Source organism: Coccinella septempunctata, chromosome 7 (genome assembly GCF_907165205.1).
Source record: "Coccinella septempunctata chromosome 7, icCocSept1.1, whole genome shotgun sequence".
Lineage (NCBI taxonomy): Eukaryota > Metazoa > Arthropoda > Insecta > Coleoptera > Coccinellidae > Coccinella > Coccinella septempunctata.
The window spans coordinates 31,351,169-31,410,961 of record NC_058195.1 but is presented as its reverse complement, the minus strand read 5'-3'; the positions used below and the strand labels follow the sequence as shown (position 1 = coordinate 31,410,961).

The 59,793-nt window shown below is 33.7% G+C and overlaps 7 protein-coding genes across 7 annotated transcripts in view; 1 reads left to right on the top strand and 6 right to left on the bottom strand.

Annotated features, from left to right (window-relative positions):
* The first annotated feature begins 6,142 nt into the window (after positions 1-6,142).
* On the top strand, positions 6,143-7,372 carry LOC123317795. Its single transcript, XM_044904405.1, has one exon. The coding sequence runs from the start codon at positions 6,143-6,145 to the stop codon at positions 7,370-7,372; it is 1,230 nt and encodes a 409-aa protein (XP_044760340.1).
* Positions 7,373-9,403: 2,031 nt separating this feature from the next.
* On the bottom strand, positions 9,404-14,781 carry LOC123317794. The gene is made up of 3 exons (XM_044904404.1): positions 14,679-14,781; positions 9,802-9,925; positions 9,404-9,702 (listed from the first exon to the last, which is right to left on the bottom strand). The coding sequence occupies exons 1-3, from the start codon at positions 14,697-14,699 to the stop codon at positions 9,404-9,406; spliced, it is 444 nt and encodes a 147-aa protein (XP_044760339.1). The 5' UTR covers positions 14,700-14,781.
* A 5,570-nt stretch (positions 14,782-20,351) lies between these two features.
* On the bottom strand, positions 20,352-24,634 carry LOC123317793 (ubiquitin carboxyl-terminal hydrolase 10-like). Its single transcript, XM_044904403.1, has 6 exons — positions 24,606-24,634; positions 24,418-24,458; positions 23,779-24,318; positions 23,425-23,623; positions 23,125-23,365; positions 20,352-21,098 (listed from the first exon to the last, which is right to left on the bottom strand). Exons 1-6 carry the CDS (start codon positions 24,632-24,634, stop codon positions 20,397-20,399), a joined length of 1,752 nt encoding a protein of 583 aa, XP_044760338.1. The 3' UTR covers positions 20,352-20,396.
* A 5,647-nt stretch (positions 24,635-30,281) lies between these two features.
* Positions 30,282-35,160, bottom strand: LOC123317792 (ubiquitin carboxyl-terminal hydrolase 10-like). The gene is made up of 6 exons (XM_044904402.1): positions 34,656-35,160; positions 34,304-34,427; positions 33,665-34,204; positions 33,310-33,508; positions 33,010-33,250; positions 30,282-30,983 (listed from the first exon to the last, which is right to left on the bottom strand). Exons 1-6 carry the CDS (start codon positions 34,674-34,676, stop codon positions 30,282-30,284), a joined length of 1,827 nt encoding a protein of 608 aa, XP_044760337.1. The 5' UTR covers positions 34,677-35,160.
* Positions 35,161-38,126: 2,966 nt separating this feature from the next.
* On the bottom strand, positions 38,127-42,875 carry LOC123317791 (ubiquitin carboxyl-terminal hydrolase 10-like). Its single transcript, XM_044904401.1, has 6 exons — positions 42,499-42,875; positions 42,147-42,270; positions 41,508-42,047; positions 41,153-41,351; positions 40,853-41,093; positions 38,127-38,828 (listed from the first exon to the last, which is right to left on the bottom strand). The coding sequence occupies exons 1-6, from the start codon at positions 42,517-42,519 to the stop codon at positions 38,127-38,129; spliced, it is 1,827 nt and encodes a 608-aa protein (XP_044760336.1). The 5' UTR covers positions 42,520-42,875.
* A 5,742-nt stretch (positions 42,876-48,617) lies between these two features.
* LOC123317790 (ubiquitin carboxyl-terminal hydrolase 10-like) lies at positions 48,618-52,706 on the bottom strand. The gene is made up of 5 exons (XM_044904400.1): positions 52,703-52,706; positions 51,986-52,525; positions 51,758-51,863; positions 51,366-51,606; positions 48,618-49,319 (listed from the first exon to the last, which is right to left on the bottom strand). The coding sequence occupies exons 1-5, from the start codon at positions 52,704-52,706 to the stop codon at positions 48,618-48,620; spliced, it is 1,593 nt and encodes a 530-aa protein (XP_044760335.1).
* Positions 52,707-59,487: 6,781 nt separating this feature from the next.
* Positions 59,488-59,793, bottom strand: part of LOC123317789 (ubiquitin carboxyl-terminal hydrolase 10-like) — a 3,264-nt gene continuing 2,958 nt past the window's right edge. Inside the window, exon 6 of the mRNA XM_044904399.1 lies at positions 59,488-59,547. Within this exon, the coding sequence (XP_044760334.1) occupies positions 59,488-59,547 (60 nt within the window). The remainder of the gene's footprint in view (positions 59,548-59,793) is intronic.

Sequence of the window (59,793 nt, the reverse complement as noted above, 5' to 3'; positions counted from 1 at the left end):
ATATATATGTATATGAAATAAATACTAAGAAATGTATAAAAAGTATTTTTATTATCCTTCACAAATATTTCTCTATGTCACAAAGAATGTTGTTTTCATTTGAAATCATACATTCACATAATATCAAATTTTCAATAGAAGGATTGATCTGCCAAAAAATTCCTATTAGTTCTTCTATGGATTTCGAACTATCTTTTTTAATATTGGTTATAGTTATCAGAAAATTCTTATAATAAGATTTGAAATCAAGTTTCATAAGCATTTCCAATCTATTTCTGAGAAAACTTTTATTGAATTCTAGAATCTTAGCAACATCGTCGCTAATAAGATATAAATGATTTTCCTTCCTTGATATCATGATCATTTTGAATCCATTCACAGTTGTGGTTGTAACAGAAATATCATCAATAAATCGAATATCATTTGCTTCATTCAAGTTGAGGATTTCAGTAAGCATCATCCATTGCATGTAATCAAACGAAATGAACATTTTTCCACCAAACATCAAAGAGTCTTCATTCGTTGACAGCTTCACTGAGGGTTCATAGTTTCTCGCACTACTTAAGCCACAATCGATGTTATATTCTCCTGTTTTGAAATTTGTATTCAAAACAAATTTTTTTTCGATATCAATCATTTCAGAATCGTAATATGGAGATGGATTAAAATCACTCTCTTGACAGTACATGTTGCTGAACTGAAGATCAAAGCGATACTAAATTAAAAAATCTCTATAAACGGTTGGATTTATCTATCCATGAATCATGTGACTGATCGAATCCAAGCCATCTCACAAGTACTTTGTTTCCCCGCTCACATAGAATTTTTTCAACTAAATATATATCTGAGTTTGAAGCGCTTTGCAGTTCAGGCTCATAAAAAGCTCCTCGGATTGGATTACCTTGTAAGTCATCAAGAAGGTAAGTTACTGGATTAGTAATTTGTATCTTACTGATTTTGAATATTTCTGTTGTCCAATTTGGTAAATAACCCTTAGAGAAAACATGTTTGAATTTACTTATACGCACAGTATCACCAACTTTAAATTTTCCTCTACCAGCTATTTTGATGTGATTGTACCGACTTCTAAGTAGGAGTTTCTCATTTGACTTATTTACTTCAATAGGACTCATTCCAATTGTTCTATGTTTAATTGTATTGTAATCAGCGACAATTTTCGGTAGGATTTGCAACCAATAGTATGTTCCATTCAAACTGAAATACTTGAATAGTTTTTCTTTAAGAGTTCGTATTACTCGTTCAACAATTGCTGCTTTTTTCACAGAATATGTATTTTAATGATTGATCTTATATTTTTTCATTAGGTTTTTGAATTTAAAATTGAAAAACTCTCTTCCTTGGTCAGTCTGTAGGTTCTTGGGTCTTCTATTACTCTGTTTCAATATTTCCGAAAACGCCTTAGTAACTTCTTCGGCACATTTCGTTTTCAATGCTTTAGTCCAGACAAATTTGGAAAAGCAATCAATCACAACGAGAACAAATGTATGATTTTTGTTTTCATCAGCATACGAGTCCATTTGCATCAAATCACTCTGCCACAAATCATCTATACCCTTGATGATAGTACGCCTTCGGGGGAAATTTTTTCTAGCTGGTCTATGCAGCTCATTAACCACTTGAACTTTCTCCTTTGAGTGCTCCATTGGAAATGGTCTTTTTTTTTTTTATTGAGTAGGATAACTATCGAGTCAGTTGTAGTTGTACCTAGTCTATTCGTAAAGTTAAAATCTCAATCAATTCTTTGTGACCTTCTCACTAAACTTTATAACAAATGATCTGAAATCTTCCCTCAGTTCTTGTTTCAAATCCTGAAGACATTTTTCCTGGTTGGATAAAACATCGGAGATAATTTTCTCATGGCTGAGCTCCAACTCGTTTTTGATACTTTGGACTCTGATTCCTAAATCGCCCATTAAATTGATAACTTTGAGCAATTCATTGTCTAGAATTTCTTTAGTCACAACATCACTTTTTTCGGTAGGTATTCTCACATTGCATAGCTTACGATTACCGAAATCATAATCACCATCTGAAGTTAAAGGGAAGCTTTGACTTTCAGTACGTTTACGTTTATATTTATTTTGCAGCCCTCGTGAGGTTCCACCAAACTTACTGAGAGGCATTCTTGAACTGTTGATCATTTCAAACTGCATTATTAATATATAATGTTAGCTTCGCGCAGTTCTTCGATAATAGATTGGATTTCATTATCCACCGATGTATTACCTGCATCTCTTGACGCATGAAGTAATTGTAATCTATCAACTAGTTCATTCACATCATTCCAATACACATACTCGATTGGTTTTTCATTGTATGTCAACAAACTACCTCCTTGAGTTGAAGTTAAAGGTTTTATAATTTCAACCCATTTAAATGCTGCTGATCCAAGTCGTTGCTTTGTAGCATCAAACTGTCTCCTATGAACGTTTGTCAAATTTAAAACTGTTTTATAACATTGTGAATCCTCTTTCGTATAATCGGTCGGTTGTTTATCGAATATCAGTCTGTACAGCCCTGGTGTACCGGGAAATCGTTCATTATTGTCTATTATAATCTCACTAGTTTTCCCATCAAAACTGATAGCCTTGTTACCAAGGAACCATTTAGAAATTTTAGAATCGTATTTAGGCCCATATGTGATATCGACTACATTATCTTGTTCAGGGGATGACAATATAGATGAAATATAATGTCTAGATTCAACTGGATACTGTTTCAAATATTCATCAACACTTGATTGGTACACATTTTCATACTGAGTCTCTTGACTTTCTTCTTCTTCAGTGTTTTCCGGAAAGAAATCTTCCTTTGAAAAATATGAGGAATCTGACAGCCCTGCTGTCTGATGCTGTTTCAGAGCTGACAGCTTATCTGTCTGAAGCTGTGTTGGATCTGTCAGTTGAGCTGTCTTGAGCTGTACTGGAGCTGTATGGAGTTTCACAGTCTTCAATAAACCATCTGTTTGCTTATATTCTATTCTATCTAGTCGTTTGGTGATCGGATCAAATAATTGAGAAATTGATCGATCGTCTTCATTTTTTCCTAGCTTGAATGTGAGAAACTTCTTTCTCACATCTCTTATAAGTTGTTGTATTTTACGTTTTCTCTGCTGCTCAATAGCACTCTTCATTACGGCTTAGTTTGATCTATACTGAGGGCATTTCATGTATTTACATAATTTTTATATTTGACTGAATTTTTTTTTATGAACCTATCAAATCCTTGACGATAGCGTCCTCCATCAATATCAAAGTTTTTAACAATAACAATGAATCCATATTTGGTTGAATTCCAACAGAATGCACACAGTTGTTTAAACTCTTCATATGACATATCCGGAGAGACATGCTCATTGAATGCATGTTTCAGATTAGTATCATCTTGTTTGAATAATACAATAACATTCAAGTTATCACGACATAAGTGTTTGCTTGCCATAACATAAGTTTGACATAGAAATGCCACATCAATGGCCTTATGTCGACCCATAGAGTAATAGGCTTTAATCTTATCTTGCTTATCTCCAACAACATCATCAAAAATAATGATAGAATTTTCTTCAGCGTCATTAGGATCAATTATATCATCATTCTCCTTGTATGGATGATAACCTATTTCAGGCACGCCTTTCAGCACTTGTTCCAACAATTGATATTTCGGTTGATAAAGACTCTTAGAATAAATATATATATTTTTGAATCGTAATCCATTCGGAGATAACAGTAAACTCAAAAGTGCATTGGATTTTCCACAACCACTTGGTCCGGCAAATAAAATTCGACAACTGTCAGGAAAGAGATCTCCATGTTTTGGAAATCTTTCATTTTCTAACATATCTAAATTATCAACTGATAAAACAGATGGTTGCTGTTCGACTTCCATCTTACAATCAAATAAAGCCAGATCCTCTTTCTGTCTCATTATATAATGTTATATATGAATAGAGCTTACACATTATTTATTCAGTATAATGCTGACCTTCGCCAATGGTGGGGGTCTTATAAACTCCAAAATAAATAAGCTTCCTATTGAACTCCATTTGCCTGGTGAGAAAAAAAATGATGAAAGATGTACGATTATAATTAATATATTCTCTCTTTCTCTCTCTCTCTCTCTCTTTCTCTCTCTGTAGGATACTCATATTGTGGACCTGGTACTAAACTGCAAAAACGATTAGAAAGAGGTGATCCTGGAATAAATCCTTTAGATCAGGCGTGTAAGGTTCATGATATAACCTATAGCAGGACAAACAATTTAGAAGAAAGACATAAAGCAGACAAAGAATTGGAAGATAGAGCTTGGAATCGATTTCGCTCCAAGGACGCTTCGTGGCGTGAAAAAACTGCAGCGCTTTTTGTAACTGGTACTATGAAAGCCAAACGAAAATTAGGTATGGGATATCGAAAATCCTTCCGGACTGCTATATTGAACCCTGTGAATAAAATATTACAAAAATCTAATACGAATTATCTGAAGAAATCAGCATCCATAGCTCTGAGAGCAGCAAGAGCAGCTGTTAAAAGGGCAGGTGGTAAACGTAAAATACGAATTCCACGAACTATACCCTTTGAAAGTAAGTGTGGTGGAGTACTACCATTAATGGGTATTTTAGCTGGTTTGGGTGCTATTGGATCAGTGCTTGGAGGAAGTGGTTCAGTTGCCAATGCTGTTATCAATGCCAACAGAGCAAAAAAGAAGTTAGAGGAAGAAAAACGGCATAATAGGGCTATGGAAGCTATTGGACATGGATTGTTCTTAAAAAAGATGAATAAAGGTTATGGACTATTTTTGAAGAAGCAAAAAAAAAAAAACCTCTGAAAAGTTTGCCCAAAAGGGCATTATATGATCACGAGATATTACAATTTGCCCAAAGTATTCCTCATTTTCGAGGTGTATTTATGCGAAACACTTTACCAAAAGCTATAAACAGAACAGAGTGTGGAGTTGTGAATTTAGATACTTCATATGGTCCAGGAACGCACTGGGTTGCATATGTCAAAAAGGGAAAAGATGTGGAATATTTTGATAGTTATGGAAATTTGAAACCGCCTAAAGAATTAGTTCGTTATTTCAGAAACTCTGAAATTAAATATAACCAAACTGATTATCAGAGAACTAATCCCTACAATTGTGGTCATCTGTGTTTGGAATTTTTATCAAACAAAATGATATAAATGAATAGAAGATGTGTTACTCTCTTTCAGTCATGTCTGTTCTTTTCACATTGAAAGATCGATCTCCTATACTCTCTATTGATTTACCAACTCCAATAGAATTAGATCCAAATTACCAGTATGGCATTGCATTGATAGGATTTCATACTTATAACTCAATCCCAAACATTGACGAAAATAATAATAAGTTCTGTTATTATGAAACTAAAGCAGGTTTTGATGACTTTCTGAATGAAAATAAAAAGGTAATTGAAATTCCTTCAGGGGCGTATGAAATAAGTGATATTGAAGAATTTCTGAAGAAAAAACTACTTCCGGAAGAAAAATACAGGAGTGACAGTGAGGAACTATTTTTCTTAAGACCCAATCGCAATACACTCAAAAGTGAAATTTACCATAAAGACTTTGCGATTGATTTCTCCAAAGACAATTCGATTGGAAAACTCTTGGGGTTCTCTAAAATAATTCTTCCACCAAATCAAATTCACGAATCTGATATACCTGTTAATATTGTTAAGGTTCAAACTATACACATAGATAGCAATATTACTGGAGGAGCTTTCTATAACAATAGACCATCACATACAATATATGAATTTTCAGTAGACTCCGATCCTGGATATAGTATCGACGAAGTGCCTAGAAATTTGATTTATTTGCCACTGACGACATCAAGAATATACAATATAACTTTGAAAGTGCTCGATCAAGATTCTGAACTAGTTAACTTCAGGGGTGAGGAGATAATAATACGATTAGAATTGAAAAAATGGTCTTGATAATTAACTCATCATATAAATATGCAGCCCCTACTCCATCTATACCAGTTGTGAAAAATAAATATGCAGCCCCTACTCCATCTAAACCAGTTGTGAAGAGAACGTGTAAGAAGCTGGGTGGAAAACTCACCGTGAAGAATAAATTATTCCTAAAATCTATTGGACATGCTATCCAACAACACCTTTAACCTATATCAGCCAGTCAACAATGACGAATCAATCACAAAAGTGGAGACAAGAACATATTTGCCGTTTGTAAAATCTTTCGGCAATAATGATACTATTGAAATAACCATAAATCGTGCTGATACATGGGTCCTTATGCATGATGCAGCTCTCATCATTAAGGGAAAACTTCAAAAAACTGCTGGTAATGGAACTGTTCAATTAGTTTTGAATGGGGGAGCTTTCCTTTTTGACACAATCTCATATGAGTTACATGGAACTGAAGTTGATTCGGTACGAGATCCAGGATTAATAAGTACAATAAAAGGATATCTGTGTTACGATAAAGATTCTGTGAGGGAATTGGAAACAGCTAGTTGGTCATATCCTGATGATCCTAAAATAAACGCTGATGGAAATTTTGTATTTAGAATACCATTAAGACATGTATTGAATTTCTTCGACGATTACCGTTTAGCTATCTGTGGGAAGCAAACTATTCGATTGATGAGATCTCAAAATGACAATAATGCTATGAAAATCACACCTGGTCCCGAGGAAACAGTCAATGCTACAAAAGGCAAATTTACAATTGATAGTATCGAGCTGAAAGTTAAACATATCTATCCAAATGATGTATTGAAGATTGAATTACTAGAATCAATGAAATCAAATAGAGCAATATTATTTCCATTCAGAAAATGGGAAATTCACGAATTGCCAACTCTGACAGCCAACTCTCTAACAGAAATATGGAATATCAAAACCACTTCAATTATTGATTATCCTAGATTCATAATATGCTGTTTTCAGACAAATAAGAAAAATAAGAGTACTGAAAATTCCACGTTATTCGACAATCTGGACATCTCAAATGTCCGTTTGCTACTGAATGGTGAATTCATTCCTCAAGAAAATTTAAGATTGAATTTCAATAAAAATGATTATGCAGAAGCATACTATAATTATACAGAATTTTCAACAAGTTATAATAATCTGAAAATCAATCCAATATTGCAATATTCAGACTTCAAAAACAGATGCTTATTTGTTATTGATTGCTCGAGACGAAGTGAATCTTTTAAATCTTCAACTGTTGATGTGAAACTTGAGATTGAATCTAGAGTTGGTTTTCCCACCTCCACTAAAGCATATTGTATAATCGTGTACGACTGTGTGATGGAGTATTTGCCTCTAACTGAAACAGTTCGAAAGTTGACATCGATATGATCAGTATGTAATATAGTGACGGGTTCATTGACTATAAGGAACTTGTAACATATTCAACAAGATATTGGTTGGCCTTGATATTGTTCATCTGAAAGGGCTTCAAAATATAAGTTCTTAATGAATATATTGAAATCTACCGTTACAATGATCAATTTGGGGAATGAGATATGTCCGAAATTTGAAATGGAAAAACCTGAATGCATTGCCCATGCGGATAATATGAGAATCTGTACTATAAATAATTGTGAGAAATTGTATACATGGTTGTGTGACACTGCTAATAGATCAAATGATAAATGGATTGATGTTTTTCATAATAAACATAGATTTCTAAAACTAAAATGTTCATCTAGACATATAAGATTGAATAAAGAGTAATGTATCAAGTTTATATTTTTTTTTATTTCAGCTACCTTCATCTTATCTATCCTTAAAATGTGAAAAAACATTAGAGCATAATCCTTTTGATATCTGAGATAAGTGAATGTTGCTCTGGAGAAGCGTGTGAAGTCACCAATGCGAAAGTCTTAATAATAATAATAATAATTATAATAGGATGAATAGGAGGATAAAATCATACTATGCATTACCTATCAATTTTTATTTTGTCTCATATACTGATAAGTTACACAATCGCATCTGCAATTTCCAAAGGATTCACATTTTGAACATGCAATTCCATCAACAGAGTCCACATTTAGTCCCCATCCGATGCATTTCAGTGGACAGCAGTATATTCTTCCATCGATAATGAAACTGTTTCTTTCGGCATCCATTTTTAAACAATCTTTTTGAATTCTTTTGCCGAAACAGAAGATTGTAAGTCCACAACTAAGACATTGAATATGATCAAAATGAAACTTGAACTTTTGACATATAGTAGATGGCTTAACCAATTTATTATAATTATAATATTTTATAAGCACCAGAATTGCTATTACTATTATTATTGCTACGACGATGTATTGGATGAAGTGTTTATATTTCCAAACGATATCATTTACTGAATATTCAGCCATTATATTTCAGAAGTAGTATTGTATGAATTCCTCGGATAAGGCTGAACAATTTCTTATTGAAAACTGATATGAACATACAATTCATCAACGTTTTATGTATTTCACCATTACAATTTTTTCAACATCATAGCCCCTCCTACCATTCAAAAAAATAACCAGACTGTTTTCGTTATAAAAGATCTGCATCAAACGAATCTGAACTGAAGACCAATTAAATCTTTTATTTATTACGGTGAGAAACGCCACTCGACAGGTGTATCGAGAAGAATTAAGGGATAGCTCCGCCCTTTGTCATTAAACACAATAAACCTTCAGCCCCCATTAGCGGTCATAATGTACCAATTTTGGGACAAAGGGAATGAGTAAACCTGTCATTCTTATCACATGAGGCGGAATGCAGACTGACATCTTCGAATACCTATAGCACCAAAACTATTTCGAATGGGTAAAATTTACATTTTTATTACGGTTAGAATCCACAGGTATATTGGGGAGTAAAAGAGTGACCATTAATTCAGATAATTGTCATTTTATGATAAAAGACCCAAACTGATAGTTTTCTCGAAACATCCTCATAGATAAGAAAAAAAAACCCTGTCAAAGGAATCTCATCTATTATACTGAATTATTGCCGATCTTTATTGCTCTTTTTTTCCGGCATGCAAAGACACCCTTATTTAAACAATAAAAGACCCAAACGTTTTTCTCGGAACATCTCCACAGATGAGAAAAAAAAAAACCTCTGTCAAAGGAACAAAGAAACATTTCCAATTTTATCTATTATACGAAATCATGGACCACCTTTATAGCTTCTTCCTTTCACGCACACAGATACACCACCCTTAATTAAACAACGATTTTTTCATCTAACTCTGAAAAATATTCATCAATCAATCTAATAACACACCAGTATAACATTTCATAATCCAACCACATAATGTTCAAGTACTCCGAATCATACTTTGTCGGATTACTCTTCATTCGCCATTGAAGTGGTTCAGAATCTGCTTACCTACCCTACTGAGGATGTTGCCACAATATTTTCAACTTTAACAGGCATCACTTCGGTATTACTTTCGATCAGGTTCGATATTGGGGCACTCGGTGAATTGCGAAGTTCTTCCGCAATTTCATTGGAGGGAACTGTTTCTTTGTCAGCCGTTGTAGAAACTTGTGTGGGAATGAAATGATCCGTCTTAGAAGTGGGTGTATCAACAGATATAGCATTGTCGTATGAGATCAGTGTTTCTTCATCAACGTCTGATGGCTTCTTACATTCGACTGCTGCATTTGGTTTTCTGTGTAATTTTTCTGAAAATAAGTCGATTATTAAATTTCTAGTTACATCAAATCTTTCTTGGACTACATTTGCAAGGATATTATTATTGAAAAATACATCACAATACTCACTTTGGGGAGATTTCTTCTTGAGAGTCCAAGGCAAGGAGATTCTTTGAGGGGTATCGGACAGACAAGAATTTATGTGACGAATCTCGTCCACTTCCAACCCTGTTATATCTAAAAACTGCATATTCTGAAAATAAAATTAATATTAATGTCATTTCAGATATTGAAGTTGATATAATGTTATTGTTGGTCAATGATGTACATTTAAATAAAATTAGGATGTAATTTTAGTTCTATGATCCAACTAGAGACAGCCATCTGGTTGGATGATTAAAAAATAAGGTTAGAAAAAATGGTCGAAGGTTGTAAGTTGTAATGTCCGAATTTCAGAATAAAAGTGTTAAGTTAGAATAAAAGTGTTTCCATCATCCATCCGCCTAAAACTAATAGGTTATGGGCCCAGGCACATAATTCTGGAAATTTTGAGCTATTCAAAAATATACTATCGATATATTTCGTCATCTCAACGAAAAGTGAGGTTATCCACGTTTTCGAATTCGAAAGAATATCGAGCAGGAAGGGAAAAATACTTGTTGGAAGAAGAAACAAGGCAGGTATTCGATCAGAATGGATGGAAATAATCAAGTAGCGGTCATCAAGTTGGAGGGAGCCAAAAACTGGAATGTCTGGAAGTTTCAAACGATGGTTCTACTGAGAGGACAAGGATGGCTTGATGTAATTCAGGGTGAACGTGTCAAGCCGGAACCTGACCAGGAAAGAAGAGATTGGGAGGTTACAGATGCCAAAGTTCAAACTTTGTTGGTCACCAGGATGACAGAAGGAGTTATGATACATATTATATCTTGCGAAACTTCAGCAGAAATGTGGAAGAAGCTGCACAGTGTCTATGAGCAGAAAAATGAGACAAGTATTCACATCGCACAACAGCATTTCTTTCAATACAAATATGAGCCTGGAATGGAAATGTCTGTGTTCCTAGCGAAAATTCAGGAGATGCAAAATCAGCTTGGACAACTTGGAGAAGAAATATCTGATAAATTTATAATCACTAAAGTATTAATGTCCCTACCAGATGAATATAAGCACTTTGTTTCAGCTTGGGAGTCTGCACCAGACGATAAGCAAACCATAGATAATTTAGTAGCTCGATTATTAATCGAAGAAGGACGTCTGAAAGAAAAGGCAGAAATGTCAGAGCAACAGTCTTCATCAGCTTTTTTTGTGAAGAATAAAAGATCTGTAAAATGCTATAGATGCGGCAAACTGGGACACATTCAGGGTGCCTGTAAAGTGAAGAAGGAGGAAGGAAATGGTGATGGAAAATGTTTCTACTGTGGTAAAGTAGGTCACTTCAAGGCACAGTGTCGCTTCAGGAAGAACAGCTCAAAAGGAAATCAACAAAGCAACGCATTCGTAGTACATGAAAATAATAACTCTCAAAATTCGAAGTGGTTAGTGGACTCCGGAGCCACCGAGCATATGGTTATGATAAAACTCTTTTCTCATCGTTCTCACCAGACAATTCCAAGAAAACTGTAATTATAGGTAATGGTGACAGAATTAGTGTGCTAGGTTATGGTCAGATGGCCGTACAAGTGTTTAACGGGACAAAGTGGATTGACAGTACCATAGACAATGTTTTGTTTGTACCAGAACTCAAAACGAATTTGTTTTCAGTGAACCGCGCAATGGACAAAGGTTATGTAATGATGACTGATAACAACGCTTGCAAATTTTACAAAAATGAAAAAGTTTGTGCTGTAGCTAATCGTGTAGAAAACTCATACTATATAGACTTTCGTTATAAACCTGAAAATGCAAACTTCGCGAGTGGTAGAACTCAAAATCTTTTTGAATGGCATGAACGATTGGCCCACCAGAACTTTGAATATGTAAAGGAAATCCTTAGGAAGAATAACATTGATGTCGAACAAACGACTAACCCAAAATGTGAAAGCTGTATTGAGGGAAAAATGCACCGTTTACCTTTTAAACCAAGTGAGTCATTAACCTCTCAAACAGGTGATATCATACATGCAGACATCTGTGGTCCGATGGAAGAACCATCGATTGGAGGTTCCCGATATTTTGTTTTATTGAAAGATGACTTTTCAAATTATCGTTCAGTTTATTTTATAAAAAATAAACATCAGGTCAGTAACTGCATAGAAAAGTTTATCACGAAGGCTGAAAATGTGACTGGGAATCGAATAAAAGTTTTTAGGAGCGATAATGGACTGGAATTCGTAAACAAGGATGTAAATCGTCTGTTTACAAAGCATGGCATAACACATCAGACGACAGTACCTTATACCCCTGAGCAGAATGGCAGGGCGGAAAGGGAGAATAGAACGTTAGTTGAAGCTGCAAGGACTTTGTTATATGCAAGAGGACTATCAAAGCCATTATGGGCAGAAGCAATAAATTTTGCCGTATTTGTATTGAATAGGACGGGAAAAAGCAGAGAAATAGGCAAGTCACCTTATGAGATTTGGACGGGTAAAAAGTATGACATAAACCAGCTCAAGATCTTTGGTACTCCAATGTACGTACTTGTTCCAAAGGAAAAACGAAGGAAATGGGATAAGAAAGGAATGAAAGGCCTATTGATTGGATATGGTGAAGATACGAAAGGCTATAGAGTGTATTTTCAAGATAGAAACACAGTGGAACTGAAGAGAGATGTAGTATTTCTGGAAGAAGAGAAGAAAAATGAGGAAACAATCTTAATAAACTTAAATGAAATCCAAAAGAAGAATGAAGATTGTCATACATCTCAAGAAAATCAAATCCTAGTTACTGAAGAGAGACACCAAGAAGACTCATCGAGTTCATCGGAAAGTGAGCCACTACCTAGCGGGGATGAAGAAATACTGGAGCCAACAACACAACCAACCGTTGAACGAACTAAACGGGTAAGAAAACAGACTTCATTTTACAGATGTAATTATGGTTTCAGTGAGGAGAGTGATCCAAGTTCATACAGGGAGGCCATGAGTAGACAGGACGCCGACAAATGGAAAGAAGCTATGGACCAAGAACTACATACTCTGAAAGAAAACAACACCTGGGAATTGTGTGGGGTACCACCTAATGAAAAAGTCATAAACAGTAAGTGGGTGTTCAAAATCAAAAACTCTGCCAACACAAAACAGTATAAGGCCAGATTAGTAGCTAGAGGGTTCGAACAGGACGATGTAATCGAATTGCATGAAATCTACGCACCTGTTGCAAAATTGTCAACCTTTAGAGTATTTGTATCAATTGCTACCAAATTGAATTTACCTATACATCAAATGGATGTCACTGGCGCATTTTTATATGGTCATATTGATGAAAATGTATTCATAAAATTGCCTGAGGGCGCATATATTGATGATAATGAAAGAATTGTTAAGCTCAATAAGTCATTGTACGGACTCAAAAAATCACCAAAATACTGGAATGAAAAATTTAACTCAACTCTAATTAATGAGGGTTTCACAAGATCAAGAAATGATTCATGTTTGTACACAAAGGGTCATAATCAAAATAGAATTTATGTGCTAATTTATGTTGATGATTTATTGATGTTTAGTGAAAGTGATGAACAAATTAGTAAACTTAAGGTTAAATTAAGGAAGGAGTTTGATATGAAAGATTTGGGATTTGTATCAAGCTTCCTTGGTATTGATGTAAAACAAGATCTAGAAAATTATACTACCGAATTAAGTCAGAAATTTTATTTGGAAAATGTTTTAAAGAAATTTAATATGCAAAACTGTAAACCGATGTCAACACCTATAGATCGAAATTTCAATGTAAAAATCTTAGAATCAGATGATTTATGTTCTGATAAGAACATTGAAAATGAATGCAGAAAAATTATCGGCAGTCTCATGTATGCTGTATCAGGTACCAGACCAGACTTATGTTTTGCTGTATCGTTATTGAGTAGATATCAAAACAAGGCAAATAATGTTTTATTGTCAGCGCTAAAAAGAGTTATGAGGTATATTAAACACACTATTGATTATAAATTGATATATAAGTGTAATAATGATAAACTTATTGCCTATTGTGATGCAGATTGGGGTGGAGACTTGATAGATAGAAAGTCTACCACTGGTTTTTGTGTAATGTTTTCAAATTGTTTAGTGTCTTGGTGTTCAAGAAAACAATGCTCTGTTAGTTTGTCTTCAACCGAATCAGAGTACATTGCAATCAGTATTGCTTCAAGTGAAATTTGCTGGCTTGTTAATTTATTAAAAGACTTTAGCATTGAACAGGTCAACCCCGTGTCACTACTTTGTGATAACCAGTCAGCAATAATGGTTGCAAGTACGGAAAATATTAAAAGGCTCAAACATGTTGATATAAGGTTTCATTTTGTAAAAGATTTAGTTAAGGAAGGTAAAATAGGCTTGACCTACATTAAGACAGAAGATCAGATAGCTGATTTGTTTACAAAAGCATTGTCTGCAAATGTCATCAATAACTTTCGAAGGTCATTAGGGTTAATGTAATTTTTTTTAGAAATGTACTTGATTGAGGAGGGGTGTTGGTCAATGATGTACATTTAAATAAAATTAGGATGTAATTTTAGTTCTATGATCCAACTAGAGACAGCCATCTGGTTGGATGATTAAAAAATAAGGTTAGAAAAAATGGTCGAAGGTTGTAAGTTGTAATGTCCGAATTTCAGAATAAAAGTGTTAAGTTAGAATAAAAGTGTTTCCATCATCCATCCGCCTAAAACTAATAGTTATATTCAAAGTGCTGAAAATATCTTTGAACTTCTAGAGATACTACCATATAGGTACATGATCATTTTCGAATAAAAAAATAACACATACCTGTTTGAAACAGAAAATCTGAACAACAAACAAATTATTGAATAGCAACCAACTGATTAGAGATTAAAAAAAAGAATTACTTACATCCATAACTTGAAAATTCATCAATCATCAATCACAACACTGTAATATCACCTTAAAGTTCGTTTATAATATTCGAAAACTTGCGAGTATTCAAACAGTCTAAACAATCTTAACACCATTGAGGTTAACTCAACTGACCGTTTGACACAAACGGTATGCCCTAAACTTTTTTTGCCTGTTGGATTAGTGGATAGGTACTCTTAATTTTTTTGAAACAATTCAAGGCCTAAAATGAATAGTTGAATTGTGTGAAATTTGCAGTTTTCCATATTTTTTTAAATCTATACAGGGTAAGTCTTTAACTCGTACAATAATTTCATAAGTAGATTCTTGAGCTTAAAAAACGCTTTTTTCCCATATCATTTTTTTCGATTCGACCCTGATGAATAGATTTAGTAATTTTGAATTTTCATAAGGAGATAGGTGATCTAATAACTCAATTTGGGTTATTAGTTTACTGGTGACACGACACATCTGTATATCTTCTAAAAAGAGTTGTAATCAGCCAAAGTACCCAATTTTTAAAAATTCACAGATACTTTTCAATTTTTCAACATCAAATTAATCGAAAACGTCGCATTATGAGAGAAAATATGAAGAACACTTTCATCTTACAAAACTTTCGTCAAACTTAGTTTCAAGCGTTTGATTCTTTTTTTTGGTATTTTTCATGGTACGTAATATAAGAAATGGATCACGCCTTCACAGTAAGGCAGGTAAATAATAAACGAATTAATTCAGATGCATAACATCCGCAGATAATTAAATCAACGAATGTTACGATCTAAATCGAACTAACATAACAAACTACCATCGCTCGAAGTATTACCAGAATTTTCATTTCGTCGACAAAGAGTAGATGCTGACTGATCGTAACATTCGTTGATTTAATCATCTGCGGATGTTATGCATCTGAATTAATTCGTTTATCATGGTACGTAATGTTTAAATTAAAAAAACTGGAAGACGGGGGGTGATATCTTGTGTTCGAAAAGATTAGGTAACTAATCTTAAATCCTCATACTTCTAAGTAGTAAAAACAATTGAATATCAAAACTTAAGACTTTAAAATAATAGGTAGGTATACAGGGTGTCCAAAAACTAGTAAATCAAACGTCATACCACGATAGAGTAGATCAAATATTGATTGGCACCAACATTAGTTGAGCGAAAATGTACCGTTTCTGAGAAAAACCTAACCTAAAGTTGCTGATTTTCAATCACAAGGCCAATTTGTGGAAGGACAGCGTTTTTTTCCCATATTATCACCCCTATAGAGGGGGTTTATCTTGAGTAATGAAAATCATGTAAAAAAAACAATTGTTTTAATTTAGATTTACTTAGGTTATCGATCAACTACTTGAAATAATTTCAATTAGGGGAGATAAAACAATAAACTTAGTTTAGTTTAGTTTATTGACCAAAATTCCTAAAAAATTTACAATAAATGAAGGACCCAAAGGAGGCATAAATGCCATCTTAGTTCAATATAATTTAAAATCGATATCCTTCTTCATAAACTGGCCCTGTGATCAAGAAAAATATTTCGAAAATCGACAACTTTAGGTATTTTAATAAAATTCTGATTATTTTGGAAACGGTGCATTTTCGTTGAACTAATGTTGGTGTCATTCGATAATATTTGGTCTACTCTATCGTGGTGTGACGTTTGATTCACTAGATAGATAGATATATAGATAACTTTATTTTCACATCACTGCAGCTCAACAAAGATACAAGTGAAAAGAAAATACGTCACATTCAAAATTTGAACTAATCTAAAACACAATATATAGGTAACAAACATATTCATCTCAATCTGTAACATGCTGAACAAAATTCTTCAATGCTATATGGTTCTATTCTCAAAATTAAGGACAATATGGTTTTTTAAAAGACTACAAAATTTCTCTCTTTCCTGATATTCGTTGGAAGGCAGTTAAAAAACCTTATTGAGCAATAAAATGCAGTTTTTTAGGTCATAGGTAACCTATGACTTGGATAGAGTACAGAGTTTATTCTCCTAGTTTTGTTGTCGTTTCTATATTTAACGAATAGTTTTTGGACACCCTGTATATTATATCATGAAAAATGATTTTGAACAGTAAACTAATCTGAAGGATACGTAATTGAACAGTTTATTCAGGTACCTATATTACTCGTAAGCTTAACATCTTCATTATCGATTTCTCTGAAGGAACCCTTTTGCCCTTCATAAATTCAAACAATATTGTTCCATAACTCATTTCTTTTGAAAAGCATGTCTTTTCAGACTTAACGTTTTATTATTTTTCTGAATTCTATTTCTTATCGATATTCATAATTACACCACATCCCTTTTGAAAATGGTCATTCTCCGAAGGGTTTGAATCCCTTTACCGCCGTTAATCGAAACTATTACCTACCTACCCATTTTCTAAGAAATTTCAATGAACGGATTATGCAGATAAAAGAGTCTTAATTCATTTCCCAATATTTCGGTCAAGAAAGTTAATATGGGTGAACTTAAACATTATTGAGGATAAATTCAGATGCATACCACCCGACGATATGAATATCGACAAGTGTTACGATCTGAATTGAGCTAGCCAATTTGCCATCGTCAAGGCCCCAAATGGAGTACGCTCCACCGAAGAAAAGCAGATGCTGACCATGGTTTCGGCCTCATTTGGCCTCATCAGAGCAACACAGCATTTTTCCACGGTGGAGAACGAAAGTTTTAAATCAGCATTTCAGTATTTTGAAAATGGTTCATTTCTCTTCTTCCACATAAGATTCGGTGAAATCCTGAATTTTACTTCCATTTAATATGTCTTGTTTCGTTCAAAACCTTCCCGAGAGAATATAAAAAAAAAAGTTATACAGTCAATGTAGAGTAAACTTTCATTAAAATTGAGATTTTCAGAAAAAACAGTTTTTAACTCAAATATTTCGGGTCTTTTTCAATAATAAATCACAGGGAATGTTTTTCCAAAAAGTTTGTTGTCCATTTCTATTCAAGATATTCACTAAGATTCAATTCGAAGTCCTCCAACATATGAAACACAATGGATAATAGAAAAATATTCATTATTCATGAGATAATAAAATTTTTTGTCACTATTCATTTTCTTGATGAGAGAGAAAACTCATGATAATTTTCTTGAGAAATATGCTATTTACAATAGTTTTATTCCTTTTCCAGTTTTAAACTTTCGCAATTCTTGGTCATTAGAAGGCTAAGGAGTTTATTACATACTAGCTGACCCGGCAAACCTTGTTTTGCCATTTAAATTATTTCTAGGGTAGATAATAATAACTAACTCATCGTGATTGTGTGACAATGTGGCATATGAAAACCTATAAGTACTCTATGATTGCTCGATTGGTCGTAAGAAAAAGGAATGCCTTTTTTTCTGTTCTGTACAATTTTTTTTCAGAATATTTAGTTATATAAACCTTGCCCTAACAATAATAAACACAACAAATAAAGAATTGTCCAATTTGGTGCGATCGTTTGAACAATAAAGCATTTTGAAGTAAATCATAGACCCTCTTTTATTATTATATATAGACTAGCTAACCCGGCAAACCTAGTTTTGCCATTTAAATTATTTCTAGGGTAAATAATAATAACTAACTCATCGTGATTGTGTGACAATGTGGCATATGAAAACCTATAAGTACTCTATGATTGCTCGATTGGTCGTAAGAAAAAGGAATGCCTTTTTTTCTGTACTCTACAATTTTTTTTGGGAATAATTTGTTATACAGGGTGTCCCGTAAAGACCACGTCAAACGAAAACGAAAAGTAGATCAGAATGTGCTCTAACTGATGTGAAAAAATCGTTCATATGAAAGTTTCACAGTTTTCGAGATATTTGATGTTTTATGAAAATGTCGAATTTTTTCACTTAAAATGCTTTCTCTCTTGCGGAAGCTACAATTAAATACTTTTCGAATCAGTTTTTTTTCCGTAAATTTTGTTGAATGATTACCTCAATTCATGCAATGAAAAATACCACAAAATATTATACAGGGATTCTGAAAAAAAAAATTAAAATTCATTTTCTGAAGGAAGTGTTTTTTTGTGCTGAATTCTATCTGACGTGGTATAAAAAAAAGACACTAGACCTTTTCTGCATATTACGTTGAAAAGTTGCCCATTTTGTGAGGATTCCGAAAAGGTAAAATACGGGTGATAACCTTCGTCACGAAAAAAGATATTTGAATGTTTATCGAGAATGGAGCATTTCTGTGAAAAACTGATTTTGTCACCTTTTCCACAAATTCTTTCATTTTGCAGATTCTGCTGTAACATATTGAATGATTCGCTTGAAAAATGTCAGTTAGTCCCTAAATTTCTTATAAAATTAAATTATTCTGTTTTTTTCTTTAATTGCAATGATATAATAATAATAACGCACAGGACCTTCAACATCAACAAATCTATTGTGAAGAAACTTCATAAAAATATCAATAATAAAAATTCAGGATTCTTATGAGAGCAAATGCTCAAAATGACCACCCCCTTCGCTAATACATGCCCATCATCTATTGAGAAATACCTTTTTTAAAACCATACAAACTTCTCCCCGCTATTTTGGCTGCTGAAATACGAATGCGGTGTGCTTCATCTCTTATAGGATTCGAATAAATTTCCTTTATTCAAAAAACCCCAGTAAAAAATTCCAGAGGATTTAAGTCTGGTGAATCATTGAATCGCATCACATCATATCTATGTTCGAGAGTTCTTTAGGCAAAGAAAAAGAAATAATAAAACTCATTCAGTGAATTAGCATCTTAATAACATTTTGTTGATTTGTTGATTGATTATTTTCAGCAGGAAGTGCAAAATTAAAGTATTTATGGAAAAGGTGAGAAAAGCAGTTTTTCATAGAAATGTTCCATTCTCGATAAACATTCAAATATCTTTTTTCGTGACGAAGGTTATCACCTGTATTTTACCTTTTCGGAATCCTCACAGAATAGGCAACTTTTCAACGTAATATGCAGAAAAGGTCTAGTGTCTTTTTTTTATACCACGTCAGATAGAATTCAGCACAAAAAAACACTTCCTTCAGAACATGAATTTCAATTTTTTTTTCCAGAATCCCTGTATAATATTTCGTGGTATTTTTCATTGCATGAATTGGAGTAATCATTCAACAAAATTTACGGAAAAAAACTGATACGAAAAGTATTTAATTGTAGCTTCCGCAAGAGAGAAAGCAGTTTAAGTGAAAAAATTCAACATTTTCATAAAACATCAAATATCTCGAAAACTGTGAGACTTTCATATGAACGATTTTTTCACATCAGGTAGAGTACATTCTGATCTACTTTCCGTTTTAGTTTGACGTGGTCTTTACGGGACACCCTGTATAAACCTTGCCCTTACAATAATAAACACAACAAATAAAGCATTTTGAAGTAAACCATAGATCCTCTTTTATTAATATATAGATTATCTTTTAGTCTATGTTTTTTTTTTCATTCACTGCTAATTTAGGCTTTTTTCAATCGTTCATTCCGGGGAAATTCTGCTCAATAAAACTGAGGAAATATATTATAAAGTCTGTTTATTAAAATATAGTATATATTTACATAACATCATAAATATAATTATAATTTTTCAGATTTACAATACATTACTCATAAAATAACAAAAAACAATTTTTGTCGATCCTTTTCGCTAATATGTACAAATTTATTATTCTATAGTTCAATTTATACACCTTAAACTATATCACCTCTTTTATAAAATAAAAGATAAGGAACTCTGTCTCCATGCGGTTTCAAAACACTTTCCACTGACACTGACCTCACTTTTGCATCGTCAAACCTCAACCAAGTATGATGTCCAGAATGGAACGCGTCCGCCACATAGTGTCCCTTGCTGGCCTCTTTACCTTCATGGTAAACGACAGCGAAAAGCTTGTACTGTTTCTCTGAAGAACTGCTAGGTTTTCCCGACAGGATCTTGGAATCAACCTGGAGGTCGATGGGGAACTCCACCTTCTTCATAATCTTCGTGCAACCGTTCCCATTGTAACGGAAACATTGCAGATGGAGGACAAGAACAGCCGGCAGTTTCTCGATCAGCACCTGCTGCCACGCTTCCACCTTTTGATTCGTCTTGGCCGAAGTTATTCCTTCAAGTTGATTCTTTATCGTCAGCTGTTCCAGGGCTTCCGTGATGGTTTTGGCCGTCCTGATGTTCAGCTGAAGAGTCAGGAACGGCTGTATGTTTTCTGTGGATTCATCTCCCGTTTTGTGGATCTTTGAGCACAAGAGTCCGCCGAATATGTCGCTGATTGGAGTTTTGTCGAATTGAACCTTTCTCGTGATGTTACGCTTGTTCTTTGGTCCCATTTGTTTCCAGTCTTCGGAGTCGTGATTCATTTCTATTTTGTTCTCAGTTTTGCAGGATTCGATTATCTGAAAGGACAAAAAAAGTTGTGAGATACGACAAGCAATAATATTTTGAATGTAATAATGTGAACTTATGCCAAACACCACGTACATTCGAATAATAAAAGAAGAGAAGGAAATACTTGACTAAGTTTCACAATTTTAATTGAACTATTTGTTACCATTAAAAAATATTGATCTTAAATTCATCATTTTCATTTTCAAAATTCAATTCAGCATTCATTTAAACTGCAATTTAATTGTGAGGAGTTTTAAAAGACTATAGTTGAGTTCACTTTGGAGGTAGAGGAAGTTTGTATTTCTTAAATATTCAGATTAAAAGAGTGAATGAATCGATGTCGATACAAGAGGATGTATTGATATCTAGTTAGCATAGACCAGTTCCATGCATAAAAAATTATTGCGTTACCATAGCAACGAACAAAATAACTCATCAGAAGTGTCAGTGTGAAGTTTGAAGTCAAAAAAGTAAACCAGAGTTACGCAATAAATCAAAAGAAAGAAGATGTCCACCGAATTTGTGAAAATCGAAAAATTTGAGTATCGAGCCATCGTCAAGTACGTGTATTTAAAATGGTTACGGGGTAAGCAGATTTACGAAGATATGCTTAATATCCTTGATGATCAATGTCCTCCGTATGCGACCGTGAAAAATTGGACTGCAAGCTTCAAAAGAGGTAAATTTTCCATTGAAGATGATGACCGATCGGGAAAGACAGTTTATGTGTGAGTCTCCGAGAATATCGATGCAGTTCATGACATGATTTTATCAGACCGTCGAATTAGGCTAAAACGGATATCTGAAGCACTGAATATTTCATGCGAACGCGTTCATCATATAGTTTACGTCAATTTGGACGTGAAAAAAATTGCTGCAAAATGGATCCCCAAATGTTTGAATGTTGACCTAAAGCGTGCGAGGGTAAAAGCATCGCGTTCGATCTGTGCTCGATTTGAAAACGATGTAGAATTCTTAAACCTAATTGTTACTATGGATGAGATTTGGGTACATTTCTACGATCCAGAAACGAAGCAAAAATCGATGAAATGGCAAAACTCTGGTTCTTCAAGGCCCAAAATCGTCCAAAAATCGGCAAGAAAAGTTCTTGTTTCAGTTTTTTGGGATTGGCATGGAGTAACCATGATTGATTTTTTGGATAAGGGTAGAACTATAACCGGAGATTACTATTAGACATTTCTGACCATTCTACGGGAAAAAATTGAGGAGAAAAAACCCGGAAAGCTATCCAAAGGTGTTTTGTTTTTGCAGGACAACGTCCCTGCACACAAATCTAATGTTGCCATGAAAAAAATCCGTGATCAAGAGTTTGAATTACTAGAACACCCCCTTTATTCACCAGATTTGGCTCCATCCGACTATCATCTCTTTCCTCAACAGAAAGAACGTTTTAAAGGTCGTAAATTTTCTTTCAACGAGGAGGTTATAAAAGCTGTGGAGTTCTGGTTTTGAGAGCAAGAAGAAACATCTTTTTGAAAGGTCTAGAGACGTTGCAGGTTCTTTGTAATAAATGCATATCCAATTAAGAGGAGAGTATGTTGATTAATAAAATATTTTGACATTGAAATTTTGTTTGGTTCTATAGTAGACTAAGAATTTTTCAATATATCCTCGTATGTACCAATAAGAAGAATTTAAGATGAATATTTTTCAATGGTAAAGATCTATTCTGCAGATTGAATCAACAACTGGTTTCTCTAATCTCTGTATAACTCCCAACCACTTCGTAGATTTCTATCATGTAAAATTTGTACATAAAGGTGATAAAGGTAAACGTTTAGATCTTTGAAAATTCCTAGAAATATCCTCAGCCCAAAAACAAAGTATACCAATTGTAAACGATCAATTAAATTTCCGCCTATCTCCGATTTCAACATGAGTTTAATGATATGAAACCGGAAACACGCGTATCAACAAATATCTTAATTAAAAATTGCGAAACCGAGTCAAGTGTTCTAGTTCATCATGTTTAACCAAGAGTCATGCGATTAATCAATAATTTCGACTACTTACATTCATCATTTCGTCCTTCAGTCCGTTCAGCAGTAGACCCAAAAATTCCTCAGCGTCCTCTTGACGTCCCTCGACAAGAAACGAGTCGCTTCTGGTATCATTCAGGATGGTGTAGATCGAAGAAGCTTCGATCGAGTCGCCGCAGGAGAAGTCGAAACTCCCCTGTTTCTTCTTGTTCCTTTTCGATATACGGTTTAGGTAGGAATCGGGCAGCTTCTCGAAATTATTGATGAATTTGCACCTGGAAGATTTCAAATTGATTTAGATGCTGTCAAAGCGAAGGATTGTTATAAAACTTACATGTTCTTTATGATGGGTGGTAGGCCGTGTCCATTCTCCGTCAAATTCTTCGAAAGTCCTATCAGCAGATTGCATAAAGGTGGGCAGGCCAGCAAAGCTTGTAAAATCGAATTGATGTAGCAATAATTGCTCCTATTGATTAAGCCTCTTGGTTGTAGATTAGCACTTTTTCCATCAATTTCGAAGTTCGATAGAAATTCTGGAAATAAAATGAAATGTTGAGTAACAAATATAGAAAAAGTTTATTGATATCACAACAAAAATAATTGATTCTTCAACTCAAACAACTGACTATGTAAAACCTAAACGTTTTTCTACTCAAAAAATTTAATCAAAGTCTCTTCAACAACTAACCTGCTAGTCTGTGAGTGGCTGGATCAATAGTTCTGCTTTTTTCAACAGTGTCCAACGATTTAACTTTCTCATCACTGCGTTCAGTCACTAACTCTCCATTTGTCGTGGGTTCCTCTTTCTTGAAGAGACTCGTCCATGATTTCTTCGCCCATACGTTTACAGGTTCATTAACATCTGATTTGACTCCATTTTTTTTCACATCACACGTCTGGACCTTCACAGGCTTATTCTTCATTTCTTCAGTCTTGTTCGAGGATGTTGCCACAATATTTTCAACTTTAACAGGCATCACTTCGGTATTACTTTCGATCAGGTTCGATATTGGGGCACTCGGTGAATTGCGAAGTTCTTCCGCAATTTCATTGGAGGGAACTGTTTCTTTGTCAGCCGTTGTAGAAACTTGTGTGGGAATGAAATGATCCGTCTTAGAAGTGGGTGTATCAACAGATATAGCATTGTCGTATGAGATCAGTGTTTCTTCATCAACGTCTGATGGCTTCTTACATTCGACTGCTGCATTTGGTTTTCTGTGTAATTTTTCTGAAAATAAGTCGATTATTAAATTTCTAGTTACAACAAATCTTTCTTGGACTACATTTGCAAGGATATTATTATTGAAAAATACATCACAATACTCACTTTGGGGAGATTTCTTCTTGAGAGTCCAAGGCAAGGAGATTCTTTGAGGGGTATTCGTTTATAATATTCGAAAACTTGCGAGTATTCAAACAGTCTAAACAATCTTAACACCATTAAGGTTAACTCAACTGACTGACCGAAAAATGACTGCTAGGTTATATAGCACGCTACCGTTTCTACCTTTCTACCTAATTTCGTCGTTTCTGACCAATGGCATCATGCTTCTACCTGGGGTTGGGACCGCCCCCTTGCGCACAATTTGGAAATCTGACTACTTTTCGATTTCAAATGTTGTTATTCTATATTTGATAATAGATATTACAATATCTATTTCTTCAGTTAAAAGCGCATACTGATATTTTTCTAGAAAAATTGAGTTTTATTTCATCTAATTTTTGTATTTTCGTTTTCGTCACAAATCATTTTTATTATTTTATCGCGTAAAATTCAAAAATGGAACATACCGGAACTCTTCTAAGATGTAAGTTTCGTCGAAGAAAAGGAATCATTTCAATGAAATCTAATTCTTCAATATTTATCATATTCTTTTCTATTTGACTCAAACGGTATGCCCTAAACTTTTTTTGCCTGTTGGATTAGTGGATAGGTACTCTTAATTTTTTTGAAACAATTTAAGGCCTAAAATGAATAGTTGAATTGTGTGAAATTTGCAGTTTTCCATATTTTTTTAAATCTATACAGGGTAAGTCTTTAACTCGTACAATAATTTCATAAGTAGATTCTTGAGTTAAAAAAACGCTCTTTTCCCATATCATTTTTTTCGATTCGACCCTGATGAATAGATTTAGTAATTTTGAATTTTCATAAGGAGATAGGTGATCTAATAACTCAATTTGGGTTATTAGTTTACTGGTGACACATCTGTATATCTTCTAAAAAGAGTTGTAATCAGCCAAAGTACCCAATTTTTAAAAATTCACAGATACTTTTCAATTTTTCAACATCAAATTAATCGAAAACGTCGCATTATGAGAGAAAATATGAAGAACACTTTCATATTACAAAACTTTCGTCAAACTTAGTTTCAAGCGTTTGATTCTTTTTTTTGGTATTTTTCATGGTACGTAATGTTTAAATTAAAAAAACTGGAAGACGGGGGGTGATATCTTGTGTTCGAAAAGATTAGGTAACTAATCTTAAATCCTCATACTTCTAAGTAGTAAAAACAATTGAATATCAAAACTTAAGACTTTAAAATAATAAGTAGGTATACAGGGTGTCCAAAAACTAGTGAATCAAACGTCATACCACGATAGAGTAGATCAAATATTGAATGGCACCAACATTAGTTGAGCGAAAATGTACCGTTTCTGAAATAAACCTAACCTAAAGTTGCTGATTTTCAATCACAAGGCCAATTTGTGGAAGGATAGCGTTTTTTTCCCATATTATCACCCCTATAGAGGGGGTTTATCTTGAGTAATGAAAATCATGTAAAAAAAACAATTGTTTTAATTTAGATCTACTTAGGTTATTGATCAACTACTTGAAATAATTTCAATAAGGGGAGATAAAACAATAAACTTAGTTCAGTTTAGTTTATTGACCAAAATTCCTCAAAAATTTACAATAAATGAAGGACCCAAAGGAGGCATAAATGCCATCTTAGTTCAATATAATTTAAAATCGATATCCTTCTTCATAAACTGGCCCTGTGATCAAGAAAAATATTTCGAAAATCGACAACTTTAGGTATTTTAATAAAATTCTGATTATTTTAGAAACGGTGCATTTTCGTTGAACTAATGTTGGTGTCATTCGATAATATTTGGTCTACTCTATCGTGGTGTGACGTTTGATTCACTAGATAGATAGATATATAGATAACTTTATTTTCACATCACTGCAGCTCAACAAAGATACAAATGAAAAGAAAATACGTCACATTCAAAATTTGAACTAATCTAAAAACACAATATATAGGTAACAAACATATTCATCTCAATCTGTAACATGCTGAAAAAAATTCTTCAATGCTATATGGTTCTATTCTCAAAATTAAGGACAATATGGTTTTTTAAAAGACTACAAAATTTCTCTCTTTCCGGATATTCGTTGGAATTCAGTTAAAAAACCTTATTGAGCAATAAAATGCAGTTTTTTAGGTCATAGGTAATCTATGACTTGGATAGATTACAGAGTTTATTCTCCTAGTTTTGTTGTCGTTTCTATATTTAACGAATAGTTTTTGGACACCCTGTATATTATATCATGAAAAATGATTTTGAACAGTCAACTAATCTGAAGGATACGTAATTGAACAGTTTATTCAGGTACCTATATTACTCGTAAGCTTAACATCTTCATTATCGATTTCTCTGAAGGAACCCTTTTGCCCTTCATAAAATCAAACAATATTGTTCCATAACTCATTTCTTTTGAAAAGCATGTCTTTTCAGACTTAACGTTTTATTATTTTTCTGAATTCTATTTCTTATCGATATTCATAATTACACCACATCCCTTTTGAAAATGGTCATTCTCCGAAGGGTTTGTATCCCTTTACCGCCGTTAATCGGAACTATTACCTACCTACCCATTTTCTAAGAAATTTCAATGAACGGATTATACAGATAAAAGAGTCTTAATTCATTTCCCAATATTTCGGTCAAGAAAGTTAATATGGGTGAACTTAAACATTATTGAGGATAAATTCAGATGCATACCACCCGACGATATGAATATCGACAAGTGTTACGATCTGAATTGAGCTAGCCAATTTGCCATCGTCAAGGCCCCAAATGGAGTACGCTCCACCGAAGAAAAGCAGATGCTGACCATGGTTTCGACCTCATTTGGCCTCATCAGAGCAACACAGCATTTTTCCACGGTGGAGAACGAAAGTTTTAAATCAGCATTTCAGTATTTTGAAAATGGTTCATTTCTCTTCTTCCACATAAGATTCGGTGAAATCCTGAATTTTACTTCCATTTAATGTGTCTTGTTTCGTTCAAAACCTTCCCGAGAGAATATAAAAAAAAAGTTATACAGTCAATGTAGAGTAAACTTTCATTAAAATTGAGATTTTCAGAAAAAACAGTTTTTAACTCAAATATTTCGGGTCTTTTTCAATAATAAATCACAGGGAATGTTTTTCCCAAAAGTTTGTTGTCCATTTCTATTCAAGATATTCACTAAGATTCAATTCGAAGTCCTCCAACATATGAAACACAATGGATAATAGAAAAATATTCATTATTCATGAGATAATAAAATTTTTTGTCACTATTCATTTTCTTGATGAGAGAGAAAACTCATGATAATTTTCTTGAGAAATATGCTATTTACGATAGTTTTATTCCTTTTCCAGTTTTAAACTTTCGCAATTCTTGGTCATTAGAAGGCTAAGGAGTTTATTACATACTAGCTGACCCGGCAAACCTTGTTTTGCCATTTAAATTATTTCTAGGGTAGATAATAATAACTAACTCATCGTGATTGTGTGACAATGTGGCATACGAAAACCTATAAGTACTCTATGATTGCTCGATTGGTCGTAAGAAAAAGGAATGCCTTTTTTTCTGTTCTGTACAATTTTTTTTCAGAATATTTAGTTATATAAACCTTGCCCTAACAATAATAAACACAACAAATAAAGAATTGTCCAATTTGGTGCGATCGTTTGAACAATAAAGCATTTTGAAGTAAATCATAGACCCTCTTTTATTATTATATATAGACTAGCTAACCCGGCAAACCTAGTTTTGCCATTTAAATTATTTCTAGGGTAGATAATAATAACTAACTCATCGTGATTGTATGACAATGTGGCATATGAAAACCTATAAGTACTCTATGATTGCTCGATTGGTCGTAAGAAAAAGGAATGCCTTTTTTTCTGTACTCTACAATTTTTTTTGGGAATAATTTGTTATACAGGGTGTCCCGTAAAGACCACGTCAAACGAAAACGAAAAGTAGATCAGAATGTGCTCTAACTGATGTGAAAAAATCGTTCATATGAAAGTTTCACAGTTTTCGAGATATTTGATGTTTTATGAAAATGTCGAATTTTTTCACTTAAAATGCTTTCTCTCTTGCGGAAGCTACAATTAAATACTTTTCGAATCAGTTTTTTTTCCGTAAATTTTGTTGAATGATTACCTCAATTCATGCAATGAAAAATACCACAAAATATTATACAGGGATTCTGAAAAAAAAAATCAAAATTCATGTTCTGAAGGAAGTGTTTTTTTGTGCTGAATTCTATCTGACGTGGTATAAAAAAAAGACACTAGACCTTTTCTGCATATTACGTTGAAAAGTTGCCCATTTTGTGAGGATTCCGAAAAGGTAAAATACGGGTGATAACCTTCGTCACGAAAAAAGATATTTGAATGTTTATCGAGAATGGAGCATTTCTGTGAAAAACTGATTTTGTCACCTTTTCCACAAATTCTTTCATTTTGCAGATTCTGCTGTAACATATTGAATGATTCGCTTGAAAAATGTCAGTTAGTCCCTAAATTACTTATAAAATGAAATTATTCTGTTTTTTTCTTTAATTGCAATGATATAATAATAATAACGCACAGGACCTTCAACATCAACAAATCTATTGTGAAGAAACTTCATAAAAATATCAATAATAAAAATTCAGGATTCTTATGAGAGCAAATGCTCAAAATGACCACCCCTTCGCTAATACATGCCCATCATCTATTGAGAAATACCTTTTTTAAAACCATACAAACTTCTCCCCGCTATTTTGGCTGCTGAAATACGAATGCGGTGTGCTTCATCTCTTATGGGATTCGAATAAATTTCCTTTTTTCAAAAAACCCCAGTAAAAAATTCCAGAGGATTTAAGTCTGGTGAATCATTGAATCGCATCACATCATATCGATGTTCGAGAGTTCTTTAGGCAAAGAAAAAGAAATAATAAAACTCATTCAGTGAATTAGCATCTTAATAACATTTTGTTGATTTGTTGATTGATTATTTTCAGCAGGAAGTGCAAAATTAAAGTATTTATGGAAAAGGTGAGAAAAGCAGTTTTTCATAGAAATGTTCCATTCTCGATAAACATTCAAATATCTTTTTTCGTGACGAAGGTTATCACCTGTATTTTACCTTTTCGGAATCCTCACAGAATAGGCAACATTTCAACGTAATATGCAGAAAAGGTCTAGTGTCTTTTTTTTAAACCACGTCAGATAGAATTCAGCACAAAAAAACACTTCCTTCAGAACATGAATTTCAATTTTTTTTTCCAGAATCCCTGTATAATATTTCGTGGTATTTTTCATTGCATGAATTGGAGTAATCATTCAACAAAATTTACGGAAAAAAACTGATACGAAAAGTATTTAATTGTAGCTTCCGCAAGAGAGAAAGCAGTTTAAGTGAAAAAATTCAACATTTTCATAAAACATCAAATATCTCGAAAACTGTGAGACTTTCATATGAACGATTTTTTCACATCAGGTAGAGTACATTCTGATCTACTTTCCGTTTTAGTTTGACGTGGTCTTCACGGGACACCCTGTATAAACCTTGCCCTTACAATAATAAACACAACAAATAAAGCATTTTGAAGTAAACCATAGATCCTCTTTTATTAATATATAGATTATCTTTTAGTCTATGTTTTTTTTTTCATTCACTGCTAATTTAGGCTTTTTTCAATCGTTCATTCCGGGGAAATTCTGCTCAATAAAACTGAGGAAATATATTATAAAGTCTGTTTATTAAAATATAGTATATATTTACATAACATCATAAATATAATTATAATTTTTCAGATTTACAATACATTACTCATAAAATAACAAAAAACAATTTTAGTCGATCCTTTTCGCTAATATGTACAAATTTATTATTCTATAGTTCAATTTATACACCTTAAACTATATCACCTCTTTTATAAAATAAAAGATAAGGAACTCTGCCTCCATGCGGTTTCAAAACACTTTCCACTGACACTGACCTCACTTTTGCATCGTCAAACCTCAACCAAGTATGATGTCCAGAATGGAACGCGTCCGCCACATAGTGTCCCTTGCTGGCCTCTTTACCTTCATGGTAAACGACAGCGAAAAGCTTGTACTGTTTCTCTGAAGAACTGCTAGGTTTTCCCGACAGGATCTTGGAATCAACCTGGAGGTCGATGGGGAACTCCACCTTCTTCATAATCTTCGTGCAACCGTTCCCATTGTAACGGAAACATTGCAGATGGAGGACAAGAACAGCCGGCAGTTTCTCGATCAGCACCTGCTGCCACGCTTCCACCTTTTGATTCGTCTTGGCCGAAGTTATTCCTTCAAGTTGATTCTTTATCGTCAGCTGTTCCAGGGCTTCCGTGATGGTTTTGGCCGTCCTGATGTTCAGCTGAAGAGTCAGGAACGGCTGTATGTTTTCTGTGGATTCATCTCCCGTTTTGTGGATCTTTGAGCACAAGAGGCCGCCGAATATGTCGCTGATTGGAGTTTTGTCGAATTGAACCTTTCTCGTGATGTTACGCTTGTTCTTTGGTCCCATTTGTTTCCAGTCTTCGGAGTCGTGATTCATTTCTATTTTGTTCTCAGTTTTGCAGGATTCGATTATCTGAAAGGACAAAAAAAGTTGTGAGATACGACAAGCAATAATATTTTGAATGTAATAATGTGAACTTATGCCAAACACCACGTACATTCGAATAATAAAAGAAGAGAAGGAAATACTTGACTAAGTTTCACAATTTTAATTGAACTATTTGTTGCCATTAAAAAATATTGATCTTAAATTCATCATTTTCATTTTCAAAATTCAATTCAGCATTCATTTAAACTGCAATTTAATTGTGAGGAGTTTTAAAAGACTATAGTTGAGTTCACTTTGGAGGTAGAGGAAGTTTGTATTTGTTAAATATTCAGATTAAAAGAGTGAATGAATCGATGTCGATACAAGAGGATGTATTGATATCTAGTTAGCATAGACCAGTTCCATGCATAAAAAATTATTACGTTACCATAGCAACGAACAAAATAACTCATCAGAAGTGTCAGTGTGAAGTTTGAAGTCAAAAAAGTAAACCAGAGTTACGCAATAAATCAAAAGAAAGAAGATGTCCACCGAAATTGTGAAAATCGAAAAATTTGAGTATCGAGCCATCGTCAAGTACGTGTATTTAAAATGGTTACGGGGTAAGCAGATTTACGAAGATATGCTTAATATCCTTGATGATCAATGTCCTCCGTATGCGACCGTGAAAAATTGGACTGCAAGCTTCAAAAGAGGTCAATTTTCCATTGAAGATAATGACCGATCGGGAAAGACAGTTTATGTGTGAGTCTCCGAGAATATCGATGCAGTTCATGACATGATTTTATCAGACCGTCGAATTAGGCTAAAACGGATATCTGAAGCACTGAATATTTCATGCGAACGCGTTCATCATATAGTTTACGTCAATTTGGACGTGAGAAAAATTGCTGCAAAATGGATCCCCAAATGTTTGAATGTTGACCTAAAGCGTGCGAGGGTAAAAGCATCGCGTTCGATCTGTGCTCGATTTGAAAACGATGTAGAATTCTTAAACCTAATTGTTACTATGGATGAGATTTGGGTACATTTCTACGATCCAAAAACGAAGCAAAAATCGATGAAATGGCAAAACTCTGGTTCTTCAAGACCCAAAATCGTCCAAAAATCGGCAAGAAAAGTTCTTGTTTCAGTTTTTTGGGATTGGCATGGAGTAACCATGTTTGATTTTTTGGATAAGGGTAGAACTATAACCGGAGATTACTATTAGACATTTCTGACCATTCTACGGGAAAAAATTGAGGAGAAAAAACCCGGAAAGCTATCCAAAGGTGTTTTGTTTTTGCAGGACAACGTCCCTGCACACAAATCTAATGTTGCCATGAAAAAAATCCGTGATCAAGAGTTTGAATTACTAGAACACCCCCTTTATTCACCAGATTTGGCTCCATCCGACTATCATCTCTTTCCTCAACAGAAAGAACGTTTTAAAGGTCGTAAATTTTCTTTCAACGAGGAGGTTATAAAAGCTGTGGAGTTCTGGTTTTGAGAGCAAGAAGAAACATCTTTTTGAAAGGTCTAGAGACGTTGCAGGTTCTTTGTAATAAATGCATATCCAATTAAGAGGAGAGTATGTTGATTAATAAAATATTTTGACATTGAAATTTTGTTTGGTTCTATAGTAGACTAAGAATTTTTCAATATATCCTCGTATGTACCAATAAGAAGAATTTGAGATGAATATTTTCCAATGGTAAAGATCTATTCTGCAGATTAAATCAACAACTGGTTTCTCTAATCACTGTATAACTCCCAACCACTTCGTAGATTTCTATCATGTAAAAATTGTACATAAAGGTGATAAAGGTAAACGTTTAGATGTTTGAAAAATCCTAGAAATATCCTCAGCCCAAAAACAAAGTATACCAATTGTAAACGATCAATTAAATTTCCGCCTATCTCCGATTTCAACATGAGTTTAATGATATGAAACCGGAAACACGCGTATCAACAAATATCTTAATTAAAAATTGCGAAACCGAGTCAAGTGTTCTCGTTCATCATGTTTAACCAAGAGTCATGCGATTAATCAATAATTTCGACTACTTACATTCATCATTTCGTCCTTCAGTCCGTTCAGCAGTAGACCCAAAAATTCCTCAGCGTCCTCTTGACGTCCCTCGACAAGAAACGAGTCGCTTCTGGTATCATTCAGGATGGTGTAGATCGAAGAGGCTTCGATCGAGTCGCCGCAGGAGAAGTCGAAACTCCCCTGTTTCTTCTTGTTCCTTTTCGATATACGGTTTAGGTAGGAATCGGGCAGCTTCTCGAATTTATTGATGAATTTGCACCTGGAAGATTTCAAATTGATTTAGATGCTGTCAAAGCGAAGGATTGTTATAAAACTTACATGTTCTTTATGATGGGTGGTAGGCCGTGTCCATTCTCCGTCAAATTCTTCGAAAGTCCTATCAGCAGATTGCATAAAGGTGGGCAGGCCAGCAAGGCTTGTAAAATCGAATTGATGTAGCAATAATTGCTCCTATTGATTAAGCCTCTTGGTTGTAGATTAGCACTTTTTCCATCAATTTCGAAGTTCGATAGAAATTCTGGAAATAAAATGAAATGTTGAGTAACAAATATAGAAAAAGTTTATTGATATCACAACAAAAATAATTGATTCTTCAAATCAAACAACTGACTATGTAAAACCTAAAACGTTTTTCTACTCAAAAAATTTAATCAAAGTCTCTTCAACAACTAACCTGCTAGTCTGTGAGTGGCTGGATCAATAGTTCTGCTTTTTTCAACAGTGTCCAACGATTTAAATTTCTCATCACTGCGTTCAGTCACTAACTCTCCATTTGTCGTGGGTTCCTCTTTCTTGAAGAGACTCGTCCATGATTTCTTCGCCCATACGTTTACAGGTTCATTAACATCTGATTTGACTCCATTTTTTTTCACATCACACGTCTGGACTTTCACAGGCTTATTCTTCATTTCTTCAGTCTTGTTCGAGGATGTTGCCACAATATTTTCAACTTTAACAGGCATCACTTCGGTATTACTTTCGATCAGGTTCGATATTGGGGCACTCGGTGAATTGCGAAGTTCTTCCGCAATTTCATTGGAGGGAACTGTTTCTTTGTCAGCCGTTGTAGAAACTTGTGTGGGAATGAAATGATCCGTCTTAGAAGTTGGTGTATCAACAGATATAGCATTGTCGTATGAGATCAGTGTTTCTTCATCAACGTCTGATGGCTTCTTACATTCGACTGCTGCATTTGGTTTTCTGTGTAATTTTTCTGAAAATAAGTCGATTATTAAATTTCTAGTTACATCAAATCTTTCTTGGACTACATTTGCAAGGATATTATTATTGAGAAATACATCACAATACTCACTTTGGGGAGATTTCTTCTTGAGAGTCCAAGGCAAGGAGATTCTTTGAGGGGTATCGGACAGACAAGAATTTATGTGACGAATCTCGTCCACTTCCAACCCTGTTATATCTAAAAACTGCATATTCTGAAAATAAAATTAATATTAATGTCATTTCAGATATTGAAGTTGATATAATGTTATATTCAAAGTGCTGAAAATATCTTTGAACTTCTAGAGATACTACCATATAGGTACATGATCATTTTCGAATAAAAAAATAACACATACCTGTTTGAAACAGAAAATCTGAACAACAAACAAATTATTGAATAGCAACCAACTGACTAGAGATAAAAAAAAAGAATTACTTACATCCATAACTTGAAAATTCATCAATCATCAATCACAACACTGTAATATCACCTTAAAGTTCGTTTATAATATTCGAAAACTTGCGAGTATTCAAACAGTCTAAACAATCTTAACACCATTAAGGTTAACTCAACTGACTGACCGAAAAATGACTGCTAGGTTATATAGCACGCTACCGTTTCTACCTTTCTACCTAATTTCGTCGTTTCTGACCAATGGCATCATGCTTCTACCTGGGGTTGGGACCGCCCCCTTGCGCACAATTTGGAAATCTGACTACTTTTCGATTTCAAATGTTGTTATTCTATATTTGATAATAGATATTACAATATCTATTTCTTCAGTTAAAAGCGCATACTGATATTTTTCTAGAAAAATTGAGTTTTATTTCATCTAATTTTTGTATTTTCGTTTTCGTCACAAATCATTTTTATTATTTTATCGCGTAAAATTCAAAAATGGAACATACCGGAACTCTTCTAAGATGTAAGTTTCGTCGAAGAAAAGGAATCATTTCAATGAAATCTAATTCTTCAATATTTATCATATTCTTTTCTATTTGACTCAAACGGTATGCCCTAAACTTTTTTTGCCTCTTGGATTAGTGGATAGGTACTCTTAATTTTTTTGAAACAATTTAAGGCCTAAAATGAATAGTTGAATTGTGTGAAATTTGCAGTTTTCCATATTTTTTTAAATCTATACAGGGTAAGTCTTTAACTCGTACAATAATTTCATAAGTAGATTCTTGAGTTAAAAAAACGCTCTTTTCCCATATCATTTTTTTCGATTCGACCCTGATGAATAGATTTAGTAATTTTGAATTTTCATAAGGAGATAGGTGATCTAATAACTCAATTTGGGTTATTAGTTTACTGGTGACACATCTGTATATCTTCTAAAAAGAGTTGTAATCAGCCAAAGTACCCAATTTTTAAAAATTCACAGATACTTTTCAATTTTTCAACATCAAATTAATCGAAAACGTCGCATTATGAGAGAAAATATGAAGAACACTTTCATATTACAAAACTTTCGTCAAACTTAGTTTCAAGCGTTTGATTCTTTTTTTTGGTATTTTTCATGGTACGTAATGTTTAAATTAAAAAAACTGGAAGACGGGGGGTGATATCTTGTGTTCGAAAAGATTAGGTAACTAATCTTAAATCCTCATACTTCTAAGTAGTAAAAACAATTGAATATCAAAACTTAAGACTTTAAAATAATAGGTAGGTATACAGGGTGTCCAAAAACTAGTGAATCAAACGTCATACCACGATAGAGTAGATCAAATATTGAATGGCACCAACATTAGTTGAGCGAAAATGTACCGTTTCTGAAATAAACCTAACCTAAAGTTGCTGATTTTCAATCACAAGGCCAATTTGTGGAAGGATAGCGTTTTTTTCCCATATTATCACCCCTATAGAGGGGGTTTATCTTGAGTAATGAAAATCATGTAAAAAAACAATTGTTTTAATTTAGATTTACTTAGGTTATTGATCAACTACTTGAAATAATTTCAATAAGGGGAGATAAAACAATAAACTTAGTTCAGTTTAGTTTATTGACCAAAATTCCTCAAAAATTTACAATAAATGAAGGACCCAAAGGAGGCATAAATGCCATCTTAGTTCAATATAATTTAAAATCGATATCCTTCTTCATAAACTGGCCCTGTGATCAAGAAAAATATTTCGAAAATCGACAACTTTAGGTATTTTAATAAAATTCTGATTATTTTGGAAACGGTGCATTTTCGTTGAACTAATGTTGGTGTCATTCGATAATATTTGGTCTACTCTATCGTGGTGTGACGTTTGATTCACTAGATAGATAGATATATAGATAACTTTATTTTCACATCACTGCAGCTCAACAAAGATACAAATGAAAAGAAAATACGTCACATTCAAAATTTGAACTAATCTAAAAACACAATATATAGGTAACAAACATATTCATCTCAATCTGTAACATGCTGAAAAAAATTCTTCAATGCTATATGGTTCTATTCTCAAAATTAAGGACAATATGGTTTTTTAAAAGACTACAAAATTTCTCTCTTTCCTGATATTCGTTGGAAGGCAGTTAAAAAACCTTATTGAGCAATAAAATGCAGTTTTTTAGGTCATAGGTAATCTATGACTTGGATAGATTACAGAGTTTATTCTCCTAGTTTTGTTGTCGTTTCTATATTTAACGAATAGTTTTTGGACACCCTGTATATTATATCATGAAAAATGATTTTGAACAGTCAACTAATCTGAAGGATACGTAATTGAACAGTTTATTTAGGTACCTATATTACTCGTAAGCTTAACATCTTCATTATCGATTTCTCTGAAGGAACCCTTTTGCCCTTCATAAAATCAAACAATATTGTTCCATAACTCATTTCTTTTGAAAAGCATGTCTTTTCAGACTTAACGTTTTATTATTTTTCTGAATTCTATTTCTTATCGATATTCATAATTACACCACATCCCTTTTGAAAATGGTCATTCTCCGAAGGGTTTGTATCCCTTTACCGCCGTTAATCGGAACTATTACCTACCTACCCATTTTCTAAGAAATTTCAATGAACGGATTATACAGATAAAAGAGTCTTAATTCATTTCCCAATATTTCGGTCAAGAAAGTTAATATGGGTGAACTTAAACATTATTGAGGATAAATTCAGATGCATACCACCCGACGATATGAATATCGACAAGTGTTACGATCTGAATTGAGCTAGCCAATTTGCCATCGTCAAGGCCCCAAATGGAGTACGCTCCACCGAAGAAAAGCAGATGCTGACCATGGTTTCGACCTCATTTGGCCTCATCAGAGCAACACAGCATTTTTCCACGGTGGAGAACGAAAGTTTTAAATCAGCATTTCAGTATTTTGAAAATGGTTCATTTCTCTTCTTCCACATAAGATTCGGTGAAATCCTGAATTTTACTTCCATTTAATGTGTCTTGTTTCGTTCAAAACCTTCCCGAGAAAATATAAAAAAAAAGTTATACAGTCAATGTAGAGTAAACTTTCATTAAAATTGAGATTTTCAGAAAAAACAGTTTTTAACTCAAATATTTCGGGTCTTTTTCAATAATAAATCACAGGGAATGTTTTTCCAAAAAGTTTGTTGTCCATTTCTATTCAAGATATTCACTAAGATTCAATTCGAAGTCCTCCAACATATGAAACACAATGGATAATAGAAAAATATTCATTATTCATGAGATAATAAAATTTTTTGTCACTATTCATTTTCTTGATGAGAGAGAAAACTCATGATAACGACGGAAATATATTATAAAGTCTGTTTATTAAAATATAGTATATATTTACATAACATCATAAATATAATTATAATTTTTCAGATTTACAATACATTACTCATAAAATAACAAAAAACAATTTTAGTCGATCCTTTTCGCTAATATGTACAAATTTATTATTCTATAGTTCAATTTATACACCTTAAACTATATCACCTCTTTTATAAAATAAAAGATAAGGAACTCTGTCTCCATGCGGTTTCAAAACACTTTCCACTGACACTGACCTCACTTTTGCATCGTCAAACCTCAACCAAGTATGATGTCCAGAATGGAACGCGTCCGCCACATAGTGTCCCTTGCTGGCCTCTTTACCTTCGTGGTAAACGACAGCGAAAAGCTTGTATTGTTTCTCTGAAGAACTGCTAGGTTTTCCCGACAGGATCTTGGAATCAACCTGGAGGTCGATGGGGACCTCCACCTTCTTCATAATCTTCGTGCAACCGTTCCCATTGTAACGGAAACATTGCAGATGGAGGACAAGAACAGCCGGCAGTTTCTCGATCAGCACCTGCTGCCACGCTTCCACCTTTTGATTCGTCTTGGCCGAAGTTATTCCTTCAAGTTGATTCTTTATCGTCAGCTGTTCCAGGGCTCCCGTGATGGTTTTGGCCGTCCTGATGTTCAGCTGAAGAGTCAGGAACGGCTGTATGTTTTCTGTGGATTCATCTCCCGTTTTGTTGATCTTTGAGCACAAGAGTCCGCCGAATATGTCGCTGATTGGAGTTTTGTCGAATTGAACCTTTCTCGTGATGTTACGCTTGTTCTTTGGTCCCATTTGTTTCCAGTCTTCGGAGTCGTGATTCATTTCTATTTTATTCTCAGTTTTGCAGGATTCGATTATCTGAAAGGACAAAAAAAGTTGTGAGATACGACAAGCAATAATATTTTGAATGTAATAATGTGAACTTATGCCAAACACCACGTACATTCGAATAATAAAAGAAGAGAAGGAAATACTTGACTAAGTTTCACAATTTTAATTGAACTATTTGTTGCCATTAAAAAATATTGATCTTAAATTCATCATTTTCATTTTCAAAATTCAATTCAGCATTCATTTAAACTGCAATTTAATTGTGAGGAGTTTTAAAAGACTATAGTTGAGTTCACTTTGGAGGTAGAGGAAGTTTGTATTTCTTAAATATTCAGATTAAAAGAGTGAATGAATCGATGTCGATACAAGAGGATGTATTGATATCTAGTTAGCATAGACCAGTTCCATGCATAAAAAATTATTGCGTTACCATAGCAACGAACAAAATAACTCATCAGAAGTGTCAGTGTGAAGTTTGAAGTCAAAAAAGTAAACCAGAGTTACGCAATAAATCAAAAGAAAGAAGATGTCCACCAAAATTGTGAAAATCGAAAAATTTGAGTATCGAGCCATCGTCAAGTACGTGTATTTAAAATGGTTACGGGGTAAGCAGATTTACGAAGATATGCTTAATATCCTTGATGATCAATGTCCTCCGTATGCGACCGTGAAAAATTGGACTGCAAGCTTCAAAAGAGGTAAATTTTCCATTGAAGATGATGACCGATCGGGAAAGACAGTTTATGTGTGAGTCTCCGAGAATATCGATGCAGTTCATGACATGATTTTATCAGACCGTCGAATTAGGCTAAAACGGATATCTGAAGCACTGAATATTTCATGCGAACGCGTTCATCATATAGTTTACGGCAATTTGGACGTGAGAAAAATTGCTGCAAAATGGATCCCCAAATGTTTGAATGTTGACCTAAAGCGTGCGAGGGTAAAAGCATCGCGTTCGATCTGTGCTCGATTTGAAAACGATGTAGACTTCTAACCTAATTGTTACTATGGATGAAATTTGGGTACATTTCTACGATCCAGAAACGAAGCAAAAATCGATGAAATGGCAAAACTCTGGTTCTTCAAGACCCAAAATCGTCCAAAAATCGGCAAGAAAAGTTCTTGTTTCAGTTTTTTGGGATTGGCATGGAGTAACCATGATTGATTTTTTGGATAAGGGTAGAACTATAACCGGAGGTTACTATTAGACATTTCTGACCATTCTACGGGAAAAAATTGAGGAGAAAAAACCCGGAAAGCTATCCAAAGGTGTTTTGTTTTTGCAGGACAACGCCCCTGCACACAAATCTAATGTTGCCATGAAAAAAATCCGTGATCAAAAGTTTTAATTACTAGAACACCCCCTTTATTCACCAGATTTGGCTCCATCCGACTATCATCTCTTTCCTCAACAGAAAGAACGTTTAAAAGGTCGTAAATTTTCTTTCAACGAGGAGGTTATAAAAGCTGTGGAGTTCTGGTTTTGAGAGCAAGAAGAAACATCTTTTTGAAAGGTCTAGAGACGTTGCAGGTTCTTTGTAGTAAATGCATATCCAATTAAGAGGAGAGTATGTTGATTAATAAAATATTTTGACATTGAAATTTTGTTTGGTTCTATAGTAGACTAAGAATTTTTCAATATATCCTCGTATGTACCAATAAGAAGAATTTAAGATGAATATTTTTCAATGGTAAAGATCTATTCTGCAGATTAAATCAACAACTGGTTTCTCTAATCTCTGTATAACTCCCAACCACTTCGTAGATTTCTATCATGTAAAAATTGTACATAAAGGTGATAAAGGTAAACGTTTAGATCTATGAAAAATCCTAGAAATATCCTCAGCCCAAAAACAAAGTATACCAATTGTAAACGATCAATTAAATTTCCGCCTATCTCCGATTTCAACATGAGTTTAATGATATGAAACCGGAAACACGCGTATCAACAAATATCTTAATTAAAAATTGCGAAACCGAGTCAAGTGTTCTCGTTCATCATGTTTAACCAAGAGTCATGCGATTAATCAATAATTTCGACTACTTACATTCATCATTTCGTCCTTCAGTCCGTTCAGCAGTAGACCCAAAAATTCCTCAGCGTCCTCTTGACGTCCCTCGACAAGAAACGAGTCGCTTCTGGTATCATTCAGGATGGTGTAGATCGAAGAGGCTTCGATCGAGTCGCCGCAGGAGAAGTCGAAACTCCCCTGTTTCTTCTTGTTCCTTTTCGATATACGGTTTAGGTAGGAATCGGGCAGCTTCTCGAATTTATTGATGAATTTGCACCTGGAAGATTTCAAATTGATTTAGATGTTGTCAAAGCGACGGATTGTTATAAAACTTACATGTTCTTTATGATGGGTGGTAGGCCGTGTCCATTCTCCGTCAAATTCTTCGAAAGTCCTATCAGCAGATTGCATAAAGGTGGGCAGGCCAGCAAGGCTTGTAAAATCGAATTGATGTAGCAATAATTGCTCCTATTGATTAAGCCTCTTGGTTGTAGATTAGCACTTTTTCCATCAATTTCGAAGTTCGATAGAAATTCTGGAAATAAAATGAAATGTTGAGTAACAAATATAGAAAAAGTTTATTGATATCACAACAAAAATAATTGATTCTTCAACTCAAACAACTGACTATGTAAAACCTAAAACGTTTTTCTACTCAAAAAATTTAATCAAAGTCTCTTCAACAACTAACCTGCTAGTCTGTGAGTGGCTGGATCAATAGTTCTGCTTTTTTCAACAGTGTCCAACGATTTAAATTTCTCATCACTGCGTTCAGTCACTAACTCTCCATTTGTCGTGGGTTCCTCTTTCTTGAAGAGACTCGTCCATGATTTCTTCGCCCATACGTTTACAGGTTCATTAACATCTGATTTGACTCCATTTTTTTTCACATCACACGTCTGGACCTTCACAGGCTTATTCTTCATTTCTTCAGTCTTGTTCGAGGATGTTGCCACAATATTTTCAACTTTAACAGGCATCACTTCGGTATTACTTTCGATCAGGTTCGATATTGGGGCACTCGGTGAATTGCGAAGTTCTTCCGCAATTTCATTGGAGGGAACTGTTTCTTTGTCAGCCGTTGTAGAAACTTGTGTGGGAATGAAATGATCCGTCTTAGAAGTGGGTGTATCAACAGATATAGCATTGTCGTATGAGATCAGTGTTTCTTCATCAACGTCTGATGGCTTCTTACATTCGACTGCTGCATTTGGTTTTCTGTGTAATTTTTCTGAAAATAAGTCGATTATTAAATTTCTAGTTACATCAAATCTTTCTTGGACTACATTTGCAAGGATATTATTATTGAAAAATACATCACAATACTCACTTTGGGGAGATTTCTTCTTGAGAGTCCAAGGCAAGGAGATTCTTTGAGGGGTATCGGACAGACAAGAATTTATGTGACGAATCTCGTCCACTTCCAACCCTGTTATATCTAAAAACTGCATATTCTGAAAATAAAATTAATATTAATGTCATTTCAGATATTGAAGTTGATATAATGTTATATTCAAAGTGCTGAAAATATCTTTGAACTTCTAGAGATACTACCATATAGGTACATGATCATTTTCGAATAAAAAAATAACACATACCTGTTTGAAACAGAAAATCTGAACAACAAACAAATTATTGAATAGCAACCAACTGATTAGAGATTAAAAAAAAGAATTACTTACATCCATAACTTGAAAATTCATCAATCATCAATCACAACACTGTAATATCACCTTAAAGTTCGTTTATAATATTCGAAAACTTGCGAGTATTCAAACAGTCTAAACAATCTTAACACCATTGAGGTTAACTCAACTGACTGACCGAAAAATGACTGCTAGGTTATATAGCACGCTACCGTTTCTACCTTTCTACCTAATTTCGTCGTTTCTGACCAATGGCATCATGCTTCTACCTGGGGTTGGGACCGCCCCCTTGCGCACAATTTGGAAATCTGACTACTTTTCGATTTCAAATGTTGTTATTCTATATTTGATAATAGATATTACAATATCTATTTCTTCAGTTAAAAGCGCATACTGATATTTTTCTAGAAAAATTGAGTTTTATTTCATCTAATTTTTGTATTTTCGTTTTCGTCACAAATCATTTTCATTATTTTATCGCGTAAAATTCAAAAATGGAACATACCGGAACTCTTCTAAGATGTAAGTTTCGTCGAAGAAAAGGAATCATTTCAATGAAATCTAATTCTTCAATATTTATCATATTCTTTTCTATTTGACTCAAACGGTATGCCCTAAACTTTTTTTGCCTGTTGGATTAGTGGATAGGTACTCTTAATTTTTTTGAAACAATTTAAGGCCTAAAATGAATAGTTGAATTGTGTGAAATTTGCAGTTTTCCATATTTTTTTAAATCTATACAGGGTGAGTCTTTAACTCGTACAATAATTTCATAAGTAGATTCTTGAGCTTAAAAAACGCTTTTTTCCCATATCATTTTTTTCGATTCGACCCTGATGAATAGATTTAGTAATTTTGAATTTTCATAAGGAGATAGGTGATCTAATAAGTCAATTTGGGTTATTAGTTTACTGGTGACACGACACATCTGTATATCTTCTAAAAAGAGTTGTAATCAGCCAAAGTACCCAATTTTTGAAAATTCACAGATACTTTTCAATTTTTCAACATCAAATTAATCGAAAACGTCGCATTATGAGAGAAAATATGAAGAACACTTTCATCTTACAAAACTTTCGTCAAACTTAGTTTCAAGCGTTTGATTCTTTTTTTTGGTATTTTTCATGGTACGTAATATAAGAAATGGATCACGCCTTCACAGTAAGGCAGGTAAATAATAAACGAATTAATTCAGATGCATAACATCCGCAGATAATTAAATCAACGAATGTTACGATCTAAATCGAACTAACAAACTACCATCGCTCGAAGTATTACCAGAATTTTCATTTCGTCGACAAAGAGTAGATGCTGACTGATCGTAACATTCGTTGATTTAATTATCTGCGGATGTTATGCATCTGAATTAATTCGTTTATTATGGTACGTAATGTTTAAATTAAAAAAACTGGAAGACGGGGGGTGATATCTTGTGTTCGAAAAGATTAGGTAACTAATCTTAAATCCTCATACTTCTAAGTAGTAAAAACAATTGAATATCAAAACTTAAGACTTTAAAATAATAGGTAGGTATACAGGGTGTCCAAAAACTAGTAAATCAAACGTCATACCACGATAGAGTAGATCAAATATTGATTGGCACCAACATTAGTTGAGCGAAAATGTACCGTTTCTGAAAAAAACCTAACCTAAAGTTGCTGATTTTCAATCACAAGGCCAATTTGTGGAAGGACAGCGTTTTTTTCCCATATTATCACCCCTATAGAGGGGGTTTATCTTGAGTAATGAAAATCATGTAAAAAAAACAATTGTTTTAATTTAGATTTACTTAGGTTATCGATCAACTACTTGAAATAATTTCAATTAGGGGAGATAAAACAATAAACTTAGTTTAGTTTAGTTTATTGACCAAAATTCCTAAAAAATTTACAATAAATGAAGGACCCAAAGGAGGCATAAATGCCATCTTAGTTCAATATAATTTAAAATCGATATCCTTCTTCATAAACTGGCCCTGTGATCAAGAAAAATATTTCGAAAATCGACAACTTTAGGTATTTTAATAAAATTCTGATTATTTTGGAAACGGTGCATTTTCGTTGAATTAATGTTGGTGTCATTCGATAATATTTGGTCTACTCTATCGTGGTGTGACGTTTGATTCACTAGATAGATAGATATATAGATAACTTTATTTTCACATCACTGCAGCTCAACAAAGATACAAGTGAAAAGAAAATACGTCACATTCAAAATTTGAACTAATCTAAAAACACAATATATAGGTAACAAACATATTCATCTCAATCTGTAACATGCTGAACAAAATTCTTCAATGCTATATGGTTCTATTCTCAAAATTAAGGACAATATGGTTTTTTAAAAGACTACAAAATTTCTCTCTTTCCTGATATTCGTTGGAAGGCAGTTAAAAAACCTCATTGAGCAATAAAATGCAGTTTTTTAGGTCATAGGTAACCTATGACTTGGATAGAGTACAGAGTTTATTCTCCTAGTTTTGTTGTCGTTTCTATATTTAACGAATAGTTTTTGGACACCCTGTATATTATATCATGAAAAATGATTTTGAACAGTAAACTAATCTGAAGGATACGTAATTGAACAGTTTATTCAGGTACCTATATTACTCGTAAGCGTAACATCTTCATTATCGATTTCTCTGAAGGAACCCTTTTGCCCTTCATAAATTCAAACAATATTGTTCCATAACTCATTTCTTTTGAAAAGCATGTCTTTTCAGACTTAACGTTTTATTATTTTTCTGAATTCTATTTCTTATCGATATTCATAATTACACCACATCCCTTTTGAAAATGGTCATTCTCCGAAGGGTTTGAATCCCTTTACCGCCGTTAATCGGAACTATTACCTACCTACCCATTTTCTAAGAAATTTCAATGAACGGATTATGCAGATAAAAGAGTCTTAATTCATTTCCCAATATTTCGGTCAAGAAAGTTAATATGGGTGAACTTAAACATTATTGAGGATAAATTCAGATGCATACCACCCGACGATATGAAAATCGACAAGTGTTACGATCTGAATTGAGCTAGCCAATTTGCCATCGTCAAGGCCCCAAATGGAGTACGCTCCACCGAAGAAAAGCAGATGCTGACCATGGTTTCGGCCTCATTTGGCCTCATCAGAGCAACACAGCATTTTTCCACGGTGGAGAACGAAAGTTTTAAATCAGCATTTCAGTATTTTGAAAATGGTTCATTTCTCTTCTTCCACATAAGAATCGGTGAAATCCTGAATTTTACTTTCATTTAATGTGTCTTGTTTCGTTCAAAACCTTCCCGAGAGAATATAAAAAAAAAAGTTATACAGTCAATGTAGAGTAAACTTTCATTAAAATTGAGATTTTCAGAAAAAACAGTTTTTAACTCAAATATTTCGGGTCTTTCTCAATAATAAATCACAGGGAATGTTTTTCCAAAAAGTTTGTTGTCCATTTCTATTCAAGATATTCACTAAGATTCAATCCGAAGTCCTCCAACATATGAAACACAATGGATAATAGAAAAATATTCATTATTCATGAGATAATAAAATTTTTTGTCACTATTCATTTTCTTGATGAGAGAGAAAACTCATGATAATTTTCTTGAGAAATATGCTATTTACAATAGTTTTATTCCTTTTCCAGTTTTAAACTTTCGCAATTCTTGGTCATTAGAAGGCTAAGGAGTTTATTACATACTAGCTGACCCGGCAAACCTTGTTTTGCCATTTAAATTATTTCTAGCGTAGATAATAATAACTAACTCATCGTGATTGTGTGACAATGTGGCATATGAAAACCTATAAGTACTCTATGATTGCTCGATTGGTCGTAAGAAAAAGGAATGCCTTTTTTTCTGTTCTGTACAATTTTTTTTCAGAATATTTAGTTATATAAACCTTGCCCTAACAATAATGAACACAACAAATAAAGAATTGTCCAATTTGGTGCGATCGTTTGAACAATAAAGCATTTTGAAGTAAATCATAGACCCTCTTTTATTATTATATATAGACTAGCTAACCCGGCAAATCTAGTTTTGCCATTTAAATTATTTCTAGGGTAAATAATAATAACTAACTCATGTGTGACAATGTGGCATATGAAAACCTATAAGTACTCTATGATTGCTCGATTGGTCGTAAGAAAAAGGAATGCCTTTTTTTCTGTACTCTACAATTTTTTTTGGGAATAGTTTGTTATACAGGGTGTCCCGTAAAGACCACGTCAAACGAAAACGAAAAGTAGATCAGAATGTGCTCTAACTGATGTGAAAAAATCGTTCATATGAAAGTTTCACAGTTTTCGAGATATTTGATGTTTTATGAAAATGTCGAATTTTTTCACTTAAAATGCTTTCTCTCTTGCGGAAGCTACAATTAAATACTTTTCGAATCAGTTTTTTTTCCATAAATTTTGTTGAATGATTACCTCAATTCATGCAATGAAAAATACCACAAAATATTATACAGGGATTCTGAAAAAAAAATTAAAATTCATGTTCTGAAGGAAGTGTTTTTTTGTGCTGAATTCTATCTGACGTGGTATAAAAAAAAGACACTAGACCTTTTCTGCATATTACGTTGAAAAGTTGCCCATTTTGTGAGGATTCCGAAAAGGTAAAATACGGGTGATAACCTTCGTCACGAAAAAAGATATTTGAATGTTTATCGAGAATGGAGCATTTCTGTGAAAAACTGATTTTGTCACCTTTTCCACAAATTCTTTCATTTTGCAGATTCTGCTGTAACATATTGAATGATTCGCTTGAAAAATGTCAGTTAGTCCCTAAATTTCTTATAAAATGAAATTATTCTGTTTTTTTCTTTAATTGCAATGATATAATAATAATAACGCACAGGACCTTCAACATCAACAAATCTATTGTGAAGAAACTTCATAAAAATATCAATAATAAAAATTCAGGATTCTTATGAGAGCAAATGCTCAAAATGACCACCCCCTTCGCTAATACATGCCCATCATCTATTGAGAAATACCTTTTTTAAAACCATACAAACTTCTCCCCGCTATTTTGGCTGCTGAAATACGAATGCGGTGTGCTTCATCTCTTATAGGATTCGAATAAATTTCCTTTTTTCAAAAAACCCCAGTAAAAAATTCCAGAGGATTTAAGTCTGGTGAATCATTGAATCGCATCACATCATATCGATGTTCGAGAGTTCTTTAGGCAAAGAAAAAGAAATAATAAAACTCATTCAGTGAATTAGCATCTTAATAACATTTTGTTGATTTGTTGATTGATTATTTTCAGCAGGAAGTGCCAAATTAAAGTATTTATGGAAAAGGTGAGAAAAGCAGTTTTTCATAGAAATGTTCCATTCTTGATAAACATTCAAATATCTTTTTTCGTGACGAAGGTTATCACCTGTATTTTACCTTTTCGGAATCCTCACAGAATAGGCAACTTTTCAACGTAATATGCAGAAAAGGTCTAGTGTCTTTTTTTTATACCACGTCAGATAGAATTCAGCACAAAAAAACACTTCCTTCAGAACATGAATTTCAATTTTTTTTTCCAGAATCCCTGTATAATATTTCGTGGTATTTTTCATTGCATGAATTGGAGTAATCATTCAACAAAATTTACGGAAAAAAACTGATACGAAAAGTATTTAATTGTAGCTTTCGCAAGAGAGAAAGCAGTTTAAGTGAAAAAATTCAACATTTTCATAAAACATCAAATATCTCGAAAACTGTGAGACTTTCATATGAACGATTTTTTCAGGTTGAGTACATTCTGATCTACTTTCCGTTTTAGTTTGACGTGGTCTTTACGGGACACCCTGTATAAACCTTGCCCTTACAATAATAAACACAACAAATAAAGCATTTTGAAGTAAACCATAGATCCTCTTTTATTAATATATAGATTATCTTTTAGTCTATGTTTTTTTTTTCATTCACTGCTAATTTAGGCTTTTTTCAATCGTTCATTCCGGGGAAATTCTGCTCAATAAAACTGAGGAAATATATTATAAAGTCTGTTTATTAAAATATAGTATATATTTACATAACATCATAAATATAATTATAATTTTTCAGATTTACAATACATTACTCATAAAATAACAAAAAACAATTTGAGTCGATCCTTTTCGCTAATATGTACAAATTTATTATTCTATAGTTCAATTTATACACCTTAAACTATATCACCTCTTTTATAAAATAAAAGATAAGGAACTCTGTCTCCATGCGGTTTCAAAACACTTTCCACTGACACTGACCTCACTTTTGCATCGTCAAACCTCAACCAAGTATGATGTCCAGAATGGAACGCGTCCGCCACATAGTGTCCCTTGCTGGCCTCTTTACCTTCATGGTAAACGACAGCGAAAAGCTTGTACTGTTTCTCTGAAGAACTGCTAGGTTTTCCCGACAGGATCTTGGAATCAACCTGGAGGTCGATGGGGAACTCCACATTCTTCATAATCTTCGTGCAACCGTTCCCATTGTAACGGAAACATTGCAGATGGAGGACAAGAACAGCCGGCAGTTTCTCGATCAGCACCTGCTGCCACGCTTCCACCTTTTGATTCGTCTTGGCCGAAGTTATTCCTTCAAGTTGATTCTTTATCGTCAGCTGTTCCAGGGCTTCCGTGATGGTTTTGGCCGTCCTGATGTTCAGCTGAAGAGTCAGGAACGGCTGTATGTTTTCTGTGGATTCATCTCCCGTTTTGTGGATCTTTGAGCACAAGAGTCCGCCGAATATGTCGCTGATTGGAGTTTTGTCGAATTGAACCTTTCTCGTGATGTTACGTTTGTTCTTTGGTCCCATTTGTTTCCAGTCTTCGGAGTCGTGATTCATTTCTATTTTGTTCTCAGTTTTGCAGGATTCGATTATCTGAAAGGACAAAAAAAGTTGTGAGATACGACAAGCAATAATATTTTGAATGTAATAATGTGAACTTATGCCAAACACCACGTACATTCGAATAATAAAAGAAGAGAAGGAAATACTTGACTAAGTTTCACAATTTTAATTGAACTATTTCTTGCCATTAAAAAATATTGATCTTAAATTCTTCTTATTGGTACATATAACATCATTTTCATTTTCAAAATTCAATTCAGCATTCATTTAAACTGCAATTTAATTGTGAGGAGTTTTAAAAGACTATAGTTGAGTTCACTTTGGAGGTAGAGGAAGTTTGTATTTCTTAAATATTCAGATTAAAAGAGTGAATGAATCGATGTCGATACAAGAGGATGTATTGATATCTAGTTAGCATAGACCAGTTCCATGCATAAAAAATTATTGCGTTACCATAGCAACGAACAAAATAACTCATCAGAAGTGTCAGTGTGAAGTTTGAAGTCAAAAAAGTAAACCAGAGTTACGCAATAAATCAAAAGAAAGAAGATGTCCACCGAAATTGTGAAAATCGAAAAATTTGAGTATCGAGCCATCGTCAAGTACGTGTATTTAAAATGGTTACGGGGTAAGCAGATTTACGAAGATATGCTTAATATCCTTGATGATCAATGTCCTCCGTATGCGACCGTGAAAAATTGGACTGCAAGCTTCAAAAGAGGTAAATTTTCCATTGAAGATGATGACCGATCGGGAAAGACAGTTTATGTGTGAGTCTCCGAGAATATCGATGCAGTTCATGACATGATTTTATCAGACCGTCGAATTAGGCTAAAACGGATATCTGAAGCACTGAATATTTCATGCGAACGCGTTCATCATATAGTTTACGTCAATTTGGACGTGAGAAAAATTGCTGCAAAATGGATCCCCAAATGTTTGAATGTTGACCTAAAGCGTGCGAGGGTAAAAGCATCGCGTTCGATCTGTGCTCGATTTGAAAACGATGTAGACTTCTTAAACATAATTGTTACTATGGATGAGATTTGGGTACATTTCTACGATCCAGAAACGAAGCAAAAATCGATGAAATGGCAAAACTCTGGTTCTTCAAGACCCAAAATCGTCCAAAAATCGGCAAGAAAAGTTCTTGTTTCAGTTTTTTGGGATTGGCATGGAGTAACCATGATTGATTTTTTGGATAAGGGTAGAACTATAACCGGAGATTACTATTAGACATTTCTGACCATTCTACGGGAAAAAATTGAGGAGAAAAAACCCGGAAAGCTATCCAAAGGTGTTTTGTTTTTGCAGGACAACGCCCCTGCACACAAATCTAATGTTGCCATGAAAAAAATCCGTGATCAAGAGTTTGAATTACTAGAACACCCCCTTTATTCACCAGATTTGGCTCCATCCGACTATCATCTCTTTCCTCAACAGAAAGAACGTTTAAAAGGTCGTAAATTTTCTTTCAACGAGGAGGTTATAAAAGCTGTGGAGTTCTGGTTTTGAGAGCAAGAAGAAACATCTTTTTGAAAGGTCTAGAGACGTTGCAGGTTCTTTGTAATAAATGCATATCCAATTAAGAGGAGAGTATGTTGATTAATAAAATATTTTGACATTGAAATTTTGTTTGGTTCTATAGTAGACTAAGAATTTTTCAATATATCCTCGTATGTACCAATAAGAAGAATTTAAGATGAATATTTTTCAATGGTAAAGATCTATTCTGCAGATTAAATCAACAACTGGTTTCTCTAATCTCTGTATAACTCCCAACCACTTCGTAGATTTCTATCATGTAAAAATTGTACATAAAGGTGATAAAGGTAAACGTTTAGATGTTTGAAAAATCCTAGAAATATCCTCAGCCCAAAAACAAAGTATACCAATTGTAAACGATCAATTAAATTTCCGCCTATCTCCGATTTCAACATGAGTTTAATGATATGAAACCGGAAACACGCGTATCAACAAATATCTTAATTAAAAATTGCGAAACCGAGTCAAGTGTTCTCGTTCATCATGTTTAACCAAGAGTCATGCGATTAATCAATAATTTCGACTACTTACATTCATCATTTCGTCCTTCAGTCCGTTCAGCAGTAGACCCAAAAATTCCTCAGCGTCCTCTTGACGTCCCTCGACAAGAAACGAGTCGCTTCTGGTATCATTCAGGATGGTGTAGATCGAAGAGGCTTCGATCGAGTCGCCGCAGGAGAAGTCGAAACTCCCCTGTTTCTTCTTGTTCCTTTTCGATATACGGTTTAGGTAGGAATCGGGCAGCTTCTCGAATTTATTGATGAATTTGCACCTGGAAGATTTCAAATTGATTTAGATGCTGTCAAAGCGAAGGATTGTTATAAAACTTACATGTTCTTTATGATGGTGGTAGGCCGTGTCCATTCTCCGTCAAATTCTTCGAAAGTCCTATCAGCAGATTGCATAAAGGTGGGCAGGCCAGCAAGGCTTGTAAAATCGAATTGATGTAGCAATAATTGATCCTATTGATTAAGCCTCTTGGTTGTAGATTAGCACTTTTTCCATCAATTTCGAAGTTCGATAGAAATTCTGGAAATAAAATGAAATGTTGAGTAACAAATATAGAAAAAGTTTATTGATATCACAACAAAAATAATTGATTCTTCAACTCAAACAACTGACTATGTAAGTAAGTCTCTTCAACAACTAACCTGCTAGTCTGTGAGTGGCTGGATCAATAGTTCTGCTTTTTTCAACAGTGTCCAACGATTTAAATTTCTCATCACTGCGTTCAGTCACTAACTCTCCATTTGTCGTGGGTTCCTCTTTCTTGAAGAGACTCGTCCATGATTTCTTCGCCCATACGTTTACAGGTTCATTAACATCTGATTTGACTCCATTTTTTTTCACATCACACGTCTGGACCTTCACAGGCTTATTCTTCATTTCTTCAGTCTTGTTCGAGGATGTTGCCACAATATTTTCAACTTTAACAGGCATCACTTCGGTATTACTTTCGATCAGGTTCGATATTGGGGCACTCGGTGAATTGCGAAGTTCTTCCGCAATTTCATTGGAGGGAACTGTTTCTTTGTCAGCCGTTGTAGAAACTTGTGTGGGAATGAAATGATCCGTCTTAGAAGTTGGTGTATCAACAGATATAGCATTGTCGTATGAGATCAGTGTTTCTTCATCAACGTCTGATGGCTTCTTACATTCGACTGCTGCATTTGGTTTTCTGTGTAATTTTTCTGAAAATAAGTCGATTATTAAATTTCTAGTTACATCAAATCTTTCTTGGACTACATTTGCAAGGATATTATTATTGAGAAATACATCACAATACTCACTTTATGGAGATTTCTTCTTGAGAGTCCAAGGCAAGGAGATTCTTTGAGGGGTATCGGACAGACAAGAATTTATGTGACGCATCTCGTCCACTTCCAACCCTGTTATATCTAAAAACTGCATATTCTGAAAATAAAATTAATATTAATGTCATTTCAGATATTGAAGTTGATATAATGTTATATTCAAAGTGCTGAAAATATCTTTGAACTTCTAGAGATACTACCATATAGGTACATGATCATTTTCGAATAAAAAAATAACACATACCTGTTTGAAACAGAAAATCTGAACAACAAACAAATTATTGAATAGCAACCAACTGACTAGAGATAAAAAAAAAGAATTACTTACATCCATAACTTGAAAATTCATCAATCATCAATCACAACACTGTAATATCACCTTAAAGTTCGTTTATAATATTCGAAAACTTGCGAGTATTCAAACAGTCTAAACAATCTTAACACCATTGAGGATAACTCAACTGACTGACCGAAAAATGACTGCTAGGTTATATAGCACGCTACCGTTTCTACCTTTCTACCTAATTTCGTCGTTTCTGACCAATGGCATCATGCTTCTACCTGGGGTTGGGACCGCCCCCTTGCGCACAATTTGGAAATCTGACTACTTTTCGATTTCAAATGTTGTTATTCTATATTTGATAATAGATATTACAATATCTATTTCTTCAGTTAAAAGCGCATACTGATATTTTTCTAGAAAAATTGAGTTTTATTTCATCTAATTTTTGTATTTTCGCTTTCGTCACAAATCATTTTTATTATTTTATCGCGTAAAATTCAAAAATGGAACATACCGGAACTCTTCTAAGATGTAAGTTTCGTCGAAGAAAAGGAATCATTTCAATGAAATCTAATTCTTCAATATTTATCATATTCTTTTCTATTTGACTCAAACGGTATGCCCTAAACTTTTTTGCCTGTTGGATTAGTGGATAGGTACTCTTAATTTTTTTGAAACAATTTAAGGCCTAAAATGAATAGTTGAATTGTGTGAAATTTGCAGTTTTCCATATTTTTTTAAATCTATACAGGGTAAGTCTTTAACTCGTACAATAATTCCATAAGTAGATTCTTGAGTTAAAAAAACGCTCTTTTCCCATATCATTTTTTTCGATTCTACCCTGATGAATAGATTTAGTAATTTTGAATTTTCATAAGGAGATAGGTGATCTAATAACTCAATTTGGGTTATTAGTTTACTGGTGACACATCTGTATATCTTCTAAAAAGAGTTGTAATCAGCCAAAGTACCCAATTTTTAAAAATTCACAGATACTTTTCAATTTTTCAACATCAAATTAATCGAAAACGTCGCATTATGAGAGAAAATATGAAGAACACTTTCATATTACAAAACTTTCGTCAAACTTAGTTTCAAGCGTTTGATTCTTTTTTTTGGTATTTTTCATGGTACGTAATGTTTAAATTAAAAAAACTGGAAGACGGGGGGTGATATCTTGTGTTCGAAAAGATTAGGTAACTAATCTTAAATCCTCATACTTCTAAGTAGTAAAAACAATTGAATATCAAAACTTAAGACTTTAAAATAATAAGTAGGTATACAGGGTGTCCAAAAACTAGTGAATCAAACGTCATACCACGATAGAGTAGATCAAATATTGAATGGCACCAACATTAGTTGAGCGAAAATGTACCGTTTCTGAAATAAACCTAACCTAAAGTTGCTGATTTTCAATCACAAGGCCAATTTGTGGAAGGATAGCGTTTTTTTCCCATATTATCACCCCTATAGAGGGGGTTTATCTTGAGTAATGAAAATCATGTAAAAAAAACAATTGTTTTAATTTAGATCTACTTAGGTTATTGATCAACTACTTGAAATAATTTCAATAAGGGGAGATAAAACAATTAACTTAGTTCAGTTTAGTTTATTGACCAAAATTCCTCAAAAATTTACAATAAATGAAGGACCCAAAGGAGGCATAAATGCCATCTTAGTTCAATATAATTTAAAATCGATATCCTTCTTCATAAACTGGCCCTGTGATCAAGAAAAATATTTCGAAAATCGACAACTTTAGGTATTTTAATAAAATTCTGATTATTTTAGAAACGGTGCATTTTCGTTGAACTAATGTTGGTGTCATTCGATAATATTTGGTCTACTCTATCGTGGTGTGACGTTTGATTCACTAGATAGATAGATATATAGATAACTTTATTTTCACATCACTGCAGCTCAACAAAGATACAAATGAAAAGAAAATACGTCACATTCAAAATTTGAACTAATCTAAAAACACAATATATAGGTAACAAACATATTCATCTCAATCTGTAACATGCTGAAAAAAATTCTTCAATGCTATATGGTTCTATTCTCAAAATTAAGGACAATATGGTTTTTTAAAAGACTACAAAATTTCTCTCTTTCCGGATATTCGTTGGAATTCAGTTAAAAAACCTTATTGAGCAATAAAATGCAGTTTTTTAGGTCATAGGTAATCTATGACTTGGATAGATTACAGAGTTTATTCTCCTAGTTTTGTTGTCGTTTCTATATTTAACGAATAGTTTTTGGACACCCTGTATATTATATCATGAAAAATGATTTTGAACAGTCAACTAATCTGAAGGATACGTAATTGAACAGTTTATTCAGGTACCTATATTACTCGTAAGCTTAACATCTTCATTATCGATTTCTCTGAAGGAACCCTTTTGCCCTTCATAAAATCAAACAATATTGTTCCATAACTCATTTCTTTTGAAAAGCATGTCTTTTCAGACTTAACGTTTTATTATTTTTCTGAATTCTATTTCTTATCGATATTCATAATTACACCACATCCCTTTTGAAAATGGTCATTCTCCGAAGGGTTTGTATCCCTTTACCGCCGTTAATCGGAACTATTACCTACCTACCCATTTTCTAAGAAATTTCAATGAACGGATTATACAGATAAAAGAGTCTTAATTCATTTCCCAATATTTCGGTCAAGAAAGTTAATATGGGTGAACTTAAACATTATTGAGGATAAATTCAGATGCATACCACCCGACGATATGAATATCGACAAGTGTTACGATCTGAATTGAGCTAGCCAATTTGCCATCGTCAAGGCCCCAAATGGAGTACGCTCCACCGAAGAAAAGCAGATGCTGACCATGGTTTCGACCTCATTTGGCCTCATCAGAGCAACACAGCATTTTTCCACGGTGGAGAACGAAAGTTTTAAATCAGCATTTCAGTATTTTGAAAATGGTTCATTTCTCTTCTTCCACATAAGATTCGGTGAAATCCTGAATTTTACTTCCATTTAATGTGTCTTGTTTCGTTCAAAACCTTCCCGAGAGAATATAAAAAAAAAGTTATACAGTCAAAGTAGAGTAAACTTTCATTAAAATTGAGATTTTCAGAAAAAACCGTTTTTAACTCAAATATTTCGGGTCTTTTTCAATAATAAATCACAGGGAATGTTTTTCCAAAAAGTTTGTTGTCCATTTCTATTCAAGATATTCACTAAGATTCAATTCGAAGTCCTCCAACATATGAAACACAATGGATAATAGAAAAATATTCATTATTCATGAGATAATAAAATTTTTTGTCACTATTCATTTTCTTGATGAGAGAGAAAACTCATGATAATTTTCTTGAGAAATATGCTATTTACAATAGTTTTATTCCTTTTCCAGTTTTAAACTTTCGCAATTCTTGGTCATTAGAAGGCTACGGAGTTTATTACATACTAGCTGACCCGGCAAACCTTGTTTTGCCATTTAAATTATTTCTAGGGTAGATAATAATAACTAACTCATCGTGATTGTGTGACAATGTGGCATACGAAAACCTATAAGTACTCTATGATTGCTCGATTGGTCGTAAGAAAAAGGAATGCCTTTTTTTCTGTTCTGTACAATTTTTTTTCAGAATATTTAGTTATATAAACCTTGCCCTAACAATAATAAACACAACAAATAAAGAATTGTCCAATTTGGTGCGATCGTTTGAACAATAAAGCATTTTGAAGTAAATCATAGACCCTCTTTTATTATTATATATAGACTAGCTAACCCGGCAAACCTAGTTTTGCCATTTAAATTATTTCTAGGGTAGATAATAATAACTAACTCATCGTGATTGTGTGACAATGTGGCATATGAAAACCTATAAGTACTCTATGATTGCTCGATTGGTCGTAAGAAAAAGGAATGCCTTTTTTTCTGTACTCTACAATTTTTTTTGGGAATAATTTGTTATACAGGGTGTCCCGTAAAGACCACGTCAAACGAAAACGAAAAGTAGATCAGAATGTGCTCTAACTGATGTGAAAAAATCGTTCATATGAAAGTTTCACAGTTTTCGAGATATTTGATGTTTTATGAAAATGTCGAATTTTTTCACTTAAAATGCTTTCTCTCTTGCGGAAGCTACAATTAAATACTTTTCGAATCAGTTTTTTTTCCGTAAATTTTGTTGAATGATTACCTCAATTCATGCAATGAAAAATACCACAAAATATTATACAGGGATTCTGAAAAAAAAAATTAAAATTCATGTTCTGAAGGAAGTGTTTTTTTGTGCTGAATTCTATCTGACGTGGTATTAAAAAAAGACACTAGACCTTTTCTGCATATTACGTTGAAAAGTTGCCCATTTTGTGAGGATTCCGAAAAGGTAAAATACGGGTGATAACCTTCGTCACGAAAAAAGATATTTGAATGTTTATCGAGAATGGAGCATTTCTGTGAAAAACTGATTTTGTCACCTTTTCCACAAATTCTTTCATTTTGCAGATTCTGCTGTAACATATTGAATGATTCGCTTGAAAAATGTCAGTTAGTCCCTAAATTACTTATAAAATGAAATTATTCTGTTTTTTTCTTTAATTGCAATGATATAATAATAATAACGCACAGGACCTTCAACATCAACAAATCTATTGTGAAGAAACTTCATAAAAATATCAATAATAAAAATTCAGGATTCTTATGAGAGCAAATGCTCAAAATGACCACCCCCTTCGCTAATACATGCCCATCATCTATTGAGAAATACCTTTTTTAAAACCATACAAACTTCTCCCCGCTATTTTGGCTGCTGAAATACGAATGCGGTGTGCTTCATCTCTTATGGGATTCGAATAAATTTCCTTTTTTCAAAAAACCCCAGTAAAAAATTCCAGAGGATTTAAGTCTGGTGAATCATTGAATCTCATCACATCATATCGATGTTCGAGAGTTCTTTAGGCAAAGAAAAAGAAATAATAAAACTCATTCAGTGAATTAGCATCTTAATAACATTTTGTTGATTTGTTGATTGATTATTTTCAGCAGGAAGTGCAAAATTAAAGTATTTATGGAAAAGGTGAGAAAAGCAGTTTTTCATAGAAATGTTCCATTCTCGATAAACATTCAAATATCTTTTTTCGTGACGAAGGTTATCACCTGTATTTTACCTTTTCGGAATCCTCACAGAATAGGCAACATTTCAACGTAATATGCAGAAAAGGTCTAGTGTCTTTTTTTTATACCACGTCAGATAGAATTCAGCACAAAAAAACACTTCCTTCAGAACATGAATTTCAATTTTTTTTTCCAGAATCCCTGTATAATATTTCGTGGTATTTTTCATTGCATGAATTGGAGTAATCATTCAACAAAATTTACGGAAAAAAACTGATACGAAAAGTATTTAATTGTAGCTTCCGCAAGAGAGAAAGCAGTTTAAGTGAAAAAATTCAACATTTTCATAAAACATCAAATATCTCGAAAACTGTGAGACTTTCATATGAACGATTTTTTCACATCAGGTAGAGTACATTCTGATCTACTTTCCGTTTTAGTTTGACGTGGTCTTTACGGGACACCCTGTATAAACCTTGCCCTTACAATAATAAATACAACAAATAAAGCATTTTGAAGTAAACCATAGATCCTCTTTTATTAATATATAGATTATCTTTTAGTCTATGTTTTTTTTTTCATTCACTGCTAATTTAGGCTTTTTTCAATCGTTCATTCCGGGGAAATTCTGCTCAATAAAACTGAGGAAATATATTATAAAGTCTGTTTATTAAAATATAGTATATATTTACATAACATCATAAATATAATTATAATTTTTCAGATTTACAATACATTACTCATAAAATAACAAAAAACAATTTTAGTCGATCCTTTTCGCTAATATGTACAAATTTATTATTCTATAGTTCAATTTATACACCTTAAACTATATCACCTCTTTTATAAAATAAAAGATAAGGAACTCTGTCTCCATGCGGTTTCAAAACACTTTCCACTGACACTGACCTCACTTTTGCATCGTCAAACCTCAACCAAGTATGATGTCCAGAATGGAACGCGTCCGCCACATAGTGTCCCTTGCTGGCCTCTTTACCTTCATGGTAAACGACAGCGAAAAGCTTGTACTGTTTCTCTGAAGAACTGCTAGGTTTTCCCGACAGGATCTTGGAATCAACCTGGAGGTCGATGGGGAACTCCACCTTCTTCATAATCTTCGTGCAACCGTTCCCATTGTAACGGAAACATTGCAGATGGAGGACAAGAACAGCCGGCAGTTTCCCGATCAGCACCTGCTGCCACGCTTCCACCTTTTGATTCGTCTTGGCCGAAGTTATTCCCTCAAGTTGATTCTTTATCGTCAGCTGTTCCAGGGCTTCCGTGATGGTTTTGGCCGTCCTGATGTTCAGCTGAAGAGTCAGGAACGGCTGTATGTTTTCTGTGGATTCATCTCCCGTTTTGTGGATCTTTGAGCACAAGAGTCCGCCGAATATGTCGCTGATTGGAGTTTTGTCGAATTGAACCTTTCTCGTGATGTTACGCTTGTTCTTTGGTCCCATTTGTTTTCAGTCTTCGGAGTCGTGATTCATTTCTATTTTGTTCTCAGTTTTGCAGGATTCGATTATCTGAAAGGACAAAAAAAGTTGTGAGATACGACAAGCAATAATATTTTGAATGTAATAATGTGAACTTATGCCAAACACCACGTACATTCGAATAATAAAAGAAGAGAAGGAAATACTTGACTAAGTTTCACAATTTTAATTGAACTATTTGTTGCCATTAAAAAATATTGATCTTAAATTCATCATTTTCATTTTCAAAATTCAATTCAGAATTCATTTAAACTGCAATTTAATTGTGAGGAGTTT

Coding starts and splice junctions, on each gene's coding strand:
- LOC123317793 (XM_044904403.1), bottom strand. CDS start 24,634: ATGCCATTGGTCAGAAACGACGAAATTAG. Junction 23,624..23,778: donor AGCCACTCACAGACTAGCAG/GTTAGTTGTTGA, acceptor TTTTATTTCCAG/AATTTCTATCGAACTTCGAA. Junction 23,366..23,424: donor CCACCCATCATAAAGAACAT/GTAAGTTTTATA, acceptor GAAATCTTCCAG/GTGCAAATTCATCAATAATT.
- LOC123317792 (XM_044904402.1), bottom strand. CDS start 34,676: ATGAATTTTCAAGTTATGGAT. Junction 34,428..34,655: donor TGAATTTTCAAGTTATGGAT/GTAAGTAATTCT, acceptor TTTTATTTTCAG/AATATGCAGTTTTTAGATAT. Junction 33,251..33,309: donor CCACCCATCATAAAGAACAT/GTAAGTTTTATA, acceptor GAAATCTTCCAG/GTGCAAATTCATCAATAAAT.
- LOC123317790 (XM_044904400.1), bottom strand. Junction 51,864..51,985: donor AGCCACTCACAGACTAGCAG/GTTAGTTGTTGA, acceptor TTTTATTTCCAG/AATTTCTATCGAACTTCGAA. Junction 49,320..51,365: donor TGAAGGACGAAATGATGAAT/GTAAGTAGTCGA, acceptor TTGTCCTTTCAG/ATAATCGAATCCTGCAAAAC.
- LOC123317794 (XM_044904404.1), bottom strand. CDS start 14,699: ATGAATTTTCAAGTTATGGAT. Junction 9,926..14,678: donor TGAATTTTCAAGTTATGGAT/GTAAGTAATTCT, acceptor TTTTATTTTCAG/AATATGCAGTTTTTAGATAT. Junction 9,703..9,801: donor CAAGAAGAAATCTCCCCAAA/GTGAGTATTGTG, acceptor ACTTATTTTCAG/AAAAATTACACAGAAAACCA.
- LOC123317795 (XM_044904405.1), top strand. CDS start 6,143: ATGCTATCCAACAACACCTTTAACCTATATCAGCCAGTCAACAATGAC.
- LOC123317791 (XM_044904401.1), bottom strand. CDS start 42,519: ATGAATTTTCAAGTTATGGAT. Junction 42,048..42,146: donor CAAGAAGAAATCTCCCCAAA/GTGAGTATTGTG, acceptor ACTTATTTTCAG/AAAAATTACACAGAAAACCA. Junction 38,829..40,852: donor TGAAGGACGAAATGATGAAT/GTAAGTAGTCGA, acceptor TTGTCCTTTCAG/ATAATCGAATCCTGCAAAAC.